This window comes from Lissotriton vulgaris, chromosome 1_1 (assembly GCF_964263255.1).
Source record: "Lissotriton vulgaris chromosome 1_1, aLisVul1.2, whole genome shotgun sequence".
Lineage (NCBI taxonomy): Eukaryota > Metazoa > Chordata > Amphibia > Caudata > Salamandridae > Lissotriton > Lissotriton vulgaris.
The window spans coordinates 572213037-572285125 of NC_141685.1; positions in this window are offsets into that span (position 1 = coordinate 572213037).

The window sequence follows — 72089 nt, forward strand, 5'->3', positions numbered from 1 at the left end:
TCATACTCTGCGAATTCAGCCCGGGTGAGGTCAGTGCCACCTGACAGAGTAGAAATTCCCTCATCTATGGTGCTGGCCACCTCCTCTTCATCCGGCACGCTCTCTCGTACTCTTATATCTGGTGGTATGAGGTGCTGATTCATCTTGATCATTGTTAACCTCTCCACATTTTTGGGCGAGAGGCGGCTCCGTTTGGGAGTTACAATCCCACCAGCCGCACTGAAAACCCGTTCAGAAGACACACTTGCGAGTGGGCAAGACAAGTAGTTTAAAGCCAGGTTGGTGAGCTGTGGCCACAATTCTTTTTTCCCATGCCAATACGCCAATGGGTCAGAATTAACATAGACCTCTGTGGAGTCATTCAGATAGTCCTTCACCATCGACTCAAGGTCCTCCTCCAAGGTTCCTCCACTTTGCGTAGCTCTTGCTGTGCCTCTGACCTTTTGAGAACCAAACCCACGCAGAGCTAGCCAATCCTCTTCAGCCTCCAATGTTTCTGTTGTCTTTCGTGCAGATGATCCGGTTGCCGGTGTCTTTAACGGCTGAGAGGTCACTTGTGCCACAGCCACAGGTGCAGAAGTGGATTGTTTTGACTGGGGATGGCCTGCTGATGTACTGCCATTTCCTTCAATTTCCAGCCGTTCTGTTTCAAACTTCTTGGCTGACAAGGCTAGCCAACGTTTGTACTTTGTAACATCTTCATCAGCAAAAGGAAAGAATGCTCTGCCTGCCAGCGCCTTTTTGTAGCGTGGATCCAGAATAGTAGCACAAATGTAATGCTGTTCTGAGTGGATCTTTTGAAGACGTTCATCACCTTGTAGGAGCTCTAATAATTTCTCAGCCAGAAGCAAAGAGTCTTTCTTTTTGTCATCTTTTCGAAACACAGAACACACCTCCTTCAGTTGGTCCTCCAGCATGTACAACAATGGGATAGCTTTTCCCAAATTAGAGTCCTCCTTGCTGACTGCACGTGTGAAGACCTCAAAAGGACGAAGCATGCGTGTTAGGCTTTCAACTATGTTCCATTGCGGCCCACCCATCCTCAGCTCCTCTATACCCTCTTTCAAGAAATATTGATCGAGTTGCGTATACTGCTCATACAGACGCTCAAGCATGTAGAAGGTTGAGTTCCAACGTGTTACCACCTCCTGGATGAGTGCTTTCACTGGCATTTGACTTTGATATAGCATGCTCCTCAGCTGCTTGCGGGCCTTAAAAGAATGCCTGAAATGCTTGCAAATTTTTCGGCAGTTCTCCAATACACTGTACGCTGCACTGCGTTTATTACCCAAGAATTTTTGGACAACCAGGTTTATACAGTGCGCCAAACACGGCACTCTGAAATAGTAACCGTCCCTCATGGCCTTAACTATATTGGAGCCATTGTCTGTGGAAACATAACCAACCTTGCGTTTTAGTGGGGACAGACAGTTAAGGACCTTTGTGTTAAAGACATCCAAAATGTTTTCTGCTGTGTGACGTTTCTCCAAACCAAACATGGCTAGTGTTGCATGTTTCCGAGCACCTTTAAAAACAATGTTAGTGTCAACACCTGAGTTTAGCTTTGCTTTAGCCCCTGAAAAAGAGACCCAGTGTGCAGTGATGCACATGTAATCAGCGCCTGCGCCACTGGTCCACATGTCTGTTGTCAGATGTATAGTGTGAACAGCACTCTTCTGCAAAGCTGCCCCAATCACCTTCAGAACATCTTCATGTAGTGCTGGAACCGCAACTCGGGCAAAATAGAACCGGCTAGGAACCTTCCATTTAGGGCAGAGCGCTGTCACTAATTCTAGAAAACCAACCCCTTCTACAAAAGAAAAAGGGAGAAGGTCCAGAGCTAGCATTTTAGCCAGCTTAGTGTTATACAGACGGGTCATTGGGTGGTTGCGTTCATATTGCGCTTCTGTAAACAACATCTTTTTAATGTTGCCCTGGACCAATGATTTACGGGATGATGATGATCTCTTCGACCCAGTTACGCTCGCTGATGAAGTTTTCCGCATTGATGTCTCACTCTCTCCCACACTCTTAGTGTGGCTCCCATGGGGTGTGCTGCTGACATGGGAACTGGGTGTAAGTGAAGTGTTTGAATCGTCTTCTACCTCCTCGTCATCAGCAGATGACAAATCAACGTTTTCATTACGTGCAATTCCGGCTTTCTTGACCGCCTCTAGGTGCGGAAACCATTCGACAGGGTGCCTTCTCTCAAGATGACCTCTCTGGCCTCCGGTACCATAGTTAGAACCAAGCTTACCACGACTAAATCGAAGCTTACAAAGGCTACAAATGGCTACGTTTTCCTTTTTTGGGCAAACACTAAAGAAGTCCCAAACTGGAGACTTGAAATGTCTTCGGGGGCCGGAGGAGGCGGCGATACTGGTGGTGGTGGTCCTGCTGCTAATGACAGATGAAGTGGAGGATGTGGATTGCCGAACTTCAGTACGTTTTGCACTTTCACCACCACGAATTGAGGTCGAGGACGAGGTGGGTACCTTCTTGCGAAGAAATATGGAAGCGGTAGGTTTTGGTGTACTACTTAACTCCAAATCTAATGATTCCATTTCCATTGCCTCCTCGCCGACATCATCATCACGCTCAGCAGCTTCTCGGGATAGGGTCAAAATGTCTCTTTGCTGCATGCCCGGTGGGGCTGCAGTGACCTTTGTGATGACTGGCTCGTCGTCATCGTGAGAGGCTTCATCACCAGCAGTATCTGTCACTTCTTGTTGAGCCTCATCACACTCCATAGGTTTGAGTTTTTGGACGACCTTCCTTTTACGCTTAGGTAACGGTGTCAGATCATGGTGTGCCTCTGCCTCACTGTCAGACCGCAGTTGTGGTTCCCAAGACAGATCACTTGCACCAGAACGAGGTGGGCTTGAAGAAGATGTAGACACCCCCCTTGATCTTTTCCTTGCTAGGGATGTGGAAGACAATGAATGATCATCAGGAGGAGTGGCTTCCAATGATACCTCAGCTTCATTGTCGATTTCCAAATGTGCCCCTACTTCGGGAGGAACAACTATTGTGGGCACTTGTGAACGTCCATGCACCTTTGCTTGCGCATCTCCTTTTGCTGCCTCTCCTTCCACATGTACTTGGGCGTGTACTTGCACATGGTGTTGTTGTTGCGGCTGTGGTTGTTCAACACTTGTCAGATGAGTTACAACAACCTGTGTTGATTCAGGGACATTGCTGCTACTTTCTTGCGATGAGCCAACATCACTGGTCGATGGTGATTGGAGAAGTACACTGACTGCCTCTGAAGCACTCAAGGGCTTTGACTTAAGTTGGCGTGGTGGTGGAGGCACTGAACCCAATGGAGCAGGGGTGCTGCTCTCAGGTTGGTCCCCAGCAGATCCTGCTGCTGCAGGCGTACTTTTTTTTTTGCTCCCAAAAAAAGTGGCGGGTGGCACACCAGCCTCCTTGGTAACTTGCTTCTTCTGCTCCTTACTAGCAACTTTCTTGCTAGAGGAGCTACGGAGAACTTTCTTTGGGGCCATCTTCTTCAGAGCAGGTCAGACAGCAGGCCGCAGTTGCACGAATTGTAGAGTTGTCTGAGGCCAGACGTGACGTCGCGTGACGTTATGCTGCACACACACACCGCTGCAGGACTTCTTCCTGGCACTGGTGGTTCTCTTGAGTCTTGTGCACCTAAAAAAAATGGAAGACAGAGGAACATCAGTTCAGTTATAGAGCACAAAAAAATCGAAAAACACTGCAAAATCAGCACAATCCCAATCCATCCATGCCCTCCATAATGTTTAAATTCAAGACAACCCACAGAAAGACTAGGCCCATGCAAGACTCACTACCCCTGGGCATAAATAAAGGTTGAAAAGTAGGCAAAATGGTTGGAGGCCTAACAACAAAGCCTGCATTCAAAATGGCCACTTGCCTGCCAGCACATGGCCAGTGCCTGTAGCTGCACTCAAAATGGCCACCAGCCACATGGCATGTCCCTCCCCATGAACACCCCCAAAAATCGAAAAACACTGCAAAATCAGCACAATCCCATTCAATCCATGGCCTCCATGATGTTTAAATTCAAGACAACCCACAGAAAGACTAGGCCCATGCTAGACTCAAATACCCCTGGTGAAAAGGCCACAAGTACAGGCCCAAAAATCGAAAAACACTGCAAAATCAGCACAATCCTATTCCATCCATGGCCTCCATGATGTTTAAATTCAAGACAGCCCACAGAAAGACTAGGCCCATGCTAGACTCAAATACCCCTGGTGAAAAGGCCACAAGTACAGGCCCAAAAATCGAAAAACACTGCAAAATCAGCACAATCCTATTCCATCCATGGCCTCCATGATGTTTAAATTCAAGACAGCCCACAGAAAGACTAGGCCCATGCTAGACTCAAATACCCCTGGTGAAAAGGCCACAAGTACAGGCCCAAAAATCGAAAAACACTGCAAAATCAGCACAATCCTATTCCATCCATGGCCTCCATGATGTTTAAATTCAAGACAGCCCACAGAAAGACTAGGCCCATGCTAGACTGAAATACCCCTGGTGAAAAGGCCACAAGTACAGGCCCAAAAATCGAAAAACACTGCAAAATCAGCACAATCCCATTCAATCCATGGCCTCCATGATGTTTAAATTCAAGACAACCCACAGAAATACTAGGCCCATGCAAGACTCACTACCCCTGGGCATAAATAAAGGTAGAAAAGTAGGCAAAATGGTTGGAGGCCTAACAACAAAGCCTGCATTCAAAATGGCCACTTGCCTGCCAGCACATGGCCAGTGCCTGTAGCTGCACTCAAAATGGCCACCAGCCACATGGCATGTCCCTCCCCATGAACACCCCCAAAAATCGAAAAACACTGCAAAATCAGCACAATCCCATTCAATCCATGGCCTCCATGATGTTTAAATTCAAGACAACCCACAGAAAGACTAGGCCCATGCTAGACTCAAATACCCCTGGTGAAAAGGCCACAAGTACAGGCCCAAAAATCGAAAAACACTGCAAAATCAGCACAATCCTATTCCATCCATGGCCTCCATGATGTTTAAATTCAAGACAGCCCACAGAAAGACTAGGCCCATGCTAGACTGAAATACCCCTGGTGAAAAGGCCACAAGTACAGGCCCAAAAATCGAAAAACACTGCAAAATCAGCACAATCCCATTCAATCCATGGCCTCCATGATGTTTAAATTCAAGACAACCCACAGAAATACTAGGCCCATGCAAGACTCACTACCCCTGGGCATAAATAAAGGTAGAAAAGTAGGCAAAATGGTTGGAGGCCTAACAACAAAGCCTGCATTCAAAATGGCCACTTGCCTGCCAGCACATGGCCAGTGCCTGTAGCTGCACTCAAAATGGCCACCAGCCACATGGCATGTCCCTCCCCATGAACACCCCCAAAAATCGAAAAACACTGCAAAATCAGCACAATCCCATTCAATCCATGGCCTCCATGATGTTTAAATTCAAGACAACCCACAGAAAGACTAGGCCCATGCTAGACTCAAATACCCCTGGTGAAAAGGCCACAAGTACAGGCCCAAAAATCGAAAAACACTGCAAAATCAGCACAATCCTATTCCATCCATGGCCTCCATGATGTTTAAATTCAAGACAGCCCACAGAAAGACTAGGCCCATGCTAGACTCAAATACCCCTGGTGAAAAGGCCACAAGTACAGGCCCAAAAATCGAAAAACACTGCAAAATCAGCACAATCCTATTCCATCCATGGCCTCCATGATGTTTAAATTCAAGACAGCCCACAGAAAGACTAGGCCCATGCTAGACTGAAATACCCCTGGTGAAAAGGCCACGAGTACAGGCCCAAAAATCGAAAAACACTGCAAAATCAGCACAATCCCATTCAATCCATGGCCTCCATGATGTTTAAATTCAAGACAACCCACAGAAATACTAGGCCCATGCAAGACTCACTACCCCTGGGCATAAATAAAGGTAGAAAAGTAGGCAAAATGGTTGAAGGCCTAACAACAAAGCCTGCATTCAAAATGGCCACTTGCCTGCCAGCACATGGCCAGTGCCTGTAGCTGCACTCAAAATGGCCACCAGCCACATGGCATGTCCCTCCCCATGAACACCCCCAAAAATCGAAAAACACTGCAAAATCAGCACAATCCCATTCAATCCATGGCCTCCATGATGTTTAAATTCAAGACAACCCACAGAAAGACTAGGCCCATGCTAGACTCAAATACCCCTGGTGAAAAGGCCACAAGTACAGGCCCAAAAATCGAAAAACACTGCAAAATCAGCACAATCCTATTCCATCCATGGCCTCCATGATGTTTAAATTCAAGACAGCCCACAGAAAGACTAGGCCCATGCTAGACTCAAATACCCCTGGTGAAAAGGCCACAAGTACAGGCCCAAAAATCGAAAAACACTGCAAAATCAGCACAATCCTATTCCATCCATGGCCTCCATGATGTTTAAATTCAAGACAGCCCACAGAAAGACTAGGCCCATGCTAGACTGAAATACCCCTGGTGAAAAGGCCACAAGTACAGGCCCAAAAATCGAAAAACACTGCAAAATCAGCACAATCCCATTCAATCCATGGCCTCCATGATGTTTAAATTCAAGACAACCCACAGAAATACTAGGCCCATGCAAGACTCACTACCCCTGGGCATAAATAAAGGTAGAAAAGTAGGCAAAATGGTTGGAGGCCTAACAACAAAGCCTGCATTCAAAATGGCCACTTGCCTCCTAGCACATGGCCAGGGCCTGCCTGTACCAGCACTCAAAATGGCCCCCACCCACATGGCCTGTCCCCATGAACACCCCCAAAAATCGAAAAACACTGCAAAATCAGCACAATCCCATTCCATCCATGCCCTCCATGATGTTTAAATTCAAGACACCCCACAGAAAGACTAGGCCCATGCACCACTCACTACCCCTGGTCAAGGCCCCAACAACAGGTCAAAAATCGAAAAACACAAAATTTTACAAAAAAAAAAATCGAAAAACACAGAAAAATCAGCACAATCCCAATTCATCTATGGCCTCCATGATGTTTAAGTTCAAGACAACCACAGTCCACCCACCACTGAGTACCCCTGGGGAAAAGGCCCCAAAACAGCCCAAAAATCGAAAATCCCAAAATTTTAGTTGCAGCAACTGTAATGCCCCAAACAAACTTACTTGTAAAATTTCTAATCCAACAGTGATCCAAAGAAAGTCAAAAAGGCCTCAAATCCAAAGATCCAGCAGCATCCACAAAAAGTAATCCTTCCAGGTCCACATCCGAATGAAAAGTGACCAGGAGATGGACAAAGCACTGGGAGGAGCCTGCTGAACAGGAACAGGAAGTTGAAGACTATGGGGCACTTCCTTCCTCCCACCCCCCTGCCCCCCTCCCCAAAATGGACTCCTCGCTAAAAAAGTGCAGGCAAATGTCAAACTAAGGAGTTATTCACATAAAAATCATCATTTCTAGAAGGTTTATGCTGCTTGCTGGTGGATTTCTTGTGCAGAATTGCAAATTTATATTTTCGCTCGCCGCATCTCAAATCTCGCAATTGCGAAGTACCGCGAGACGTGATCTCGCCGTACTCGCGTTGACAAACTATCGCTGGCAAGCCGCGATGACGTAATCGCGCTCGCCAATTCCCGCGGGATCACACAGCAAGATCCAAAATGGCGCAGCACTCGCAAACTATCGAAAAAAACAACTCGGCAAACGATGATAAACGCCGCGCGCCGCAAAAATTGTATCACCAACGCCGCGCGCCGCCAAAAAAATCCGCTGCGTGCGAATTTGCGGATTTTGCGGGAAATCCGCAAATCTCGCGGATTGCGGATTTCCCGAAAATCCGCAAAATCCGCGAGCGGAACGGATTTTCCGCCCACGCTTAGCCAACATGTCTTGGATTTTGGGTAGGGGAAAGCTATCTATTAAAATATTTTTGTTTAAGGACCTTAAATCAATGCATGATCTTAGGTCTTTGCTACCCTTTTTCTTCGCGATAACAATGGGGGCGACCCATTCTGATGAATTTATAGGCTCAATAACTTTGTCAAGGCAAAGCTGCTCTAAGTGTAGTTTGAGTTGAGACCTAACAGATAGGGGAACATTCCTGACTTTATGGACAACAGGAATGGCATCCTTTTTGAGAACAATGCGATGCTCAAAGTCATGAACAAGACCCAGCTTGTCCCTGAAAAGAGCACTATGTTTGGCTAAAAGTTGGTGTAAGTCAAGATTAGAGGAGGAACAAACATCAACCAAGGAGATAGGACAAGAAGTGCCTGGTCTGAAAACCATGCCGAATTTGCCCTGGTCTTTCCATCCCAAAATGTTGTACCCATTTTTAGCAACATATATTTTAGTAGCAATAGACCTGTCCTCAAACTTTATGGTATCATTGAAAAATCCCAGCATGTCAATTGAATGGCCACCAAAAGAAATGGTGTGAATGTCAGGAGGGAAAAGTTGGGAAGAACTCCAGTGTAAATTAAATAAAATGTCAGTGACAAAGGTGATCGGAGAACCAGAATCTACCGTCACTTGGATTACTGTATCACCAATGGTGATATCGCAGATAGGACCACCATCATCCAACTCAGCATCAATGTACAAAACAATCTTTTTAGAAGAGACAACTGTACATACATTCTCAGGTTCAGAAAACTCAACATTTTCAATCGCATTAACTTTAACAGGATTTCTGTTACATACCCTGGTGAAGTGACCAGTACGTTTTCAATTAAGACAAGTTTTACTAAGAGCTGGACAACTTTTGGAATTGGCAAAATGTGAAGAAGAGCCACACCTGAAACACGCAAAGCTTTTTTTTGGTTCTCTGGAATCTTTGTTCTTAAATTGGAAAGGCTTCGGTTTGATGTTTAGAGCATTGACAGCCTCAGTTACAGCTTCACCTTTATTTTTGTTCAAAACCCTTTGAGAAGAGACAGATCTCTCAATTCCTCTCGCAAGCTCAAGAGTTTCATTGAGAGATGGATCCCTACAACAAAGCAATCTCTCTTGGACCTTTTTGTTATAACAATTAACCACTATTTGATCTCTGAGGTAAGAATCAATATTACCATCAAATTCACAAGTTGCTATCAAAACTCTAAGTTCTGTCAAGAAAGTGTCAATTGACTCATACTCAAACTGATGTCTGGTATAGAATTTGTGACGCTCTACCACAACACTGGTTTCATCAATGAAATATTTGGCTAACCTAGAAACAGCTTCCTGAAAACAATCCCACTCAGTTTCATGAGGTTGAGGAGAAACAGGTAAATGATCAAAAATACGTTGACCTTCTGCTCCAAGACTGTTATACAGTAAGGCTAATTTCCTGTCTGGTTCATATTTCTGACCAACTAAAGCAATAATATAACAGCCAAAACCCTTGAACCATTGTTTCCATTTAGTTTTAGGTACACCAGGATCAGGAAGAAAATAAGGAGGAGTGACAATGTTTTGTGACATATCAAAGCAACAATGTGTACAGAGAACACAATAAAAGAAACAGAAATAATGTAAAAACACACACACACACACAAAAAAAAAAAAATGGTCTCTCTCAATTGAGGGTTAAAGTACTTGGTAAGATGTGCACATCATCGAGTAGAATTCAAGGAGATGTGCCGTGGGAGAAGCAGAACCAAAGACTTGAATAGAACAAAACCAAACCTGAAGGCGATTAAACTGCTTGAAGTCCAGAACAGCGTAATGAAAAAAATAGAATAAAAATGAAAAACGCTGTAAAAATGATGAAAAACACATTGTCCACCGTGACGATGAGAAGCGATGATCTTGAAGAAGCGAGCGCGTGAAACTGACAGCGCATGCAAATGGAGGTGAAGAGACTTGCGTGAACTGCACTAAGATGGAGTCACGTAGGGTGAAACAACGTGAAGCGCGTCACTCCGTCATGGACTAGGCGGAGGACTGTGACGTGCGCGGAGGATGACTGGGAGGAGGGACGAAGATGGCCGGGAGAGAAGACTCAGGAGAGTACGTTCGAATGGAATCCTCAAGCAGAGACTCGCTCGAGGGAGAGGAACGTAGAGTCTATGGCGCTCGAGGAAAACTCGCTCGAGGAAAAGGAGGTGCGCAGTGAAGATGAAGGTGGCGCAGGACAGGTAAGAACTGTCAGGAAATAAAAGTTTTCATACGACCTTTTGAAGAGGGTGCGCGTTTCTTGTGGAAACAGTTCTAGCGCACTCGGATGGTCGAGAAGGCCTCCCAGTACTTCTGTGGATGCTGAAGATGTGAAGGAATCCAGGAAAAAATCCCAAACGTCGCCAAATGTTACATCCAGTCTTCAATGAAAGGCAGATAGCAGACTGGTGAAGTATAGGTTCTTTAATAAGCAACCTTCACAGCAAACACGAAGCAACGTCAGCTCTGAACAGCAATCAGGCAGTAACTGACAAAAGGTAGAACATCAAGGATAGAACCTAAAGAGAGCATTCTAAGCAATAGAGACAGATAAGAATATAGATAGACTGAGAGACAGAACCATAGATACCACAACATGGCTTTTGTAGTTCGGACTGGACTGTTCCCATGGGGCACAGGGTCAGAGCTGATTTGCATATCGCCATTGTCTAACCCGGGGTGGTGTGGAGTGCAAAAAAACGATGGATTTGGGCCCAGATCTTTGGACTGGGTTGAGTGTGTGACATTGATCCACATTCGGTCCATCACCTGTTGTGTTCGCATTCTCCAAAAACTGTGTCACCAACATGAAAAGTTTAGAAAGCTGTGACATATGGCCTGGCAGTTCGGACTGGACTGTTCCCATTAGGCACATAATCTAGACTGATTTGCATATGGCTGGGTCCAAACTGGAATGGCATGGTGAGCAAAAAACGATGTATTTAAGCCCAGATCTCTGAACTGGGGTGAATGTATGACATTGTTCTGCATTCTGTCCATCAATTTTTCTTTTTGCATTTGTCACCCGAGTGGGACAGGTATGCTCAGACACGAGTCCCGTGCTCTCCATGCCACTGGAATCAAGCTATCCTGGCTGATGAGGGCTGAAAATCCGAAACCGGTCCTAGGATGTTTGTTTCCAGTCCAGGGAGGACCTGCCGTGGCAGTTCGGGCTGGACTGTTCCCATTGGGTGCAGGGTCAAGACTGATTTGCATATGGCTGGGTCCAAACTGGAATGGCATGGTGAGCAAAGAAACAATGGATTTAGGCCCAGATCTCTGTACTGGGGTGAATGTATGATATTGTTCTGCATTCTGTCCACCAGTTGTTCTTTTTGCTATGTTATGATTGAGCAGCTAGCTGGCTGACATGAATATGAAGGAGCCTTTGTGGGTTTCCGTGAGTCTAGATTCTCCTGAAGAGTCCCTTCCTCTTCTGAGCGCTGCTTAACACATGTGTACAGGAGGAGCCCTGCATTCATAACCTCAATGTTTGAGACAAAAAATAATCATGGATTTCTGAACAATGAGAGTAAAAGCATTAAGGTAACATGTTGTTCCTGCTTATATTTCACACGCTTTACATAAACATGTATTCCCTATGAGTGTTTGCTTTTTCCTGAATTAAACCTCAAATAAACATGTTTATCCATTGTTTTAATTAAATAACCTTATACGCTGTAACTGGTCAGTGAAATGCTAAACGTACTAAAAATTGGTATGTTTTGCTATTTCTAGCCACACCCCTGACTCCGCCCACTGATTCACTCTTCCGTTATTCCCGCCCCCTGATTCTCCACCCACAGTTCCCTTACTTTTTTTCCCCCACTTCGACCACTGCCTTGATTCAGAGTTTGCCAGAATCCAGGTGCTTTTTTATCACACTCAATAAATAACAAAACCCTAGATCGGTGCGATAAATATCAACTTATACGAGTTTCGAGGAAAAATGAGGATTTTGGTGTTTAATGCACCAAAATCCACAAGGTACAGAAAATACCATATATTTTCTTCCTGATAAATTCGGGAAGGATTGCCCTGTCGAAATGTAACGAAGGGTGACTGTAAACACCACCCAACTTTTAATTTCAAAGCCTGCGCAAATGGGGGTTTGGAAAACAGTGACTCACATGTGAAAAGTTTGCCAAATTTCACGTGACTTTTTCAAACGATGGCACAGTTATTTGGAAAGAAAAACTATTTTGCCCCAAACCCGATATTGCTGTAATCCCCAAGAGCGAACTAAGCATGTCGAGAATGTGCCAAATTCTATGAAAATATCTATATGAAGCAAAGTGAATCTGAACAGGGAAAACCAGCAATCTTCTTCATGTATATCCCAGCCATAGTGCTTTTTTTCAGAAACATACTGTGCAGCTTTAGGAGTTTGTTTCAGACGGCGAAAAATGAATACTAAGCAGCCAGGCCACAAACATGGCACCTGCGAGCCATTCACCTGCGCCTGTAACGACGTAACGACATACGTGCCAAGAAGGCGGGATCTCGAAATATGGCGGGCTGTCTTCACCATTCAAGCGGCTGTGCGTGTGGTCGGACCTCTGTATCTTTGTATATGGGTATTCCACAGTGAAGTGTATCAGAGCTCTAACATGCACATATTTCTGTTCCCTTTCTGACATATGTCTTTTTATCACGGTAAATGAATTAGACATCACAGAGCCACCAGGAATTAATACATTTCGAAACATAGGTGCCAAAGGGAAATTATAAGCTGCTATTATTGCTTCTCTCATGTACCCATGCAGAAGAAATGACTATCCCCTGCGATAATCAACATACATTAAATTGTCAATCTCTTTGTTGACAGTGGTGATCTAACTGGAGATGCTTGCATCCATGCATTGCTGAATTCCTTATCGGCAGAGAGTTCTTTGAAGAGTAAGCAAACAAACACCTTATACTTTGTAAACGTTGCAAAATATCCGCATTAATGAATGTGACAGCAGCCATTTCCTTTACTCAGATTTCCTGAAGACCTCTGTATAGAAACAGGAACATGCTGAAGCCCTTGTCTAATCCAGTGATGCTCAGACCTTACAGCAGTTTAGTTATTAGAGACTTGAGTCTGGAGCCCAAAACATTGTTGGCTGGTGTTTTTAAGGAAGTGCTTGCTCTAAATATCTTTTAACACTATTCTATCAAAATACGATTTTGGAGGTGGTGATGTGTGACATGAACATTTGTGCTCATTTTCTCTGTTCCACTTTGTTGTGCGGGGAATGTATTCAGCTGTTTTTGTGCTGCTGTCTTTTTGTGCTCATTTTTGCAATCTGACTGTTTTGTTGCGCTGCAGGTTTTGTGTTTTTTTCTGGTTTGATTGGTTTGTTGTGATGGGTCATTATGTTTTGATTATAGCATTATGTTGCTTTGTGTATTGTATTGTGATATGTTTAGTTGTTTACTTTAGATATGCCATCAAACGCTGCTATATTTTTAGCCAAAAGCAGTGCATGTCTTGCAAGTTCCTATGATGAGCAAATATTTAGAACTTTCTATGGTGGTAAAATAGCACTGCTCCAACCCTTCAATAAGGCAAGACAACAGTCAGCCAAAACTGTAGCCTCCACCGGTGCTCACTTTATGTGATACCTCCTGAGGGCCATATCACATAGAGGGAGAACAGCTAAGCTAAGATGCTGGCACAGGTCCCACTTTCTTTTCACATCTAGCTTTGCAAGATGTTTCTGGATCTGTTCATATTGGTGACCCTATGCCACGAAATCTATGTTTGTGGTTCATGCTGGTCTGGGTGCAGAGGTGCCTGTGTCTGCAGATCTGTCTGTCTACATGGATGGCTGTGGATGGGTTGCTTTGTGAGTGTCTGGATGTCTTTAGGTATAATTTGCATGTATGTGCCATCTATGTCAATGACTGCTTTGTATGTGACTGGCTTGCAAGTCCTCATCACAGTTATCATGAATTTCTATGCTTTCTGCGGTATTCAGAATGCCAAAATGAATTCCTGTCAAATGAGTTTAATTATACCCGACTAATCATTGTACATTGTTTTTGGTCTGTTTATGGGATTAGAATTACTTTCTTAAGTAGTAATAATGTGCAACAATTATGATCCCTGGCATGTGAGATGGGTTGGTGAAGATCTGCGCATTCCAGAAGTTTCCCAACCTAATATTTCACAATCTTAAACTGGTAAAAGTTTCTGGTATGAATCCAGCTAAAAAGGGGCCAAATGCTACAAGAACCAGGTGCCAGATTTACAAAACAGTTTTGCAGTCACGAACCCTACAGTTCGTAAAATCTCGGAGTCTGTGACTGAAAAACCCATTTTTTTATATGTACTAACCCCATTGTGAGATTCTGAAAAGTATTTCCAAATAGGAAGTGGCTTTCTGACCTATATCAAATCACAAGTTGGAAGGGCCGTGTAGGGGTGTTCCCTCCAAATTATGGATGGTATGTATTGATGAATTGGCGACCACAATTGATCAGTTGCTGACCTCCAATTTGGGGTAAATGATTGCGCAAAGGTTCCACTTTGGATCCCTTCCCCTTGGGAATCTGGGTGGCAGCTTCAGGTGGGGTAGGCAGTGGACCCTGGTACCACTGCCTGCTCTCCTTTAAGTTTTCTAAATGGGAACGCTTTTTATTTTAAGGAAATACAATTTTAAAAAGCAATGACAGGTATGGTGGTCTGCTGACCCTTTCAGGCTATAATCCCTCTAATTTTAGACAAAAACAGTGAGTTGCAAATTGCGACTGGCCTAGCAAATATTCATTAAGCAGACCAGTGTATGACCCACCATGAGTACTTTTTTGGAAACTGACATTCATAAGTCAGTTTTCAAAATAAGTTGCTGGCCACAAAAGGCGGTGCGCACATTGGAAACACTTTTTGCGACACAGGTTTCTGCACATCTGGTCCTAAAATTTGTAAAAATAGAAATATCACAGTGGGCATTCTCCTGCGACATTTGTGTGTGCCACAGAAATTTCAAATGATCCCTTTCTCCCTCTCATGCTGGAGGAGAAGTGCTTCCAATCCTTTTGGCCCTTATTCTGCAGAGCCACACTTAAGAAAATAGAGGTCGGAATGGGTTGGGACATGCTCAAAACAATTGTATTTGTTGTGCAGCAGTAAAATACAATGTGAAGTGGCTTTCATGCTCTTATATTTAACAATCACCTGGACACTCCAGATAATTTCATCAGAAATTTGAGAGAGCATATATCGGCCTGAATTCGAGAGGATTGTTGCAGGACTTTTAACATCTTGTGGAGAGCCCTACTCTTCAGACAACTGGAATATAGTATTAATAATGGAAGTACAAAACATGGGAGCATGGGCGTAGGAAGTGTGGGGGACGTGGTGGACATATCCCTCCCTCCCCCCCAGTTTTTGGAGTGGGGACACGGGGGACAAGGATGAGGGGGAAGAGGAAACATTATAATGTCCCCTCTCCCTTCGAGATTAGGAGGGCCTTTAGCGCGTGAAAGTGCTTCCTATAATGACCCTGCATTTGTCTGTGACCTTCCTCCAGTCACAGATTCCACCTGCCCTTTGGTATGCTGCACCCTCCAATGAACTAGTCAACGCCTATGGATCAGGCTCGGCCTCTCTGAGATGGGCAGAGAAGGAAAAAAGACACTGTGAAATGGATAAGAAAAAGTACGAAACACTTTGGCTGGAAATTTGGTCATTTTCTGACCTCATTCTATTCCAAAGTGCAACCTCCAGACCAAGAGAAAAAAAAGGATCAAAGACGAAAAATAAATAACTAAATAAAGCAATACAGAGTGCTCACAGACCGGCCAGATTGGTATTATTCACACCCACAAACATTAGCACCACTTTAAGCGCTACTTCCTTTTTTTTCTTCTTTCTTTGACTAACATTGTTTTCCGAGGGTGGGTAAGTGCACCATTCCTAGAGGGACTGCAATACCTGGTTGATGGGTGAGTGGAAAAAGTTTAATCTGATCCTTTTCAAGTGTTTTAAATATTTTTGCTTATAAAATGTGTATTGGAGCTCTGTGTTCAGGGATGTGGTCTTTTTAAACCAAACTCCTTACGTTTTGTAAGGATTTATGCAATGGACATTGGAAAATGTCCCTTCCGGGTCCTGTAGTCATGTCCTGAACTTTTGAGGCAAAAGCACTCACTGATTTCTGAATAATGAGTGTAAAAGCGTTAACGGTTAGGGTAACCATGTTGTATCTCCTTAGATTTCACATGCTTTACTTATTCTTGCATTCTCTCTGAGTGTTTGCTTTTTCCAAGATGTCATTACTTATTTTCTTCAGGCAGGATATTACTCTTGTCTAGTACATAATTTGAATCGAGTCGCAGCACAATTGGGTTGTAGCTGAAGGCAGTGAAAGTTTCTTTCAGTGGGGCAGTATGATGTTCAGTGGGGGAGAGGATGTGGCAATCTGGCCAGAGCTGCCAAATTTGGAACTGGAGAACCAGGTTCAGCCTTCATGACCAGTCCACCAGACCACTCTCCTGAGGGAGCACATTCCCGTGCTAGATTTTAGAAGGCACTGCAAGACCCTAGAAGCCCTGGTGTTTTAGCACCAGCAGGTGGACCCTTGCGGTGGCAAATGTGGGTTAACCTTTAAGGCCTGTCCACCACAATCCATACTGAAGTTCACCTCCAGTCTTGGGGGCAGGCATTTGAAGCAGCACACCCTAAAGTGATAGTGACTCTGTCACTGTGGTCACAAGACGCTTGAGGCCATTCCACCTCACCCTTTGGTATCTCCATTGGTTTTTTTGAGCAGTAGTAGAGCAGTTCACTGAGGATCGGTAATCCAGGATTTGCACACAATCCAAACTAAGTTTGCAAACTTCACGGTTTCTCTGCTTCATGCAAAGCACTTTAAACATCTGCTGCCTGCTCTGGGGCCACTGGAATTATGCAACAATGGAGACAAAATTATGTCACAGTGTTGACTAAAATATTCATCAAACAACTGCAGTGTAATGCGGTACATTTTATGATACTTTACTATTTTGACATTCTTATATATACACTGACAGCCTCTGCAAAGATTTTGCCTTATTAGTATCTGTGTAATATACAAATGCAGCAGTGACAAAGGTAACCAGTCAACCTTTTGTTGTATCCTCGTGCATCTTCTCGTGCTCGCCTCGCCGAATGCACTGGAACTTGGAATCCTATGTGTCGGCATTCCTTGCATTCCTGTGCAGCGGTTGGCGTGGGCTCTTGTTCTTCCTGTCTCGGCTTACAAATAAATTATCATAAATCACCCTACTACGTGCAGCGTCCTTCTTCATTACCAGATTACTTCACTGGCGACATCGGAGAAACAAACTCACGTAACTTAAGAGCCTACAGCCCCGGGACCTCCGGACAAGATTACCGTTGCTGAAGTCCTGTGCACAATCCTCACAACGTACTCCGCCGAAGTTCTTTCATCCTGGAATCGGAATCATCCTGAAAATCCCGCTCTTCCTGCTAAAGCGGTTAGACTCATATGCTTTTTTCTTCGTTTTTCTTCCATTTATCACTGCCAAGTCGCTGCCATTTGAATCAACGCATGCGCATTCTCATGCGCTAGGAACACTCCTTCTCGAGCAAACAAGTGCATGCGCATGAGCTCGCGCTCCACCTCCTGTTTTACATCACAAAGGCAGCGTCAGCACAAGCATCACAAAGGCAGCGTCAGCACAAGCAAATTTTGTGTTCCACGTTCTATTTTACATCATAAAGGCAGCGTCAGCACTAGCGAACTTTACTTTTACAGATCTCTCGCCTTTATGACATCACAAAGCTTTTCTCCTAGTAAATTTTTTTCTCTCCTCAATAAAGAACTACAATTACCTCACAATAATCTTTTTCTCTTGAAAGAATTGATTCCAATTTAGACTATTTTCAAGGTTATTTATGTCATCATTTTGTTTCTGAAAGTGTTACTTACAATGGAAAGTTTTAATGCCCCACCACCATTTCTTGCAAGTCCAGGCGAACCTCCATTGGAGTGGAAACAATGGCGTGAAGGTTTTGAGGCTTACCTAGAAGACATTGGTGGAGAAAATTATACTGATAAACGCAAACTCGCTATTCTCAAACATTCTCTTGGTGCTGAAGGAAGACAAGTTCTTTCTCATCTTCCTCCCCTTGCTTTAGACAATTCCTCTGAGGAAGAAACTGATGTTTATGAAAATGCCATCATGCAACTGGATAAACAATTTATCAAGAAAGTCAACGAAGTTGTAGCACGTCACAAGTTTCTTAGCAGACAAAAACTTCCCATTAAACCCATTGATTCTTTTGTCAAAGATTTAAGAATTCTGGCTGCCAAGTGCAACTACCAACAGTTCCATGATCAAATGGTAAGAGACCAGCTTGTGCATAACGTTTCTGATGTAAAACTCCAAGAAAAATTACTAGATGCAAAGGATTTATCTCTTTCAAAGGCTCTTGATATTGCACACCGATTTGAAGATATGAAGTTGGGCATCAAAGAATTGTCCGATAAAAAACCAAAAGAATCTTCTTTGGAAAAACCCAATATTTCTGTGGTTCAAACCCTCAAGAAAAATCTAACTGAATCTATTCCCAACAAACCTATGTTTCCTTCTTCATCGTATCAAGGTTTCAGAAAAGAAGTAGTTTGTTTCAAATGCGGTTTTCCAGGCCACGTTGCAACTGATAAGAGGTGTCCCGCTATCGGACAATTCTGCAATTATTGCAAATCTAGAGGCCATTTTGCCAGAATGCGCAAAAGTCGCAACAGATCAAAGAACTTTTCTTCTGATTCTAGACGCCCCAGATTCTCTGAGGTTCATGCTGTGGACATGGATGATGACGTCTATGATGATATATGCACCATTTATGAAGTTGGGGAAGAAAAAAAAGATTCACCTTTCTGTATGCTTCAAATCGGGTCCAAGTCTATAAAAGTCATGGCAGACTCTGGTGCAAAATACACGTTGATTGGTGACGATGTTTTGTTGAAAGAATTTCCAGATGTTATATCCTTATTTCCTTCTGACATAAAATTAAGAGGTTATGGTAAAAAACCTATTGAGGTATTTGGGTACTTCCACTCCACCTTATCATTCAAGGGAAAGTCAATACCTGCTAAAGTTTATGTTGCCAAAGATGGGTCATGTTTACTGGGTTGGCCACAACAAAGAGAGTTGATGATGAAGCTTGATCCTAATCATCCTGATCAAGTTCTGGGGTATTCTGATTTTATCAATTCTGTTGATGTGTCTTCTGACAATAAATGGGAAACACTTTTTCCGCAGGTTTTTTCCCCCAAGTTGGGTTTGCTGAAAAATTTTAAACATAAAATTATTCTTAAACACAATGCTGTTCCCGAGGTACATAAAGTACACAATATTCCTTTGGCTTTAAGGGAATCTGTTAAAAAAGAACTTCAGAGATTATGTGACCTGGATGTAATTGAGGAAATTGAATCCTCAGAGTGGCTTTCTCTTGTAGTGGTGGCCCACAAGCCCAATGGTAAAATTCGACTTTGTGTTGATATGCGCGATTTAAATTCCAATGTGTGGGTTGATAGGCATCCTCTACCCAATATTGGAGAAATGTTCTCTAAACTTAAGGATGCATCTATCTTCACCACATTGGATTTATCTAACGCATATCATTAGATTGCCCTTCACGAAGATAGTAAGCATCTTACATCTTTTATAACCACTGAGGGTGCATACCGGTATAAGAGAATGCCTTTTGGCCTAGTGTCCGCGTCCTCAGTGTTTCAGCGGGTCATGCACAACATGTTCAAAAATGTTCCTAATGTATTATATTTTCAGGACGACATATTAGTTTTCGGCAAAGATGAATGTGAACATTCTGAAATTTTATTTAAAGTCCTGTCCATCTTACAAGACAATGGTCTTACCCTTACCAAGGAAAAGTGTAAATTCAACAAAGATTCTGTAGATTATCTAGGCTATTCCATCAGTAAAGAGGGCATTTCTCCCAAATTGAGTTTAGTTAAGGCTATTGAGAATGCTCCCGAACCAGTTAACAAGGATCAGCTCAGATCCTTTCTCGGTTTAGCCGAGTATTATGCAAAGTTCATTCCTTCCTTTTCTGATAAAACTTCTCACTTACGGAAGTTGATGAAAAACCAACAACAATTCATTTGGGATGACAATTGCAAAGATCAATTCAATGTTGTAAAAAAATGTATTATTTCTGCTCCTGCCTTATCTCCGTTTGATACCAGTTGTAAATCATTTATTGTCACTGATGCACGCAATGTTGGCGTTGGTGCGGTGCTGATGCAGAAGCAAAAAAGTGGCTTTGTCACTATTGCTTTTGCATCGAGACCGTTACGTGGCGCGGAAACAAAATATTCTACTTTGGAAAAGGAAACCTTGGCTTGTTGGTGGGGAATTGAATATTTTCGGAGATATGTTTATGGGACAGATTTTGTTGTACGCTCTGATCATCGTCCCCTTGTGGATCTTTTTTTTAAACTGGTAAAAGTTTCTGGTATGAATCCAGCTAAAAAGGGGCCAAATGCTACAAGAACCAGGTGCCAGATTTACAAAACAGTTTTGCAGTCACGAACCCTACAGTTCGTAAAATCTCGGAGTCTGTGACTGAAAAACCCATTTTTTTATATGTACTAACCCCATTGTGAGATTCTGAAAAGTATTTCCAAATAGGAAGTGGCTTTCTGACCTATATCAAATCACAAGTTGGAAGGGCCGTGTAGGGGTGTTCCCTCCAAATTATGGATGGTATGTATTGATGAATTGGCGACCACAATTGATCAGTTGCTGACCTCCAATTTGGGGTAAATGATTGCGCAAAGGTTCCACTTTGGATCCCTTCCCCTTGGGAATCTGGGTGGCAGCTTCAGGTGGGGTAGGCAGTGGACCCTGGTACCACTGCCTGCTCTCCTTTAAGTTTTCTAAATGGGAACGCTTTTTATTTTAAGGAAATACAATTTTAAAAAGCAATGACAGGTATGGTGGTCTGCTGACCCTTTCAGGCTATAATCCCTCTAATTTTAGACAAAAACAGTGAGTTGCAAATTGCGACTGGCCTAGCAAATATTCATTAAGCAGACCAGTGTATGACCCACCATGAGTACTTTTTTGGAAACTGACATTCATAAGTCAGTTTTCAAAATAAGTTGCTGGCCACAAAAGGCGGTGCGCACATTGGAAACACTTTTTGCGACACAGGTTTCTGCACATCTGGTCCTAAAATTTGTAAAAATAGAAATATCACAGTGGGCATTCTCCTGCGACATTTGTGTGTGCCACAGAAATTTCAAATGATCCCTTTCTCCCTCTCATGCTGGAGGAGAAGTGCTTCCAATCCTTTTGGCCCTTATTCTGCAGAGCCACACTTAAGAAAATAGAGGTCGGAATGGGTTGGGACATGCTCAAAACAATTGTATTTGTTGTGCAGCAGTAAAATACAATGTGAAGTGGCTTTCATACTCTTATATTTAACAATCACCTGGACAGTCCAGATAATTTCATCAGAAATTTGAGAGAGCATATATCGGCCTGAATTCGAGAGGATTGTTGCAGGACTTTTAACATCTTGTGGAGAGCCCTACTCTTCAGACAACTGGAATATAGTATTAATAATGGAAGTACAAAACATGGGAGCATGGGCGTAGGAAGTGTGGGGGACGTGGTGGACATATCCCTCCCTCCCCCCCAGTTTTTGGAGTGGGGACACGGGGGACAAGGATGAGGGGGAAGAGGAAACATTATAATGTCCCCTCTCCCTTCGAGATTAGGAGGGCCTTTAGCGCGTGAAAGTGCTTCCTATAATGACCCTGCATTTGTCTGTGACCTTCCTCCAGTCACAGATTCCACCTGCCCTTTGGTATGCTGCACCCTCCAATGAACTAGTCAACGCCTATGGATCAGGCTCGGCCTCTCTGAGATGGGCAGAGAAGGAAAAAAGACACTGTGAAATGGATAAGAAAAAGTACGAAACACTTTGGCTGGAAATTTGGTCATTTTCTGACCTCATTCTATTCCAAAGTGCAACCTCCAGACCAAGAGAAAAAAAAGGATCAAAGACGAAAAATAAATAACTAAATAAAGCAATACAGAGTGCTCACAGACCGGCCAGATTGGTATTATTCACACCCACAAACATTAGCACCACTTTAAGCGCTACTTCCTTTTTTTTCTTCTTTCTTTGACTAACATTGTTTTCCGAGGGTGGGTAAGTGCACCATTCCTAGAGGGACTGCAATACCTGGTTGATGGGTGAGTGGAAAAAGTTTAATCTGATCCTTTTCAAGTGTTTTAAATATTTTTGCTTATAAAATGTGTATTGGAGCTCTGTGTTCAGGGATGTGGTCTTTTTAAACCAAACTCCTTACGTTTTGTAAGGATTTATGCAATGGACATTGGAAAATGTCCCTTCCGGGTCCTGTAGTCATGTCCTGAACTTTTGAGGCAAAAGCACTCACTGATTTCTGAATAATGAGTGTAAAAGCGTTAACGGTTAGGGTAACCATGTTGTATCTCCTTAGATTTCACATGCTTTACTTATTCTTGCATTCTCTCTGAGTGTTTGCTTTTTCCAAGATGTCATTACTTATTTTCTTCAGGCAGGATATTACTCTTGTCTAGTACATAATTTGAATCGAGTCACAGCACAATTGGGTTGTAGCTGAAGGCAGTGAAAGTTTCTTTCAGTGGGGCAGTATGATGTTCAGTGGGGGAGAGGATGTGGCAATCTGGCCAGAGCTGCCAAATTTGGAACTGGAGAACCAGGTTCAGCCTTCATGACCAGTCCACCAGACCACTCTCCTGAGGGAGCACATTCCCGTGCTAGATTTTAGAAGACACTGCAAGACCCTAGAAGCCCTGGTGTTTTAGCACCAGCAGGTGGACCCTTGCGGTGGCAAATGTGGGTTAACCTTTAAGGCCTGTCCACCACAATCCATACTGAAGTTCACCTCCAGTCTTGGGGGCAGGCATTTGAAGCAGCACACCCTAAAGTGATAGTGACTCTGTCACTGTGGTCACAAGACGCTTGAGGCCATTCCACCTCACCCTTTGGTATCTCCATTGGTTTTTTTGAGCAGTAGTAGAGCAGTTCACTGAGGATCGGTAATCCAGGATTTGCACACAATCCAAACTAAGTTTGCAAACTTCACGGTTTCTCTGCTTCATGCAAAGCACTTTAAACATCTGCTGCCTGCTCTGGGGCCACTGGAATTATGCAACAATGGAGACAAAATTATGTCACAGTGTTGACTAAAATATTCATCAAACAACTGCAGTGTAATGCGGTACATTTTATGATACTTTACTATTTTGACATTCTTATATATACACTGACAGCCTCTGCAAAGATTTTGCCTTATTAGTATCTGTGTAATATACAAATGCAGCAGTGACAAAGGTAACCAGTCAACCTTTTGTTGTATCCTCGTGCATCTTCTCGTGCTCGCCTCGCCGAATGCACTGGAACTTGGAATCCTATGTGTCGGCATTCCTTGCATTCCTGTGCAGCGGTTGGCGTGGGCTCTTGTTCTTCCTGTCTCGGCTTACAAATAAATTATCATAAATCACCCTACTACGTGCAGCGTCCTTCTTCATTACCAGATTACTTCGCTGGCGACATCGGAGAAACAAACTCACGTAACTTAAGAGCCTACAGCCCCGGGACCTCCGGACAAGATTACCGTTGCTGAAGTCCTGTGCACAATCCTCACAACGTACTCCGCCGAAGTTCTTTCATCCTGGAATCGGAATCATCCTGAAAATCCCGCTCTTCCTGCTAAAGCGGTTAGACTCATATGCTTTTTTCTTCGTTTTTCTTCCATTTATCACTGCCAAGTCGCTGCCATTTGAATCAACGCATGCGCATTCTCATGCGCTAGGAACACTCCTTCTCGAGCAAACAAGTGCATGCGCATGAGCTCGCGCTCCACCTCCTGTTTTACATCACAAAGGCAGCGTCAGCACAAGCATCACAAAGGCAGCGTCAGCACAAGCAAATTTTGTGTTCCACGTTCTATTTTACATCATAAAGGCAGCATCAGCACTAGCGAACTTTACTTTTACAGATCTCTCGCCTTTATGACATCACAAAGCTTTTCTCCTAGTAAATTTTTTTCTCTCCTCAATAAAGAACTACAATTACCTCACAATAATCTTTTTCTCTTGAAAGAATTGATTCCAATTTAGACTATTTTCAAGGTTATTTATGTCATCATTTTGTTTCTGAAAGTGTTACTTACAATGGAAAGTTTTAATGCCCCACCACCATTTCTTGCAAGTCCAGGCGAACCTCCATTGGAGTGGAAACAATGGCGTGAAGATTTTGAGGCTTACCTAGAAGACATTGGTGGAGAAAATTATACTGATAAACGCAAACTCGCTATTCTCAAACATTCTCTTGGTGCTGAAGGAAGACAAGTTCTTTCTCATCTTCCTCCCCTTGCTTTAGACAATTCCTCTGAGGAAGAAACTGATGTTTATGAAAATGCCATCATGCAACTGGATAAACAATTTATCAAGAAAGTCAACGAAGTTGTAGCACGTCACAAGTTTCTTAGCAGACAAAAACTTCCCATTAAACCCATTGATTCTTTTGTCAAAGATTTAAGAATTCTGGCTGCCAAGTGCAACTACCAACAGTTCCATGATCAAATGGTAAGAGACCAGCTTGTGCATAACGTTTCTGATGTAAAACTCCAAGAAAAATTACTAGATGCAAAGGATTTATCTCTTTCAAAGGCTCTTGATATTGCACACCGATTTGAAGATATGAAGTTGGGCATCAAAGAATTGTCCGATAAAAAACCAAAAGAATCTTCTTTGGAAAAACCCAATATTTCTGTGGTTCAAACCCTCAAGAAAAATCTAACTGAATCTATTCCCAACAAACCTATGTTTCCTTCTTCATCGTATCAAGGTTTCAGAAAAGAAGTAGTTTGTTTCAAATGCGGTTTTCCAGGCCACGTTGCAACTGATAAGAGGTGTCCCGCTATCGGACAATTCTGCAACTATTGCAAATCTAGAGGCCATTTTGCCAGAATGCGCAAAAGTCGCAACAGATCAAAGAACTTTTCTTCTGATTCTAGACGCCCCAGATTCTCTGAGGTTCATGCTGTGGACATGGATGATGACGTCTATGATGATATATGCACCATTTATGAAGTTGGGGAAGAAAAAAAAGATTCACCTTTCTGTATGCTTCAAATCGGGTCCAGGTCTATAAAAGTCATGGCAGACTCTGGTGCAAAATACACGTTGATTGGTGACGATGTTTTGTTGAAAGAATTTCCAGATGTTATATCCTTATTTCCTTCTGACATAAAATTAAGAGGTTATGGTAAAAAACCTATTGAGGTATTTGGGTACTTCCACTCCACCTTATCATTCAAGGGAAAGTCAATACCTGCTAAAGTTTATGTTGCCAAAGATGGGTCATGTTTACTGGGTTGGCCACAACAAAGAGAGTTGATGATGAAGCTTGATCCTAATCATCCTGATCAAGTTCTGGGGTATTCTGATTTTATCAATTCTGTTGATGTGTCTTCTGACAATAAATGGGAAACACTTTTTCCGCAGGTTTTTTCCCCCAAGTTGGGTTTGCTGAAAAATTTTAAACATAAAATTATTCTTAAACACAATGCTGTTCCCGAGGTACATAAAGTACACAATATTCCTTTGGCTTTAAAGGAATCTGTTAAAAAAGAACTTCAGAGATTATGTGACCTGGATGTAATTGAGGAAATTGAATCCTCAGAGTGGCTTTCTCTTGTAGTGGTGGCCCACAAGCCCAATGGTAAAATTCGACTTTGTGTTGATATGCGCGATTTAAATTCCAATGTGTGGGTTGATAGGCATCCTCTACCCAATATTGGAGAAATGTTCTCTAAACTTAAGGATGCATCTATCTTCACCACATTGGATTTATCTAACGCATATCATTAGATTGCCCTTCACGAAGATAGTAAGCATCTTACATCTTTTATAACCACTGAGGGTGCATACCGGTATAAGAGAATGCCTTTTGGCCTAGTGTCCGCGTCCTCAGTGTTTCAGCGGGTCATGCACAACATGTTCAAAAATGTTCCTAATGTATTATATTTTCAGGACGACATATTAGTTTTCGGCAAAGATGAATGTGAACATTCTGAAATTTTATTTAAAGTCCTGTCCATCTTACAAGACAATGGTCTTACCCTTACCAAGGAAAAGTGTAAATTCAACAAAGATTCTGTAGATTATCTAGGCCATTCCATCAGTAAAGAGGGCATTTCTCCCAAATTGAGTTTAGTTAAGGCTATTGAGAATGCTCCCGAACCAGTTAACAAGGATCAGCTCAGATCCTTTCTCGGTTTAGCCGAGTATTATGCAAAGTTCATTCCTTCCTTTTCTGATAAAACTTCTCACTTACGGAAGTTGATGAAAAACCAACAACAATTCATTTGGGATGACAATTGCAAAGATCAATTCAATGTTGTAAAAAAATGTATTATTTCTGCTCCTGCCTTATCTCCGTTTGATACCAGTTGTAAATCATTTATTGTCACTGATGCACGCAATGTTGGCGTTGGTGCGGTGCTGATGCAGAAGCAAAAAAGTGGCTTTGTCACTATTGCTTTTGCATCGAGACCGTTACGTGGCGCGGAAACAAAATATTCTACTTTGGAAAAGGAAACCTTGGCTTGTTGGTGGGGAATTGAATATTTTCGGAGATATGTTTATGGGACAGATTTTGTTGTACGCTCTGATCATCGTCCCCTTGTGGATCTTTTTACGACTAAAGGTTGTGGTAAAGCCACTTCCAGGATTGCAAGATGGCAGTATAAGTTGCAAGATTTTCATTTCTCAGTCGAATACATTCCTGGAGCGAAAAATGTCCTAGCTGACTTCCTTTCTAGGTTACCTGTAGAAGATGATAATCATGTTGCTCCTGATGATGATCCTGATAAAGTTGTGTCAATCTGCGAAGTATCCAATGGTTGCATCCGTGAAGATGATTGGGTTCTGGCTTGTGGTGATGATCGTGATTACTTGGATGTTTTGTCCTTTGTTAAAAATGGTTGGCCTTCCAAGAACAGTTTATCCCCTAGCATTTTGCCTTACTTTCATGTAGCACAAGAGCTTTCCATCCAGGGGGAAACTTTGTTGAGAGGTTTGCTTTTGGTTGTACCACACGGTTTAAGAGACACCGTATTAGACATGGCTCATGAGGGTCACCCGGGCATGTCCAGTATGAAAAGGAGAATAAGGAGTGAATTTTGGTGGCCTGGTGTCGACAAGTTGATTGAGAAAAAGGTAAGATCTTGTGTTGAATGTTGTGTGAGTGATAAATCGCAAAAACCTATTAAATATCAACATGATTGTATCTGAGACCATCTAAACCCTGGGAATGCATTTCTATAGACATTGCTGGTCCTATGTCTTTAGGTCGTAGTCCAGTCTATGCCATTGTTTTGATAGACCAATTCTCCAGTTGGCCTGAGGTGAAATGTGTTCCCCATGTATCTTCTAGGGTAGTTATCGACTTCCTAAATTCAATTTTTGAAAAAGAAGGTTTCCCTACTTCCATCCTTTCTGATAATGGCACACAGTTCACCTCTGCGGAGATGAAGTCCTTTTGTAGCAACCATGGTATTTTGCACAAACGCTCTTCTGTGTATTACCCTCAAGGCAACAGCATGGTAGAGAGGTGGATCAGGGTGCTCAAAGAAGGTCTACAACTTCCTGTGTGCAACGGTGAGAATTGCTACGATGCTGTTAGGAAACTCTTGTGGAGTTATAGGAATACTCCAAAGTCCGATGGTGATTTGTCTCCTTTTGAAAAAATGCGGGGAAGAAAGGGTGTGTGTAACATGAGACAGCCTTGGATGAGGGATCTTGTCGATGGTAAATTCAGGAAACGTAATGCTCCTGTGGTTTGTGCTAATGCCAACAATCCATGCAAGGTTGGAGATTGGGTACGTGTGAGAAAGTCTGGTTTTATTAGATCTGGTGTGTCGCACTTCTCCGACCCTTTGCTAGTTGTTAGAGTGGGTAGACAAGTTGTGGAATTGTCAGACGGTAATGTTTGGAGCCTCTCCAAGGTTGTCAAAGTTCCGTCTCTCCCTAGTGGTTCCTTTTCTCCCAACCAGTCAGGAACCTCTCATTCTTCCAATTCATGTCACCTTCCTACTACCTCTCATCCACACCTGCCTGTTCCCATTTCCTCCCGCAATATGTGTACTCCCCGTCTGAGGAAACCTCCTGTTTGGCTCAAAGACTACAATGTTGGAAAATGATTTTCATCTCATCAAACTGTCTTGTTACTTTATTCATTGTATTGCTTGTATGCATTTTATGTTGTTATATTTTCTTTTTCTTTTCTAGAAAGGAGGATGTGTTGTATCCTCGTGCATCTTCTCGTGCTCGCCTCGCCGCATGCACTGGAACTTGGAATCCTATGTGTCGGCATTCCTTGCATTCCTGTGCAGCGGTTGGCGTGGGCTCTTGTTCTTCCTGTCTCGGCTTACCAAATACATTATCATAAATCACCCTACGACGTGCAGCGTCCTTCTTCATTACCAGATTACTTCACCTTTGCAAAGGGCCCTCCACTTTGCAGCAACATAAGCCACAATAATTTTTTTTCTTTTTGATCTGTTTGAGCTACAAACCATTATTTTGTTGAAAGTGTTATATTATGCAGCAGATGATGTATATTGCGGCAAATATGGTGCAGCCATAATTAAGTGGAAAACGTTTGTAAACTAGGATATTTTGCCATTTATGTTTGAGCTGCTCTTGTGGAAAAAGGAGAAGTGCAGATGACAAAAATTGCATGGCTCGGGGACAGATGGCTTGTGATTCCACTTTTAGGCATATTTCTCATATTCTTTGATCGGAAGCATATCCCACTTTGTTAATGTATTTTAATGCCAATAACTCATATTAAACCTTAAATGAACATGTGTATTGGTTGAATTAAATAACGCAATACGCTGTAACTAGTCAGTGAAGTGCCAAACAAATACTAAAAATAGGAAAGTTTTGCACTTTCTGACCAAACCTCTGACTGCGCCCACAGACCCAAATCTCAGGTCATTCTCGCCCTCTGATTCTCTGCCTACAGTTTTCCTAATTTTTTTCCCCACTTCGACCACTGTTTCTTGTTTATTGTGTTTTGAATGTCGAGGCCTCATGAACTGAACTGTTATCGTAGCCTGACTGCAGGGTGAATCACAACTTGAAATTAGGAATCACGGACAACATAGGGCACTTTCCCCGTGCCTTCTTACTTTACTAATGAAGCCTAGTAAAGGTACCAGATTACATTGTTCTATGTTAGGATTTTAACTTATAAACTGCAAGTAACAAAAGAATCTCTCAGACAAAAGCAGTAACCCACTGACCTATTTACCTTATATGTACTTTGTGACTTGCATGGTACACGTTCTTTGCAGAAGGCATCACTGTGGCTACCTTACTATGAGTCAAAACTTCCACTACATAAACCTTCGATCTCTCTCAATTAACCACTGGAGTTATCTTGACATTTTTATTGTTGCCTGAAAATTGCTGGACAGCAGGAATGCAGAAGCAGACACTTTTCAAATCATAATGCAGTTGCAAACACCACACCACCAACCGAAGTCAGCGACCTTTGTTTGCTAGGTACATAAAGAAGCAAAATTGATGAACATTTTTTTTCACATTTGGTCTAATTACTATGAATGTAAATAACAATAAAACATACTTGCAAACTGTGACTACATGCCTGTTTTTGTCAATATTTCACTTCAAAAGTGTGCAATCGTATTTGTTTAACAGGTATATGTCCCACACAACGGGTGATTTGTATTGGGCCACTGGAAGGTCCGCAAGGTTGTTCCTGTCCCCCCCAGAATTTTAGTGTCTCCTACGCCCCTGCATGGGAGACTGCAATCACTGTAAACAAGCCAGTATCTAATTCTTTATTACAGGCAACTTGTGACATCTTTAGTCCCCTGTTATAAAGAAACAATGTAACTATTCAACTGTAATACATTGATACAGTTGAGTTCTGATGTCACTACGCCTGCTGCAACAGCCAGTAGCCAGCAGCCAGGGTGAAATGCAGACTACAGCCACATTTAAACAAGGAAAACAGGAATGTATTACACACAAAAAAGGGATTAAAAAAAGGAGATATTCATGGCAACATGTTTATTATTTTCCCATGCTAGATTGCACTAGACAAAATATCAAGGGACAAAATATTGAAAGGTAGGTGCATATGGAGGAGTATATAGTCACTATTCTTAATTGATCTATGTACTTTGACCATATTATATACATAGCAATTTATGTTTTTTTATTTATTTGATCTCATACAGTACCATTGGTCTTTCATATAGTAAAATGATAGTCACTCTGGTGAACAAAATGATATGCATATTAGACAAATTTTGGTTCCAATATATTTGTATTTGTACAGATATTATTTTTATCACGTTTTGTAAATACACATGTGGCCCCCACCAGTGTTTACATCGATACATATATGGTTGTGAAAGTCTTTCTTCCATTGTATTGTTTGAACCATGTGACCTCCTCTGCACAAGATTGGTGGTTTGTGTGTTTGAATTTTGTATATAAAAAAATGTTGGGTCACTGAACACTTTAGTTCCAGTGAGCAAGGCATCTGCGTTCGCGGAAACGCGTCTGGATACAGCACATGGCAGTTCATGGAAAATATTTAAATAAACAAATACCTGCTTCTAAGAGGAAACAAACAAGTGTCCGTTTCTCTGTCGTTCGCGAGCACGAAAAAAACGGAGTGTTTGATTGATATTTTTATATTTATATATACATATATATATATATATATATATATATATATGTGAAATAATCCTCAAGATCTGCACTTCCATCCACACTGGCGAACAGAGACACAAACCCAGCGATGTGAGACCAGATGTTATTTATTTGTGAGTACCCTTGCTCACAATACATACAAACATAGATTCACACATATATATACATACTCACTCACACACACACAAACATATATTGTTTAATGGACATTGTTATATACACCTGTTACTCTAATTGCTTCTGTTTTTAATATACTGTACTTTTGTTTCTCTTCAAAGGAGGAAAAGAAGGGACTCACCGATTCACTACGGTCACTTCACGGGCCACCTGCCCTTTTCTTCCCCGCTGTTTAGGAGTGCACCACCGACAGATAGATAAGGAAGTTTCCTTTTTCACTTTATTTAGTTTTCACTGTGTTTGCTCCTTGCTATTTGACTCATTGCACTAATAGTACGAGACTTTCCGCCACTTGGCGCAAGTATTGCTATTTCTGGCATATAACTGTTTTTTGTGTTTGTTCCTTGCTATTTGACTCGTTGGACTAACAGTACGAGACTTTCCGCCACTTGGCACAGGTATTGCTATTTCTGGTACATAGCTGGTTTTTGTGTGGTATGCACAGAGAGATACCTCAGTACTCTAACCAGACACGCACATGCACGTACTGAGCTCCCGCGTACAGTATTGATTACCTTATCATGTCTTAGATAGCGCACATTGGGCCTGTCTCTATGGGTACTAGGACACTGTAATGTTAGGCGCAAGAGCGCGTGGATTTGTTGTAGACAGCAACACACGATATGGTCTATTGGAAGATCTCCTCCATATTACTCAATATCCTTGGTTTTGTTTACAAGCACTGTGCATGTAATTTTTGCGTAGAACTAAATATATCCTGGGTAACCGCACACATTTATCCCCTGTTTCAGCAACTGTCCTATCTAGCAAGTTATCATTATTGTTTTGACAACTGCTTGTCGCACTTCGGCGCATTGTTTTCCCAAAGGGCTCTCTAGATCCTACGCAACCTTGCCGCAATACTGCGCACTGTTGTTTTGCAAACAGGATTTCCATGGCCAACGCAACATTCAAACTCTCTGCCTCTGCATTGTACAGACTGCTTAAATTAACTCCACAGTGTTCCTACTATACCCTCAAATACAATTTCTCTCTTTTTCCCCCATCTCCTTTCAACTGAGTCACAAAATGGCTGCTAACGCTTCCTAGTTTCAACCTTTCACAGCCAATGAGCCGCAAGTTCGTGCTCGAAACCCCTCAGCCAATCAGATGTCAGAATTCTCAAATATTGATATGTGTAATATTTGAAATTTCTCAGAAACTACTGAACAGATTTACACCATTTAAACAAAAGCGTTCTTTCTGGACCAATACCTTTCTCCCTGCCAAATTTGGTGTAATTCCGTTCAGCAGTTTGACCTTTAGCCTTGTCTAAAGTTTCCTATGGAAATTGCATTGAGAAAACACGGTTTGGGACCCCCTTTTTCTCAGGCCTCTCTTGACCAATCACCCCCAAACTTTCAAGATAGAATCTGATCAAAAAAGAGAAACTTTTTTGCACATTTCGTAAAGGTTTGTCTAACGACACCAATATATATATATATATATCATCCAGTGAATGTGGTTTAGTCTGAAATTTTAAATATGTATTATATATATACCAATCTGTATTGAAGATTGAGTGGATATATAACTGTCTGGATGGAGGATTTAGTAGCTGTCTGACTGTCTGTCTAAGTGAGTAATTAAAAGTGTCTCACTTAATACATGGATTAGTAACTAAACTATGTGAATGTGTGCATCACTGTCTGTGTTGCTGTCTAACATGCTGCATCAGTTGGTCACTAACTACATGAGTGTGTATATTGGTTATTGATTAGTTGGGTGAGTATTTGTATGGTACACTGAGTTTGTGTGTGGTTGGATGGTGTGTGTGTAACTCTATGCATAGATGGGTGAATGGTTGATTGGCTAGGTGTATAGGTTTAAGAGTGCATGTGGAAACAGTTGTTTGGGTGATTATGTGTATTTATTTGTGTGTTGGTGAGCGGATATATGTTTTAGTTGTACATCTTCAACAAAGTAAAAAAATAAAAGACATTGTATCTGAGAGTTGGTATATATACATAAGTATATGTAAGAGTCAGTGATTGTGATAGTAACTATATGAATGAGTGTATATTTGTAATGGTAATTTTTTAACATATTAACTATGAGTTACTATGTGTTTGAATAAATGAGGTGCTGTGTGTATAATTGTGTAAGTGAGTAAATGTAAGTGTGATTAATTTTTTCATGAGTGAGTAGTATGACTGCATAACCAACTAAGATGACTGCTGATGTGTCAATGTCTATATATGTGTATAAGTGCATTTGATAGTGTTCTATTAATTAATGACTGCATGTATAAGTGAATCTGTTGTTGAATGGGTATCTGTGTGTGTAGACTTAGGAATCAGTGAGTGGGTATGTGGTGATATGGTACTCTGTATTTTACAGCGAGTGATGGAAGGTTATACTAGTATATGATGAGGTCTATCAGATTGTCAAATGGATGATGTAATCAGTGATGTCATCATTGATGTCATTTGAGATGTCATCAGTGATGTCACTGACCAAGTCATGAATGATGTAATATGTGACATCATCAGCAGTGCATTGCAGGTGCACTAGTTATAGTTAGCAGAACTAACTATAACAGAGGAATTTCTATGGTTTTGTACGAGTGAAATGTCCAGCTAACTATAACCCCCCTGGAACCTGTGGTTTTTTCTGTGAATTTCTAAGGTTTTTTAAATGCTAATTTCTAACTATAACGTCCCTGAAACCTATGGTTTTTTCAGTAAATTTCAAAGGTTTTTTAAATGCAAATTTTTAAGTGTAATAGTGGTTATACCTATTTTTTTGTACTAATTTTCTACAGTTTTTGAACTGTTTATTTATAAATATTTTATTCATTAAATACCATTATATATTTTTCTGAACATTGCAAAAAAAAAAAGAAAAAAATTCAAACTGAAATATTGTTTAATTTTTTTGTTTAATTTTTAATTTTAATATATTTAATATATTTATATTATTTTCTTTTTTTCCCAATTTTTTTTCGGAGTCGCGCACCCAAAGCGTACACATCACGGTGGGTGCGCGGATTCCAGCTGCCATTTTAGAAACGTTGTGAAGGATTCGCGTATGGTGTGCGATGGCTGCGTGTTTTGCAGTTACATCATATACATTTAATATTACGTGATGTGCGCAATCGGTATGCGACCAGTCCACGACTTCTGCCGCCACGCATTCCCGACGTATGCGCCTTACGGTACGCATCTTTCAGACCCTCCAGGATTTTGCGATTTTGCAATTTGCCCAAAAATCGCGAAATCAGCTGTTTTGTAAAAATGCTGCGATTTTTACAAAACAGTGATGGGCTGGGAAGGTGCAGGGTTTGCAGTGAGGTGAGAGTGGTATGAACAGCTAAGAGGCAGCGCAGGGAGCAAGAGTTGCTGCAGGCAGACATTCAGGGAGGAACAAAAACTGCTGAGAGGAAGGTGGACAGTAAAACATCCGAGTATAGGTACCAGGTCTGAATAGAAAGGGTCTTTCCAAACATACACTGGCTGGCTGTACCACTGAACAACATGTGCGTTTCTATAATGGCGTCCAGCCGGTCACACTGGTGTCTCTAATCCCGAAAGCTTGGACGCGGTCTCCCGCAGTACCCCCCTACTATTCGCTCATGATCATGTGGTATGCTCAGTGTGGGAGCGGGTTTAGAAACACATCATCTCCTGCCCCATAGCTGAGAGAGGGTGGCCAGGTTATTCCTCGCGGGTCCCAGCCTCTAGCCTTGGGACCCCAGGGCAGTCAGTTTCTCCCCACTGATCCCCCACCCTAGCTGTCAGTAACCGTCCCTCCACTCGGGGTGGATCAGAGCGCATTCCTCCTCCTTGGGGGGTGAGACCGCAGGGATCCTGCGGGTGTCGGCGCGGCTGCAATGAGGAAAAGCCGCCGGGCAGAGGTGCCTGCCTGTGACCCTGTGTGCAGGCATCCCTGCCTGCGAGGACCCATGTGTAAACTAACAAACACACAAACAAATATTCACGTACAGAAAGAGAAACACACAGTCACACATACAATAAGATACAGGGTTGAGGAATGCACACCTTCACTTGTGTAAACACACATACATAAACATTCAAACACAGACAGTCACACGTGTAAACTAACAAACATTCAGATACAAAGAGAGAATAACGAACGCAGTCACTCATGTAAATGAAAAAACACACAAACATTCAGATACAGAGAGAGAAAAATACACACAGGCACTCATGCAAACACATTCAGAGATAGAGAAACGCAGTCACACATGTAAATAAATGCAAACGCACAAAACAATCAAATACAGAAAGACAAACACACAAAGGTACACACAGAGGAACACAAACTCTCATTTATGCACACCGACAAAAACATTCAGATGCAGGACAGGCACATGTGCAAACACACTATAATTCAAACCACGTAAAAACCATTACGGTCTTCAGTGTGCGCATATGTGCCCCAACCTTCACACCACCAATTAAGAAAGAAGTACACTTGACAAGTTTGCCGTATGCAACAGTAGACTGTAGCTCAGAGTGACTTCCAAACTTATAAAGTCGCAGGTTTACGAATGGTGCAGATTGTATGCAAATGTGTATACTGAAAAACACGTTACATATCATGACAATGAACATAATGATGACATAGCATTTCACCAATGTACAATATTTACACCCCTCCTCCCCCACAGGTCAGATCTCCACCACCAGGAAACATTTCCATAATATATACTCAGAGTAGATCTGAAAGGCAATTCAACATCCACCTCACTCTACAACCAGTCCCTGTGCCTAGGTCAAACTTTCATGGATATTGTAAAGAAATTTCAAATGAAGGGGTTTTATGGCATTAAAATGATCTCTTTTTACACAATTACTGCTGCAGGGTGAGTAGGTCACGGGCAACTCCTCCTTCCCCCCCCCACACAACACACTCCAGCCAAACGGTCTACTAATTGATCCTGCAATTCAGGGAACTGTACCCCAACTCTGAAGAAATCTACCTAGGCCAGCTATAAAAGTCAGTGTCTGATAGAAAAAGAAAGTGCCCTGCCTTCGGTTATAAGGAGAGTCACCCTTGTGCACACAGAACATAGACAGTCACTTGATAACATCAAACTGAGTCATAAGTGGAAACCGGCGTGTCTTCTACCTTTTGTTTTTTTACTGATCCAGAGTTGAAGAGGACAAAAGAGGATTACCTGGGGGACAGCACAGGTTTCAAAATCCCTTGCCAATACCCCCAGACGCGACACCACCCAGACAGAAATGACACTTTTCATAAGGTGATCGGGCTAATTAGAAATGCCTTGATGACCTATGGGGCTTGGGGGAATGCAGACTCCCTGCGCTCTGGATTTGCTTCAGCTCATTAACGGCACCCCTCTGCTCTCACCATACATTCAGGAATGCAGACAATGGCTTTCTACCCACACCCGGAGCTTAATGGCCAGTTTTTGTGTCAGAGCGGCAAAAAAACTGCCCTATCCTACAGAAAAAGTTACATAGTGTTCCCCTTAATGGGCTGCCAGGGTGCACTGCCTCCCAAAACCTTATGCAAGGGAGTTCATAGTGTTGTAATTGCATTTATATAGCGCTTACTAACCCTGACGAGGCGCTACTGTGGAACCCAAGAAGGATTAGTGTTGAATTAGTATAGTGAAATATGAAAATAATTCGAGTGGTGGATAGGTTAGTCAGTTATTTGGATTCAGAAGGATAGCGGAGGGATAGAAGAGGGAAAAAGGTTTGCAATTATATAGAGCTTGTTTTGCAGCGTGAATCTTTCTGGATTCACTATGCTGTGCATTATTCCGCGATCTGGTGGTTGGGTCCGGATTCGTAGTCTTTTTTCTCTTTTTTTTTTTTTTTTTGTAGCCCAGGTGGGCGTCGACGTCCCACCATTTGGTGCACCTTCGTGACGTCGGCACGCTTCCTGCGGAAGCTCCCACCCTTGGGCGCCATCTTCAGATTCTTTTTTCCGCCGTTGGGTCTGGATCGTCGCATGAAGCTCCGGAGAAGTTTCAGGAGAAAAGAAGGAAATACACGAGTTTTTGGAAGAAAAAGGACCGAGGAAGGTCGGAGAAGAAGACCTCCTAGAACCAGAACGGAGAAGGAGGAAGAAAACATCGAGGTTTTCGACAGCCAAGGAGAAGGAGCGGGCAGGGGACCCCCTGACCGAGCACATGGACAACACTCCATTCAAGTTCTGCCGTAATTGCCACCACAAGTACGCGCAGAAGGACCAGCATCCAGTCTGCAACCTCTGCCTGCCGGTCGACCACTCCAGCGAGGATTGCAACGCCTGTTCAGTCTTCACGCCGAAGACTTTGAGAGTTCGAGAGAGACAGAGGGTGGCCCACCAGACGATGCAAGGGAAAGGGACCACGCCGACGCTTTACGACCTGGGCGCCTCCTCCGAGGAAGAGGAGAACATCGCCGAGGGACCAGATGACTTCACGGTCGTAGAGACCGATGTGAGACCTTCAAAAAAGGTAGGAGAGTCTACGACCCCGAAAACCCAGACAGGGCCTAGAAAGCCTGAGGGAGAATCCCGAAAAACAGAGGCTAAGTCCTCGAAAGGAGCACCGGCGACGAAATTTTCGACGTCCGAAGTTGCATCCTCCGAAAAGCCCAGCGGATCCTTCGAAAAGGACTCCCAGATGGCGAAGACCAGCGAAAAGCATAGGTCGTCGAAGCAGGCCCTCGAGAAGGGACCCGCGAGCGAGAAGACGCTCAAAATGGCCTCCACGTCGAAGGCGCCGTCGAAGAGACCGGCCGAGAAGCTCGACGCCGAGCAGGCGGCACAGATGGAGAAAAAGAGAAAAAGGCTCGAGGCCGAAATGGAGAGTATGCTCCAGAGGAAGAGAGACTTCGACGAGAAAATGAAGAACTACTCGATTCCTTCGAAGACCGCGACTGCCGCCTCGAGCACCGCAGCGCCAGCCGAAGAGGTAGAGTTGCAGGAGGACTTCGAGGCCGAAGAGCCGCCGAAAACTCCAGACCCCACAGATGAAGGGGAAGAGGAGGACTTCTACCGCTCGGAGGGAGATTACCTCCGCGAGAGCTACTACTCGGAATGCTCGGCGTCCTTAGACGAAGAATGGCAGGATCTCGAGGCCGATAACCCCGAGGAACCTGTGGAGACGTATCCGTCGAGGCCTTCGCCGCCAGATGACATCGGGGCTTACTATGAAGTCGTCAAGAAGGCTGCAACCGTCTACAATGTAAAATTGGAGGAGGAACAGACAAAGGCAGACTTCCTGCTGGAAACATTGCTCCCCTCGCAGACAAAAAGCAGTTTCCTGCCCATGCTGAAGAGCGTCACTGCACAAGGAGCTGAAGCCTTCAAGGAACCGGCTACATGCAGGTCGGTGACCCCGAGGACGGAGAAGAAATACAAGTTCTCCTCCGGGGACCCCCCTTATATCCAGGGCACCGTGGCAGCGGACTCTATTATCGCGGCAACTGCCAGGAGAAGGGCCAACGTGCCAACCACATCTGGTCCACCACCTGATAAGGAAAGCAGGAGGATGGACCTCACTGGAAGGAAAATAGAAAGGAATGCGGCCATGCATTGGAGGATGGCAAACTCCAACACACTCCTGAATAGACACCAATACCAGCACTGGGATGAGATGAGCCAGTTGCTGAAACACATGCCTGAGGAGTACAGGCAGAGGGCAGCCCACCTCGTCAAGGGGGGAAAGGACATAGCAAACGCATGCCTGAAGACGGCCCTAGACGGGGCAGAAACATCAAGCAGACTGATGGCCATAGGTATCACTGAGAGAAGGCAGGCCTGGCTCAGAATATCAGGTTTCAAGGCTGAAGTACAGAACAACATCCTGAACACCCCCTTCAATGGGGAGACGCTGTTCGGAACAGCGGTGGATGACAAACTGGCCCAGCTGAAGAAAGACAATGAGACAGCCAAATCAATGGGAGCCCTACAATTCAGGGGGATGCGGAGAGGCACCCCCACGAGGAGACCAAATGGTAGAGGTGGAAACCAGCAATCACATTCGCATCAGTCGCACCACCATGGTCAACAAGGGGACAACCAATGGCAACAGGGTCAACAGAGACAGAATTGGAGCTCCCAGAATAGGGGCCAGTCCTTTCGGGGGAGAGGATACGGACGGGGCCAAAGACGGAGAGGTGGTGATCAACCCCCCAAAAATGACTCCACGAAGAGGGAGGCGCTCACCCACCCAAAGCCTCCGGGGGGAGAGCACCTACAGCTAAGGAGAGGCTCACACGGACACGGCTCAAGAGAACACACAACGCCAGTAGGGGGAAGGTTGAGATTTTTCCTACACGAGTGGAGAAAAATAACCACAGACAAGTGGATACTAAACATTATACAACACGGATACTGCATAGAGTTGGAAAGATACCCACCAAGCAGGAGGCCAAAGAGAAGGGGTCACAAGGGCAGAGAACTGCGCCTGCTCCAGGAGGAAGCTCAAGAACTGCTCCTCAAAGAGGCCATAGAGTCAGTCCCGCAAGGAGAACGGAACAAGGGAGTGTACTCAAACTACTTCCTAGTACCAAAGGCGGACGAAAGCCTAAGACCCATCCTGGACCTACGCTTCCTGAACACCTACGTAAAAACTCAAAAGTTCAAGATGACTTCCCTGCAAGAGGTCATCCCACAAATAAGGCCCGGGGACTACTTGTCCACAATAGACCTAAAAGACGCATACCTGCACATCCCCATGAACAGGAAACACAAACACTTGTTAAGATTCAAGGTGAACAAATACCACTATCAGTTCACGACCCTGGCTTTCGGGCTCAAGTCAGCACCAAGGGTCTTTACCAAATGCCTCGCGGCGGTGGCCGCACACCTGCGAAGGGAGGGTATACACGTGTACCCCTACCTGGACGACTGGCTCGTGAAAGCAAGCTCTTATACGAGGTGCAAAGACCACGCAGAACAGGTCACAAGAACGCTCACGAACCTGGGCTTCTCCATCCACTGGAGGAAGTGCTCCATGGACCCAGAGCAAGTAAAAATCTTCCTGGGAGCCCTGATCAACACTGTCGAATGCAGAGTGACACCCAGCGGGAAGAGAACACTCAGCCTGCTGAGGGAGAAACGTCACTACCAGAAGGGGCAAGTTCTGACAGTGAGGACGGTGAGCAAGATCTTGGGGATGATGGCGTCATGCATCCACCTGGTCCCCAATGTTCGCCTAAAGATGAGACCACTACAGGAGTGGCTGCAACAACAATGGTCACAAGCAGAAGGAAGTTGGGAAGATCTAGTGGTTGTTACGCACAATGTGCAGGAGGAGATGACATGGTGGACGAAGGAGAATATAACGATGGGGAAGCCTCTAACGCCACCGACCCAACTGTGACCATCACCACAGACGCATCCCAGAAAGGATGGGGCGCACACATGAACAGGCTCAGAGTGAGGGGTCTGTGGAACCCAGGAGATGCGGTCAAGCACATCAACTACTTGGAGCTGAAAACAGTGTTGCTGGCCCTCAAGGCCTTCCAAAAGCACCTTTACAACAAAAAGGTGTTGATACAGACAGACAACACCACGACGATGTTTTACATCAACAAGCAAGGGGGGACTCAGTCATTCCCTCTGTCGAGCTTGGCTCAAGAAATATGGAGATGGGCGATCCCACTCAGGATAGACCTGCTGGCCATACACCTGCCAGGGAAGGACAATGTGGAAGCGGATTGGCTCAGCAGGCAAGCATCAGTGTCCCACGAATGGGAACTGAACAACCAAGAGACAGAGAACCTGTTCAGGAGGTGGGGCACACCAACAATAGACCTGTTTGCAACACGCCGGAATGCAAAATGCCAACACTTTGCATCGAGGGAACAAGATCCAATGTCCCATGGGAATGCCCTATGGATAAGCTGGTCAAAGAAATTTGCCTACGCTTTTCCACCGACGCCACTGATCCCCAGAGTCCTGAATAAGTGCAGGTCGAGCAACATGACTCTCATCCTGGTGGCTCCCCAATGGGCGAGGCAGACTTGGTACTCCCAGATTATGGAGATGGCGCAGGGCAGAGCACACAAGTTCCCAAAAAGAAGAGACCTTCTCTCCATGGAAGGGGGACAAGTTCGACACCCAGAACCAGAAAGCCTATGCCTGTCAGCGTGGCTCCTGAGGACTTAGAGTTTGCTCATCTAAAACTACCAGAGAGCACACTTCGGGTGCTGAGAGAAGCAAGGAGACCCAGTACACGGAAGTGCTATGGGGAGAAATGGAAGAGGTTCACGCAGTGGTGCCATAAGAAAAACCTGGAGAAAAAACTGACTAGAGAGTCTACAGTACTCAGATACCTCATGCACCTGATCAAAGCCAAACTAAGCTCGTCCTCGCTGAGGGTTCACCTGGCAGCGATTGTGGCATACACAAGGGGAGAAACGGGGAGAAGTTTCTTCACTTCCAGAGTAGTGAAAAGGTTCTTGGAAGGAGCAAAGAGAATAGCGCCACCCAAGAGGATGCCGCCGCCGGCATGGAACTTGAACGTGGTACTGACGGAACTCATGAAGCCGCCGTTTGAGCCCATCCATAAGGCGTCACTACAAATACTGACAATGAAGACAGCCTTTCTAGTAGCAATAACATCGCTACGCAGAGTGAGCGAACTACAAGCTTTAACCCTGCAAGAACCGTACATACAAATACACAGTGACAGGGTCGTGATGAGGACAGACCCGCATTTCATGCCCAAGGTAGTATCTAAATTCCACATGAACCAAAGTATCCAGATCCCTAGCTTCTTCCAGAAGCCCACATCAAATGCGGAGAGGGCGCTCCACACTCTGGATGCAAGGCGGGCAGTAATGCACTATATAGAAAGGACGAAAGAACACAGGAAGACAAAACAATTCTTTGTGTCCTTCGCAAGGAGTCTCCTAGGTAGACCAGTGACTAAGAACACCATAGCAAGATGGATTGCAAAAACAATACAGCTCTGCCACATGCAAGCGGGCAAGGAGCTCACGGAGGGGCCACGAGCCCACTCAACCAGGAAGAAAGGGGCAACAATCGCCTTCCTGGCAAACACGCCCATCCAAGACATATGCCTGGCGGCAACATGGGCTTCAGTGCACACTTTCACTAAACAATATTGTGTAGATGTGCAGATGAACAAGGAAGCACAAGTGGGCCAAAGAGTGCTTCAACATATCTTTAACAACCAACGCTCATCTTCCACCCAGCCGCCACATGAGTGACAAAACCGCTACGAAATCAATGCACAGCATAGTGAATACAGAAAGATTCACGCTGCAAAACGAATAGTTTCTTACCTGTCGGTGTAGTTTTGCAGCTTGAAGATCTTTCTGGATTCACTAGCGAACCCACCCACCTCCGCCAGAAAGATGAGGCTGGAGAAGGTGGAAGGACATAGAGTAAGATGGGAACGCTTTAACAAGACAAATATACGTGAAGAAGTTTACGTTGAAGGAAAGTTTTAATACACATAGCCATGGATTCACCACAAAGGAGGAAAGAAAAAAGAATCCGAAGATGGCGCCCAAGGGTGGGAGCTTCCGCTGGAAGCGTGCCGACGTCACGAAGGTGCACCAAATGGTGGGACGTCGACGCCCACCTGGGCTACAAAAAAAAAAAAAAAAAGAGAAAAAAGACTACGAATCCGGACCCAACCACCAGATCGCGGAATAATGCACAGCATAGTGAATCCAGAAAGATCTTCAAGCTGCAAAACTACACCGACAGGTAAGAAACTATTCGTTACCCCTTCAGGGGTGCATACATGGGCCCTAGAACATCCCAGGGAGAAATACTGCTCCCTCCCACAAGGTTATGACTGGAGCTGTGCTTCCGTAGAGCTGCAGACACTTTAAACAGGCCTATTTCAAAGTGGAATACTCTGCTAAATCAGTTTCCATTGATTTCAGGCTGAAAATGAATGATTATTTGCAAAATAAAGTGCCACAAAAATGACGCTAAATTTCAATATTTGTGCCTCTAAATTTCTATTTTTGTGCCGCTAAATTTGCTAATCCATGGCGCTATATCCTGGGGGATCTGGTCTTTAGAGGGACATCTCATTTCCTACAAGAACCCTTTTTGCTTGTTTTTTTAATGTTTTTCAATAAATATCAAACAAAATGACATCTGGACAGCAGCAGCAGCAGGAGGAAGTAACTTCTGAAGAAGAATTCTTGCAGGAGGCACCACGTCCACAGAGGCCGGAATCTGTTGTGTGGAAATTCTTCACTTTTCCACCTGAAGAGAAGAAAGTAAATGTGAGAAAGGTGACGTGCAAAATTTGTGACCGAGTTCTGTCAAGAGGCAGTGAAAAAAAATACTCTTGTGGCACTGCTTCTATGTACAAGCATCTCCGGACCACACATCCTCCCAATCTTGCTCGGGAGGAAATGAGATGAGCTGATTTGAACCCCTCACCTGCTTTGGCAAGTATGTCTGGAACGTCCTAGAGGAACACCTGCAATGGACATTAGGCCAGAATTCACCTTTCTCGAGCAACACTGCGTGAAGTGTAAGAAACTTATATGCTTCGGTGAGCAGTCGATGGATGCAGTTTGTGCTGCGCAACGCAACCATTGTTGTTCATTTTTTGTTTTTTTGTTTTTGGAATAATAAATAATTCCAAAAGTTTCCTGTTTTATTTATTCTTTTTTGTGTTCATTTTTTGAAAAAACACCCAAAAAATACAAAATTGTTAAAAAAAATACAAAAGAAAAAAGAAAAAAGTTCTTATCAGAACTACCTTATCTGGTTAAAGAAAGACTTATAATTGCAAGGTAATGTGTGAAAGTTTAGTTGAATATATGTATACAGCATGATTGACTGAAAGAATGGTGAATTTATAGTTGAAGATTTATGAGGAAGTACTGCAGCGTGACACTGCAAACTCTAGCTGCACTGCACTGTGGCACTTCCGAAGCACAGGGATGTGACATATGTACATGAATATGTTGCAACTCTGTACTTACATCTGCACTGCTGCACAAACTGCAGCCATGCGGTGACACAGGCACCCTTGCACCACAGTGCAAGGATGTCTGTGTCGTGCGGACATTGTTTTTGTGCAGGAAGAGACACCTTCCTGCACAAAAACAATCAATAAAGGCATTTTCCTCTTTCAATGTATGCTGTGGACTGCAGCATGCATTGAAAGAGGAAAAAATGAGGATAAAATGAAAACAATTCTCCTCGTTGTGCCTTGCTACACCACCTCTAGGATGGCGCAGCATTCACACACATCTCCAGATTTACGATTTCTCACAAATCTGGAGATGTGTCTTGTTCTATGGGTGTTGCGTGGGAACACCCACAGCAACACCTATGGAATGCCACTTCAACACAAAGTTCTGTGTATGAAGGGGTCGTTTTTACAAGGAGAGGAAAAACCATGCAGGGTGGCTTTTCCTCTCCTTCTAAATATGAAGGAGTGCCTGGCGCCATCACTACGTCACAAAAAGTGACGTCCTGGTGGCGCAGGGTGCTTGTAAATCTGTCCCATAAGTGCTTAGGTATTGGCAGACTGATACAATAAGAACATAGTGCTGGATGGGTGATCGAATAATTGCATGAGTCTGACAGGAGGTATCCTACGCTGCATGGGTACTACTTCAGTATTTAATGGAGTGAACCAATAGTATGTATCTGCTTAGAGATTTGTAGGGATTATGCACCGGATATTTTATGTGTACTTGTGTTGGTGCCTAGGTCATTTTATAAGAATACCACTGGTAACTGGAATGATGACAATCCTGCAAACAGTGAACACTTAATTTATAAGTGGTTATGTATTGGTGGAGCGTTAGGATGAGTAGATAGTGGTAGATAAGTGAGTCAATAAGTGCCTGGGACACACTAGATCATTCCTACACTGCATGAGTACTAACTGTGTATTTAGACGAGTGTATCAATAGTATGGAGCTAGTTAGAGGTCTGCTTAGATAGTGCACAAAATAATATAGCTGTACTTGTGTTAGTAGCTAGGCCATTCCATAAGTTCATGACTAGCAACTAGAATAATTAAGGTATTCCAAACAGAGTGTATAGTGAATTTATAAGTGCTAAGGTCTTGGTGGAGTAATAGAATAAGTAGATAGTGCTGGATGGGTGATTGGAGAAATGCATGGGATAGACAGGAGAATTCTTACACTAGATACTAACTGGGTATTTAGAAGAGCGTTTCACAAGTTTATAGCTGGTTAGAGGTGTGCATGCATACTGTACAAAATATTGTACCTGCACTTGTGTTAGTGACTATGCCATTCCTAATGGACCTGGTCTGCCAAGGACAATGCTGTCTCCACCTCCTTCCAGAGAGCTGCACCAGAGAGCTGGTTTTGGCAGGACAAAGAACCTCTCTGCCACCGAGAACAAAGAGATTTACTGTATAAAAAGAGGGGCCCAGACCCCAGACTTTTAGATAACTTCTGGGAATCAAGACGAACCTTTGCCTAGGAGAAGAGCTGAAGAAACTGAGGAGGAATAATGCCCCTGTGCTGTTTGCTGTCTGGGGCTGGCCTGCAGTGGCTACTTTCTGCCAAGGAAAGGGAAAAGAACTTTGCTGTTGGCTGTGCACCCTGCTTGAGGAAGGTCTCCAAGGGTTTGAGGAAGAGCTTGCCTTCTGTTCTGAAGTCTAAGGGACACAAAGACTTCACCCCAGCTCCCCTGAACTTCCTTGCTGGGAGTTCCGACCTGCCGAGAGGGGTCTGTAGTTGTTCCACTGGAGGTTGTTCTGGCTGTGGGAGCTGCAAAACTAATGGCATAACAAGAAGCGTGATGCATTTGTACCTGTGGCCGAAGAAACCCATGCAGAGCCTGCCCGCAGCTCGAGAAATCCGCACATACCTCATCGAGTGCACCGGTGAATGAATGAATGAATGAATGTTGGATTTATAGAGCGCGTGGTTACCCTGGAGCGTCCCAGCGCTGTACCACTGGGGAACCCATCCTGGCTTTCCCTGTGAGATGGTCCCTTTACTGGGCATCCCCAAGGTGCAGCCAGGGATCCCCGGCGGTGATGGGGCCGGAGTGGAGACTAAGCAAGCTATTGCCCAGAGTTGCAGCGTGGGACCCCATGGTTAGAGTGGCACCAAGGTGAGATTTATCGGGCCCGCTGACATTGGTCCTGCACCCGGCCGCGTCGGGAATTGAACCCTGGTCCAGGGCCGACCTCTGCCTCTTGGTCTGCCGCCTCTAACCGTTGAGCCACACTTCTCCGGTCTCCGAAGTCTGAGATCATCTCACTGAATCTGATGCAAGCCCTGCTGTGGGGCTGCAAGAACCCATGCATCGTCCCGGATCGTTGCAACGAGGCACCAGGTCTGTCGCTTTGCTGGGAGACACAGTAAGAAACCGACGCATTACTTCGCCATCCAGTAAGAAACCGACACATCACCTCCTCTCCGGTAAGGAACCGATGCATCACCTCCCCTGCGCAGCAGTAAGGAACTGACGCATCACCTCCACTGGAACAAGTAACCAACGTATCACCTTCTCTGAGTGTAAGGAGCCGACTGGTCCCCTTCCCTGCAACCCTTTTTGTTTGTGTGCGCGACGCAGCAAGGCACATTGTGTGAAAAGTGTTTAATCTGCAATTTGTTTTGAACTAAACTATTTCTACCATTTGAAAGTAATATTGTAATTACTGTATTGTGGATTTTTATCATTTTGGTCTTGTTTTGGTTTAGATAAAGATGACATATTTTACTAAACTGGTGTGGTGTCCGTTTGTAGTGTTTTCACTGTATTACTATATGTGTTCACAAATCCTTTACACACTGCCTCTGAGAATAGCCTGTCTGCTCATGCCAAGCTACCAAGGGGTTGAGCTGGGGTTATTTTAGAAGTGTATCCCCCTGACTAGGAAGAAAGGTCCTACTTGGACAAAGGTACCTACCTCTGCCAACTAGAGACCCCCGTTTTCAACTGGCTCATTTCAGGCTGGAGTGGTTATGTAAAGTACCCTTTCTATGAAGCAACTCCTGGAGGATGGAACCCTGAAATTCTTTGCTGAGCTGAAAATAGGTTTCGATATATATTGAAACCGGCAATGGAGGTTCTTGTAACTGAGATACTATCCGTGATGCAGGCTGTGCATTGTACTGTTTACAGTACAGGGCTCTCCTATCTTTGAAGAGGTGGTTAATTTTCGACGGGTCGGTCTTCGAAATCTACAATGTCCTTATTGAAGAACTAAACTCCAAGTTTTTGTAACAACTCTGCTAAATAGGAGGCAGAATAGGCTAGAAACACAATTTTGGGAAGACGATTGGTCTGAATATTCTAAACACTATACAAAGGTCTATGGGAAGAACATGTCAAATGTATGTTTTTGAAACTCTTTCATGATTATCACTGGACTCAGTACAAAATCTCTAGAGGGGACTTGTGCCAGAATTCCTATTTTGTGCTGAATGGGGACATTGTACATATTGTCTGGTGTTGTCCAGGACTTCTTACTTTATGGCTGGGAGTTTGGTCAAAGATGCAGGAGGCAAGTGGCTTGCCAGGCATTATTATTTGAGACTCTAGATGTGGCTGTGGTCAGTAACCACAGGAATTGATAGATAGACAAGGCACTGGCATTGGCAAAGGTGTTCATATTATGCCTTTGGAAATCAAGAACTCTGCCAATGATTTGTACACAGACTTAATCCTCAGTGTTTCAAGGCACGTAGATGTGGAGTTAATAATAATAATGATACTATGACTTATAAAGAGCATAGCTACTCAGGCAAAGTCTCCCAGTACTGAAGTAAAACTCCAGAAGGTCCATAGCCCATCCAATGTATCGTAAAATCAGCCTGAGCGAAATAGGCAGGTTTCTAATTTTTTTCAGAGAAGAGATTCCGACGGGCCTGCCGAATCTGGGGGGCACAGATTTCCACAGTTTTGCCACTAATTAACTAAACGAGGAGCCCCGGTATGCACTCTATATACTGTGAGAGTGCTGGTCAGCAGAGCTCCAGAAGATCTAAGATTCCTGCCAGGGAGGTATGACTTGATGAATACATTTGGTTAGCGAGGACCCATTGTTTGCAAAAAGCCCTTTAACAGATGCACAGGGCCAGAACTGTTTCAGAGGCAACCAGGGCAGCTTGGAGAGTGCAGCTCGCATAGGAGTCTGTCTGGGAAGATCCAACAGAAGCCGAGCTGCTGAATTCTGCATTTGCTGAAGTCTCTGAAGCCGGGTTTTATACACCCCCAGGTACAGGACATTACAGTATCCCGTCTGGACATAACCAGTAACTGGACTACTGATGTTAAGAATAATAGTCCTCTACTTCCCAAAGTGCATTTACCTGTTAATATTTTCCTAATTTATATTTTGGCTATGGTATTTAAATGCAACGATATTCCCTACCCAATTCCAGACTACAACCGGTGATGCTGAAAAACATTGTTAAGAACAGGATTATAAAGAAACACTATTGGGTCAAAAAATTCAAGTGAAATGAAAAATATATCACATTTATGGCATAGGATGCCAAGCAGAGTGTAATGCACATGTCGGAACGTAGAAGGAGCACATATCGCTCAAGATCTTGGGACAGAGGCCAGAGGCCAGAGAGAATCTTATGAATGGTGCAGAGAGTTTTGAAGTAGACTCTCTGCTCTATTGGTAGCCAATGAAGCCGGCGGAAAAGGTCCGAGACGCAACAGTACTTCGGGAGAGCGAACAGGGCGCGGGCTGACCCATTCTGTGCCTGTTGAAGCCTTTTAGTCACTGATTTATTAACGTAGAGAAGCAACATGTTACAATAATCTAATCTTGATAGGACTGTGGACTGGACAACCAACTGTTGAGTATGGGCGTCGAAAGTCTCAAAATAGGCTTTAGGCCGCATAACAGGCCAAAGCAGGTGCCTGACACATATTTAGCGTGCACCTCAAATAAGAGAGCGCCATCTACCAGAACTCCCTAGTTCTTAACCACAGGTGTAGGTGGGGGAGGTATTCCAAGAACCGAAGGCCACCAGTGGCTGTCCTAGAGATGGATATCTCTGCCCACCAGGAGGAGCTCTGATTTTGTGGAATTTAGTTGGGGGTAGTTATCGGCCATCCATTCAGAGATGGCCATGAGGTCTTCCTGAAATTTCAAGGAGTCCTGGTTAGGATTACTGGAACAGGTGAGCACCAGCTGAGTGTCATCAGCGTATGATGCCAAGCCTTCTCTGCCAAGAGCCTTGGAGTTACACTATCCAATGACCTGTCCCTAAAAAGGCAAGTGAATTCTGTTATATCTTCGTGTGCTCACCAGCTACGTAAAATCAGAAAGATCAGCAGATTGCTGACTCAAGCCGCGCGAGTACAGGTTGTAATGGCCATGGTTTTATCGCAGCTTGACTACTCTAATGCAATATACCTCGGATTACCAGCTGGTCTTGTGAAACGGCTGCAGATAGCCCAAAACCAGGCAGCTAGATTGAAAGATTGATATACCGCAAACCCAGGTGGCATCATGCTTCCCTCCTTTTGAGGGAACTGCACTGGCTTCCTATGCCCCAATGCTGTGCTTTCAAAATGTGCTGCCTAGTATATAAGTCACTGCATGGTCAGGGCCCTGAATTCATAAAAAGTCTTATTTCTAGATACACCCCCTCCTGAAATCTTCAATCAGGTCATCTTCAGCTACTATTAGTCCCCACCTACAAATTAAAGTGACAAGGAGGTGCCTGGTTTGCTACCCTGGCCCCTAAGCTATGGAATTCCATCACTCTGGAAATTAGTTCTACCACTGACCTGCTCAAATTCAGAAAGCTACTTAAAACCTGGTTGTATTGTCAGGCTTACAATTGAGCTATTCATCTCTCTGGCATTTCTTAGATCCAGCGCCAAGAAACCTTTCTGGTGAATGAGCGCTTTACAAAACACTACTAATATAACATAACATAACATGACACCAGAGCTATGTTCCGGGCTTTGTCCATAAGGGCCAGAAGGCGGATGTGTATATTAAACAAAGTGGGGCCCAGGGAAGAGCCCTGAGGAACACCACAGTGTAGAGGGTGGACACCGGAAGAAAAAGGAGGCGAAGAGACCTGGAAGGGCTGGTTGGCCAGAAAGGACAAGAACCAGGAGAGGGCCTTGCCATTGACACCGATCTCGCCTAGCCGGTATAGCAAGACTTTATGGCAGACTGTGTCAAAGGAGGCTCAAGTCGAGGAGAATAAGCGCCAAGGTTCTACCCTCATCCAAGGCAGACCGTAGCTGCTCCGTAACCGCAAGCAGTGCGGATTCAGTACTATGTCTAGGCAAGAAGCCATTTTGGGATGCATCCAGAACTGAGTTAGCTTCCAGATATTGATTTAAAATGGTATTGACATGGGATTTGGTGATTTTGGAGAGGAATGGGAGCAAAGATATCGGTGGAAGTTTTCAGGCTTGGATGCATCCAGCGTCGTTTTTTTAACTGGGGCATAACTTTAGCATGTTTCCATGACTTGGGAATGGAGGCCATGGATAGCAACATATTGATGAACTCCCGGCACTCAGATAGGAGGCAGTGTTCATATTTTATAATAAGGTCAGGTTTCAAAGGGTCATCAGGGGACCCTGACTTTACCTTGACAAACATGGCCTCCATGTCTTTAAGAGACATAGGCGGGAGGACAAGGAGGGAGTGGGTCTCAGGGTCAGTGTACGAACTCTCTCCAGAAGCCGGAGGTGGTGTTCCCTGGGCAGAAACTGCTGTAAATACACTCCACCTTATTGATGAACACTTTTGCCAATATCTCACACTGTAAGTTGGAGGATATGGTACTAATGGCGGCAGACGGTGATGTTAGCATTTCTTTCAAGAGTGTTAAGATAGTTTTAGTGGTATTGCTACTAGTATTAATCATGTTTGTATAGTGCGGCCTTGGTTTTCCGGACCAGTTTATGGAACGCTTTAATCGCGTTTCTATAGATTGCCTTAGCTGTGAGGTCATATGACCATCTCCAGGCTGGTTCTAGGGTCTTACATTTTTTCTTTGCCAAAATGAATGATTCATCATACCAGGGCTGACAGTTCTGTTCCATGTACATAGATGACTTCAGAATTGGCATTTATTTCTTATTCTGGCAGTCAGTAAACCTATGGGATGGCTGATGTATTATCCTCCATTACATAAATAGACACTACTCTGCCCATCAAACTTTAAATACTTTAAATCTGGTCCTATATAATCAATGGTACACTTACTTATACTGATTGTGTATCCAAGCAACAATTTCATTAAGAAATTCTAACAATGGAAGTATACTGCTAAAGCAAAAAAAAAGAAACCCCAAGAATTGTATGTGTGTGTGTTTTTTTGGTGTAAAAAAGCTTAGTAAAAACTCTTAGGGTGTGTTGGGATACAAAGGTCTTATGTGTCTCCCCTTACTGGGTACATGGCAAGGACACGCAAAGCACTAAAATTCATGTGAATTTCATGAATGGCCAAGTTACAGTTCATATCCTAATTCATCAAGTGTAGAGTGGTAGTACGGAATTGGAGCAAGACATATCCCAATTTTGGGAAGCTGAAGTGTGGGTGAGTCCGTGGCAGGAATGAAAGGGAGATGAGCTTCCTATCAAATGTGACCATTCATTGCAATCATTCAAACACCCCTTCCCCAGACGTATAGTCAGGAGCTCAGTAGTTCAGGAGCTCAGTATTGGCCCAACAATCATCCGTCTTTTATTCCCTCCATCCTGCCCTGCAACTCAGGTAAGAAAAACAGTGCGTCCTCCTGGAATCCCAACATGTAACTTAAGGCCATTCACCAACGGAGGACACCTCATCGGGACCCAACCTGCCATGGACCGAGGCCCGGTCGAGCCCACATGCTGCTGCCCAATTATGGAGGTACGCAGCAGACGTGAGGAGGGTATGGGGGCCCATATCCATGCCGCATCTGATGTGCTGTCCTCCAGAGCTCTGAGGATGAATGCCCCTGTGGGAAGCAGGAGGGGCTGAGGCCTACCTGAGTGCCGTGTCAGTTGGAGTCCCTGGTGGCAGCCTGTGTTGGTGCGGAGAGCACTGTGACTGCCCGACTGCTGCATCCAGCGGCTGAGAGACTCCAGGCTGCTGCTGGCACCCTGCACGGACATGCAGGAGCTACAAATGGGGTGGTACTGGATTGCTGGTCAACGCCCCTAGTTTGGCCTACAGTGGTGGGTGCCAGCAGCCACTGGATCTGACTGCCACAGAGCCCTGTTGATGTCGGATGGTTCTGTCTCTTGCCCCCACTTGAGTTAATGGCACGCTCCTGGCACACAGAGGGTGCCTCCTATCTCCTGGTACCCTGCGTGAGTGAGAGGGCATTGATGGCCCTACCCGACATTGGTTACGTTGCCCATCCCCGGCTTCATGGGATGGTGGAACCTGCTGCCACTTGATAACCAGGACCTTGTGATGGGTGGCCCGGCATGAATTCTACTCGACCTGCACTGCTCCTGGGGCGGAGGCACGCTCGTGTACTCTACCCTGTCTGTTCTAGGTGGCGCAGAGCCTCACAGTGCCGAGGAATGGGTCACGCAGTGCGTAACTGGTCGTGTTGGGCTAGGCTTCCCGGGCGGCTCCTGCGCTGCCCCTACATTGTAAGACTGCTCCAATTGGTCAGGATATAATGGGACATTTAGTTTGTCTGGATACTGGGGTAAACTCTGCAGACCCTATTTGGCAACTACACGAACAGATTGCCTACCTTGCTGGGGTGATCAGGACTGGTTGGGCCGCGCTCCCAGGTGTAGATCTTGGAGTCTCACGTTGTTGTAACCGGTAGCCTTGTGGCTGCCATACCCAATCTCCGGCTGTACTGGTATCTGCTGCTGTCCAGACCTCTGCTCCTGGGGTTCCGGTGACGGTCCCCCCACCCCCAACTGCTTCTATCCATGTGCCGCTCTTCGAAGGGACCTGCCTGCATTGTCCATAAACATTTGTTCACTTGAGCAGCCTCTTTCCAGATCCTCTGCCTTTGCTTGAGTCAGATGCTTTGTTACTTGTACCTTGGGAGACCCAGCTTGGCTTCCCGCAGAGGGCCACCTCAGTAGCAGCTCACCTGGGTTCCCACATCACCCCATGGTCATGGTGAAACACAAAGGTACAAAACTGCAACACATAGTGGGTGGTGGTGCCGAAATGGACCTGTCACAGGGAGATAAGACCCTAAGTAGCCTTCAACACCCCTAGAATACTCTCCAGGTGTACTCAGTGCAGTTTGGCAAGGTACTCCAAGCTATCCTGGACACCAAGAACTCCCTGGAGGCTGATATTGACTCCATTTGGGTGGAGGTAAATTTACTGCACACCAATTACTGCAAGCTGTCGTACCATGTGGACTAGACAGGATCTACTCTGGCGGTCTTTCACCTCTCTAATAAGGAACTAATGGATCACCTTAAAAAGGTGGAGGCAGAGGTCGTCCTCCTACAATATAGATCCGAAGACACTGAGGGACGGTCCAGGCACAACAACATCTGCCTAGTGGGCTTCCTGGAAAGATCAAAGTATCCTAGTATGGAGCTGTTCTTCGAGGAATGGCTTGTGACCAATGTCCCAGATGGCAAGGCACCAAATTTCTTTTTGAATAAGAGGGCACACAGCATTCTGGGCCATCCCCCTCTCACTGGGGCTTCTCACCGGCCCATCATAGATCGTCTCAACAATTATTGAGGCCACGACCTGCTGCTGCAGCGCTTCCGTACCAAGGGCCCATGGTCTTATGAAAAGGCCCATGTAACAGCTTACCTGCACTACACAATTGAGATGGAATGCCTCTGAGACCTGAATTTCAAATATGCATTCCTGTTCCCTGCTAAATTGTGTGTTGTTGATGGGGACATGACTCACATCTACCAATCTCCAGACGAAGCTTGTACATGGCTCTATGCGAAGGATCTGTTGAAACCATCATCCCCAGAATCCACGTCAAAATCGCTTTTTGTACGGAATATAACATGGGCTGTGGAAGATTTCTCAGCAGGAAGCTGCTGAGAGGTTGCCCAAGATCAATAGGGTTCATTTAGAAAAAGCTTTGGCTGTGGTTGAAAATGGTATGACCACTTTATCATCCAGAATGTAATCATAGGGCAATATAGTGTCTTCTGCAATTGACATAATAAAGCAAGACATGTCGATGTTACAACATGGCCAGTCGAAATTATGGTCAAAAGTAATACTGAGCTGGAGGTTACAAATGTTATGTTCTAGCCACATGCTATGGCGTTACATCAACTGTACAAATTTGTTTTCAGAATACTACCTAACAGAAGGACAGATGACAATGGCGCGTAAAGATGTGAAATATACCATTTTGCACATTGAAAAATGAGAACTATTACCTTTAATTTTTGCAGAGACCCCATCCACTGACTGGATAATCCATGGTTAGGTCGCCCTACTGGTCACGACCTTTCAATTTCAATATTGTCTCCAATACCAACAGGTAGGCAGATATGAAGTGCTAGGGAAAGGATGTGTGCAAGAGTATTGGGAATTACCGTTCAAGGTTAGATGCAGGAATGGGGACACAGAGGTTTTTCTTAGTGGCTCTGCCTGTAAAGGCGCATTAAACAGTTTCTTTGTTTGCAAGGACATTTCTCTACATGGAGCATGCAATGCTTCAATGGCAAACTTGTCTTGTTATCTGAAGGTTTCCCCAGCTGCCATGATTCATCCTGAGTTCAGGCTGCTCACGGATGGGATCTATTTGATGCTGAATGATCAAGGTTGCTGCAGAATGGAACAAGGAATTGCTTATCCAGTGACAGTTAATTTCATTGTCACTAGTTGTACACAAGTACTGTTTCCACCAGCCCCCACAGTTAGGGAAGCAGTGCTATGGCCAACATAAATTATGACTCCCTAAGCAAACTGACAGCCATGCTTTTACAGAAGTATGTGGCCTTAACTTCAGCTCCAGAGATGTTTGATCTCCAGGTTGACAGGTCCTCGTCTGAGATAAAGACATTACTGTACACTAACCGCCACCGACAGGCCGTTGGTGGCGGGGCCATCTACATCTGCAGGTGGAGTAAAACCGCTGGATTCTGATATGCCGGTTGAAGGTAGTGGGTGGAGGGATCAAACAATGCTTTTCCGATCAGCTAAAGGAGCCAGTTGGTAATAGGGGCGGTCCCTGCTCAGGCACCATCATAGGGATTCCAATACCCGGTTCCCTCTGCCTTTTCATGGTTGTCCAACTGCCATGAAATGGCAGACAGGAAGGACTTTGAGGGCCACTAGCAGGTCTGCCTGTCCCCCAGGGCCTCTGCTATGGGTCTAGGGGGGGCACATGTGGTGCCCCCCCACACATCCATATGCAGTGTGCCCAGCACCATGCAGTGCCTGGCACAAGGTGCAAAGATGTGTAAAATATGCCTTTTTCAATTGCAGCTTGTGCCACACCCTGTTTTCAGGCTATAGCACAAACTTCAATTGGAAAAGGCATATTTCCGACCGCTGTTCAGGCGGTCACTCTGGAATACCGGGATTGGAACTGCCAACTACTAGTCGGGCTGTTCCACATCCACAGCGATATCGGCCGGACGCTTGTCTGACTGAAATCGTAATGAGCCCTTAACTTCTGCTACATTTTGGGGAGCTGGTCCATCGTATCTTTAACATGTCTGATGCGCAAGGTATAGTGCACCTTTTTAAATGTATCGGTTCTGGTTTGGTTTGCACCTTTCTGACGATTTTCGGAGTTATACTATCTTTCATGCACTCCGCTTTGGGAAGCGTTTTGGAGGGCTCCTGCTTGAAAATGGACATCCCAATTCAACTTGAAATGTAGACGGCACTGTTAGTACTGCGTTGCCATGAGCGCATGATGCACTGCTTCAGCACATTTCTGCTTCAAGAACTGAAAGAGCACTGGTTCTTGTCATTCAGGCCTATCTGGCTTGACTGCATTCAACCTGTCTTCCGCTGCCTGCTTTGCAGCCAAGAATGACTCCTGGATATATGCCTCGAATCAGAATTGGTTGCTCCACTGGACATTGAAGTACTGATGGACCCCTTAAAGGGTCATGCGTATTGCTGTCCCAAGCATATTCCATTGATGATGAACGCATTCTTAGAGCCACCCTGGGATGCTTCAGCTCCTAGTGATGTGAACAATGGCTGTGTTGATGAGCATCCCGATAGATTAGTAAAGGAGGTATTTCCGCTGACACCAAGGGTTCTTGAATGCTGAGAAATCATCAAGCAGCAACCTGACATCTTGCGAGGGGTGTCCACTTCATGAACAAGATGGGGTCCTTCACTCTATCCTATCAGGTAATGGGGTTGGATTGTCTCTTGGGGGATTCTTGGCTCAACACCTACACACACACTCTAGGTACACTTAGAGTAGGGTTCGCATAATAGGAGTAAGCTATATTACTGTATTGCTTATATTCCTGCATGTATACAATTATTTAGCACCATAGTAGAAATATATCTACTATTCACGCTCTTGCTACTTGTAATCATGCTTATTTGCTTCTGTCTACAAATCATTGCAGCACACATATTTTATGCAAGAATAACGTTGGTTCAATAAATATTATTGAAAAAATCCCACTGTGTATTCTCTGTATATTTCTCTGACAATAAGTAAGCACGAGTGACTGAGCGAAAGATTCTATACTGTTTCCACGATCCCTGAGTAATCAGGGTGGTCCTGCTCACTCGTTGCCAGAAACCATTTACTCCCTGGTAGGTTAGGGAGGGTTACTGTGACACTGTGACTTAGCTGGTTTATAGGCCAACATATCCTGCGGTGGTGTTTGGAATCTGACTTGACACCAAGCCCTTAGTTTATGTTGTCCGAACAATGCACAGGTCCTATGCATTGGTAGGAACTACACAACACAGAAGTGTACAGAACTTACCTGGAGGGCATTCTACTTAGGTCCAGAGGATCTCCTACTGTTCAGTACTAGTTGCCTTATGGCTGTGGGAAGTAGCTGAGAGTTGAGAATGCCAAGCAGGCTGAGTCAGAGTCTCAAGATGGCTGCCATCAGTTCCTGGTTGAAGTTTTGGCAGCCAATCAGATCTCTGAATAATATCGGGAGGAATCTGGAAGGTTCGGGTCACTAGATATACAAATGTAATTTTTTAAAATAACTGAAAACTATTTGAACAGATTGACACCTTATACCAAAAAGAACTCTTTTACGGTCCAACATCTAGCTTTCTGCCAAATTTGGTGTAATTCCATCTAGCTGTTCAGGCTGTAGTTGTATTCAAAATTCCGATGGAAATCAATGTTAGAAATTGAGTTACTGGTTGACTGGGTGTGAGCTTTGGGCAAGCAGCAATCCTAGTCAAGGTAAGCCACAAGCAAACTCCAAATTAACCTGTGCTTAACCCCTTGGTAGCTTGGCACAGGGCAGTCAGGGCTTAACTTAGAGGCAATGTGTAAACAATTGGTGCAACACTTCAAACAGTAAAACACTACACAAAAAGAATCCCACACCAGGTTAAAAACTGAAATTAATTTAATACATAAAACAAGATCAAAACACCAATAAGTAGAACCGGAGATATTGAATGGTAAGGTTTATAGCGAAAATGGTGCCAACATGGACAGAGTGTCAATTGAGACTAGTTGGTTGCGCCTACCAGGATAAAGTCACACGTTCAGGCTGTGTTGGTGCACGGGCCGGCTACAGTGACCCATTTAGGCTTACTGAGTAAAGTACCTTAAATCACAGTTGCGGAGCGTTACCTGAATCGGTGCCAAAGATGTGCCGCACAGCTGAAGCATTAAGTCAGTCCCGGGAAGCAGCGAGGCTGCTGTGCGAGGCCCTACGGTGTCGTTGTCGAGGATCCCAATAATGAGGCACATGATACGGAGTCCTGGCATCAGGGATAAGGGGTGCAGTTGGCGTTGCATCGGTTTTTAAGACTGCAGGGGCTACGCAGATGTTTGCGAAAGGTCCAATCCATGCAGCTGTTTTCGGCGTTCCCATTGCTGTGCCCATTTTCTGAGGCACTACTGTGGGAACGCCAAAAGAAAGCCCGCCAGACATGAGAAACACTCATAATCTGGAAGGCTGCCTGGCCACGGGATTGGTGGGGCAGACCGGTGCTGCACCGCCAAACTCGTAATCAGGCCCTAAATGGCTATGGCAGGGCAAATGCAACTTTCTAAAAGTGGCGTTTAAAAATGTTTTTTTTTAATTCTGACTTCACCATAAATTTGAATTTTAAAATAGGATTCCAGAGGCACGAAACATAACTAGTTACCTATTTCCATTTGTAAATTACTCTTATAAAATGTGATACGTTAATTCCAATGTTGTCCTATGAGCGACGTAGGCCTTTGAATAGTGAAAATATAATTTAAGAGATTTTCACTACCAGGACATGTAAAACTTAAAAGCACATGTACTCTTTATATACATTGAACCCTGCCCTCCTGGCCATCCAGGGCCTACCCTATGGGTGACTTATATGTATCAGAAATGAAGGTTTAGAACTTGCTAAATGTTTATTTTGTCAGGTCGAAGTGGCAGTTTAAAACTGCAAACACAGGCATCAATTGCAGGGCTAAGACATGTTTAAAGTTCTACTTAAGTGGGTGATGCAATCAATTCTGAAAACCCACTAGTAGGATTTAATATACAGACACTGGGTACGTGGTGCCATTTTACTAGGGATCTAGATGTAAATTAAATATACCAATTGGATATGAACCACTGTTAGCATGTTTTAAGGAGGAAGCACATGTACTTTAGCACTGGTAGCAGTGGTAAAGTGCACAGAGTCCTAAGGCCAGCAAAAACGGTGTCTGCAAAAAAACAGAGGAAGATTGCAAAAGGTTTGGGGGAAGACCACCCTAAAGCTGGCAGGTCAAAACTTGCATTTGGAGGAATTGATTACAGGGGATTTCAAAGTGAATGAGTCACTAGAAATTCGATAAAGTATTGTTTATCAGGTGCAATCACTCACTGTGAAGCCAAGAAGCTGAGGCACATGAACCAGGTGTGGGTATTCTGCTCTAAAAGATGAACAAAACCATTAGAGCTCACACAGAATCAATCATATGTGAGGCCTGTGCATCCGTAGGAATAGAATAGCTGAGGCAAAGTCAGTCCCAAGGTATCCCTTTACCTCTGAAAGCTGATATAGATATAGCAGAATATAAAATACCTGGCCAGGTGCACCAGGAGAGCTCAGCAGCGGACGGCATGATTCGTGGGTAGGGGGTGGTATTGGGGCACAAGGGTCAGGAGGGTCACATTGGGGGTCGTGATTGCGGGAGGGAGGGAAAAAAATGACATTTAAAAAAGTGACTTACCTTGCCGCTTTACAGTCCCGCTTCGCTGCTCCTGCTCTCCTGCTTCCTATTCCAGGAACAGGAAGCAGGCAGCCAGGCTCCCACCCCTAAGCTAATCACAACCCTGCAATTGTGATACAGTGCTCAGCCAGGGGCTATATGGGTGGCCCTGTTCTCCATGCAGGCTGTAATGGACAAGGAAATAGTCGCTGCACACATTTAGGAGTGGGCATACCACTCTTCAACTGTAAAGCACGCAGAGCAGCCCTGCCTGCAAAACAGCCAAACATAAAATGATAATAACTGAAAGTTATTATCATTTCATGTTTTAGCTTCTGCACTGCTTGAAAGCAGTGGGGCGAAGCTCCTCTGCCATAGCGGAGGAGCCGCCCCTGCAAGAGCTGTACCAAAGGCTTCCAAGTAACTTATTGACACATTTTTTAAAAAGGACACGAGAATCATAATTAAAGTGAATTTACCAGTCAAAAGAATGGGAAACGTTGAACCCAAATTACGTGTTATGCAATATTTCTTATTGCTTCTTCAGGACACAAGCATTACAATTCTTCAATCAATATCTTAGCATGTCACTGAACTAACAAGTGCGCTGAATTATTAATAAAACATGTTAGTGTTCGAAAATAAAAACCTCATTATTGGAATGTACAGTTCAAAGTCAAAAGTCAAAGTCAAAAAGATTTTATTTGTGTTGGTACTCAACCGAGGACCACAAATATAACAAGAGATAAAAAAAAATGAACTTTGCATAAGATAAGTACATCAATAATTAGTATAAAACTAACATGGATTTAAAAAATTTGTACACATTATAACATACAAATTCGTTCGGGGGATTTATGGCCGTTGTTAAAATTTCTTTTTCCTTTGTTAGCCTACAGGATCTGTATATCGGTGAAATATACTGAGCGCGAGCTGCTACCACCTTAGAGTTAGGGCAAATGAACAGTAAGTGCTCCACAGTCTGCTCACCCCCTTGACATAACAAACATAAGTTGGAGTGATCTCCAGGTAACCATTTTGTTTTATAAGCTTGTACAGGTAAAATCCCAGCTCGATACATGAAAATTACCCTCCTTGCACTATGAGAAAGACAAAAAGAGATATATGGCTGTATATGTTTATACTCTATAAGTTTAGTGAATGGCTTGAATATTTTTAGCCTATGGCTGTGAGCGTAGTCCAAATCATAACTTAACCTGGGTGTAAAACATTTGAGAAAGAGTTTTAGTTGTGACACGGACCAAGTCTGCAAGATTTCTGTAGAGATTTCAGCCATTTGGAACGCCGCAGACATGTTCACTAAGAAAGTTTGTTTAACTACATCTGTGCCGAAAGTCTCTTTTTGTAGCAGGAATCTAAGAGTTCCCTCCGTGGCATGAAGGAGATGGTAGGCCCATCTAATTATGTTTGCCACGGCAGTGGCGAAAGCGCTAGTAATTCCGAATTCCAGCCGTAGGACCTGAACTGGAGTAGCTGTTGGGACCTTCATTATTTTTTTCAAGATTTTTCCCTCCTGACGGTCCATGAAGCCCCATTGTTGGATTGGAATATATTCTGTGGCATAAGACAGGACCGCTGGTATTTTAACTTTGTATATTTTTATTAGTGAGGAAAAGTGCCTGCTCTCCGTGGCGTTGTATAGTCTCGATAGTGCTCCTGCATGTAAGTCAGATTTTTTCGTTAACTTTTCGATATGCTTTGTATTTGTTAGATTCTTGGAAAGAATCCTGCCGAGGTAAATATATTCTTTCTCTTCATCGACCTTTTCATCACCTAGCCTCCAATTATATTTGACACTTTTCTTCCTCCCAGAAAAGGCTACAACTTTGGTTTTTCTTACGTTCGGGATTAAAAAATTGTCCTTTGAATACTTGAACAGAATATCCAGAGATTTTTGCAGACCATATGGTGTAAGATCGAATAGGACTATATCGTCCGCATAGAGCAACAAATGAACTCTTTGTTGGTTAATTTTTGGGGGCAGGCTTGAGCCCTTTTGTAGTTGACTTGGCAAATCGTTGAGATATAACGAAAACAACATGGGAGCTAGTAGACAACCCTGTTTAAGGCCGTTTTCGGTGTATATTATTTTCGTTAGTCCTTTTTGGCCCCCCATTTGGACACGACACCATGTAGTTGTGTGGAGACTTATTATTGCCTGTAGCAGGTGATCATTGATTCCCAAACTCCTCAATTTTTTCCACAGTGTGGGGCGATCCACTCGGTCGAATGCGGTCGAGTAATCTATGAAAGCCATGTAGACCGTCTGTTTTCTTCGTGTGACGTATTTGTCCAGAAAAAACTGGATAATTGCAATGTTGTCCGTAACAAAATGTTTGGGTCTGAAGCCTGCCTGGAACATGGGTATCAAACCCATCGAGAAGGCCCAGTTTTTTAATTGCAATAGTACCTCTGCTGCGAAGATTTTCCCGGTAGCGTCCATCAGGGCTATTTGGCGGTAGTTACCTGCTACCGATTTGCAACCTTTTTTGTGAATAGGGATCATAGGGCCCGATTCACAGAATGAACTTAAGACTCAATCCTAAACTTACTACTATTTTGGTATTCACAGAATGCACCTACTTCTTTTGGAATTCACAGAATAAACTTACTACTTTTGGTATTCACAGAAGTTAGGATTTTGTCTTAAGTCTGTCTTAAGTTTGTCTTAAGTCTGTCTTAAGTCTGTCTTAAGTTTGTCTTAAGACAAACTTAAGACAAAATCCTAACTTCTGTGAATACCAAAAGTAGTAAGTTCATTCTGTGAATGCCAAAAGTAGTAAGTGCATTCTGTGAATACCAAAATAGTAGTAAGTTTAGGATTGAGTCTTAAGTTCATTCTGTGAATTGGGCCCATAGTGCTCCCTTGCCATGACTTGGGAACCTGACCAGTGGAGAAAATATAGTTGAAAAGTGGGGTTAGAAAAAGGCTCCATTCCCTAGAATTTGTCTGTAGGGCCTTTATGGGAATTTGGTCGGGACCAAAGGCTCCAGAGCTTCTTGCCCTCGGAATGTGTGTTTCAACCATTATAGCTGTAGTTTTCGGGATTATTTTTTCCATAACTTTTTCCTTTGCCTTATCTGGACTGTTTGCTTGTAGTTTGTCCACATTTTTTTTGTAAAGTTCTGCCAAGTAAATTTCCCACTCTTTCGGAGGAACAGGTACTGCTTGTAATTTCTTTTTTGTCCCTGATATCTTGGCTATTATGGACCAATAAGTTCTTTGGTTTGGTTCTTTGGCAGCAATTTGTAATTCTACCCAGTTACGGTCTTGAAAGGATTTTCTCTCACTTGTTTTTTCTCTCCTGAGTTGGTTTTTCAATTTGTTTATTTCTTTCTTTTTAGTAGGAGAGGGGTGTAAGTATTGCGCACGTATCAATTTGTTTAGGGTTTTCTTTATCAATGAGTTCCCTGATTTGTGATTATTTTTTCTTTTTGGAATTGTATTAGTTCTTTGAAGATTCATTTCAATTATTACCTCCTTAAGTTCGATGAGCATGGTCTCGAAGTTTTCTATAGGATCTTCTGAGTATAGATTCCTTAAGAACTGTTGGTGATCGACCAGATTTGTCATTTTACTCAAAGAGGTAGGATTCCAGAAGATACGTCTCCGATCGCTGTTTACCAGAGTTTCCTTTCTGTCGAGGTTCATCAAGCCTTCTTCTGCGGACGGAACCGACCAACTGGTTGCAAGTTGCATGACGGCATGATCGCTCTCTGAAGTAAAATTGGAGCACAGATGGGACATAGTTTCAAGCTGGTCTTTGCCACAAATAATATAATCTATTATAGATGGTCTCCCGTTTCCCTGTCTTGTGTACGCTGCCGGGATATCGCCTTCCACATTCCCGTTAAGGATTGTTCCATTTATGGAGAGCAGTACTGTTAACAGTGTTTTCCCTCTTTTATTAGATCGAATATCGTTGGGAAATTGAGGGATTAAATGTTCCAGGCTTTCTTCTTCCAGAATTTTTCCCCATTTTTTTATTTCTGTATTGGAAATTTTCGCATTGAAATCTCCCGTGATTATATAGGATGAGAACGTATGGGCATCAATTATTTGTATGATAATTTGCAAGGTCTCGTCATATAAGCTGTCGTGGTTTTTTCCTGGAGGGGCATATACATTGAAAAGCAACATTATTTTAGTTGTGGTCGAATTGAAGGCTTTCAGAGACAGTTTCATACATTGCACATTATCACTATTGGTTTCCACTATCTCTTGTGCCCACAAATGATCCTCTCTCATTAAAATAGCCAGTCCCCCTTTGGCATGGCCCCGGTTTGAGGCTTTTGCACATATACTATACACATAGTAACCTTTTTGTGAAAAGGGCTCTGTTGCCCAGGTTTCTTGCAGGGTCAGTATGTCGGGCTGGTTTCTAAGGACTTCCTTCATTTTTTTCATTGTTCTACCAGCGATGTTCCACGATGTGACCATTAGACCTTGGTTAAACAGAGTGCTTTAGGTGGTTAGAACCTTTATTATAGTTTAAAATCCCTGGAAGCCAGGTCCATGAGGTCTCCATTTTATTTTCTGCATAATTTTCCTTTGGTTCCATATGCCACACTTCCCTTTCCCCTTTTTTTACTCGGATTTTCAGTATCTCTTCTCCCTGTTCTATAGCTTTATTTTGCATACCCTCTGGATGTCTTAGAGTCACCGAGGATCTTTGTCCCTCGTTCGATTGCAGTGTGGAAAAGAGAATCGTGTTACTATTGAAAGTTGGGTGTTTTTTGTTTCTTTTATGCTCAGCTTTCTCTATGACGTCATAACCGAATCGGTATATTATCTCTTTTTCCTTCAAAATGATACTTGGTATCACTGGAGACCAAAACGAGACTGTTGCAATTTTACTTTGACCTGGCGTTGGGAGTGATACTAGGTCGATGTCACTGCTTGTCATAGATTGAAGAGGTTTTATGTTCTGTAAAAGGTGAAGAATCCTGCTTCTGTTAAGAGGGATATTGTCAGTGGGAAATAGTTCTTCAAATTGAAGTACCTTATATTGTGTGACATTCCTGCAGTCATTTTCCTTTTCAGAAAAGATTTTTTCAGCTTTTTCATCTGTTGTCGTAATAGCTGTGTTTAATGGGAGATATACATCCGCCTTTGGGTTCAAGGATTTCTTTCTATCAATAGTTGTTCCTTTGGGGGATTCTTCTTTTTTACTCCTACATGGCGTACTTTTCTCGTCGTTTTTCTCTTGTAGTTCTTTTTGTGGTATTATAATTTTTTGAAATTTCAATTTACGTGCTTGCTTTTTATGAATCCTTCTCATAGGTTTTTTCTTCCTTTTATTTTTATTTTTTCCCTTTAGCGTAACATCCTTAGTTGAGTTTGGTGTCATTTCTCCTGAAGATATTTCAGATTTAATTTCTACATTTGATTCCTCGCCTTCATTTACAGAGTCTTTGTCAAGTCTTTCCGTTCCCGTTTTTTTATTGAAAATCGGGAATTGTTTTTGCTTTTTTGGAGAGTTTTCTCTAAACAGATGTTTCAAAGAATATAAAGTGGATTCATTTAGATATTCCTTTTTTTTCCTTTTGTCAGTTGATTTAAAATCATCGTCTGATGTCTGAGTAGAAGAGTGACAATTGCCTTGCTTGTTTTCATTTGCTTGTCGTCGGTTGGTATCCTCTAGCTTTCCTTCTATGTTTTTAGAGGACTCCTTTTTTCTTTTCTCTTCTACTAAAAACTTCAGAATACCAATTTGGACATCCAGAGTTTGGTCAGAGTTTTCAAGGATGTTACCTAGAAAGGAGAGAACTGATTCGAGAATTTCTTGTAGTGTAAAGAAAGCCTTGGATAAGGGAATAGAAGATTTTTCAAAGTTATTGTTTTCTATTAAAAAGGGATCTAAAAAGGAATCTTGTTCTTGTATAGAAAGTTTTTTTGTGTCTGTGTTTGTTGACTTTAGCTCTGGACTGTTTTCTCCTGCTTTTTGGTTGGGTGTACATAAGTCTTTTAGTGTTTGAGGGCTCCCATTGCCCTTTATCAAGAGAATATCAGAGATCAAACTTTTTTGTTCTGCTGTATAATTAAAAATACTCTGGTCTTCTGTTTTGTGTACACCCTCATAGTTTTTTATAGGCGTTGATGATTTCACCGCACTAGAATTGGAATTTTCAGGTTGTTGTTCTCTTGTTGTATACGTAGACTTGTTATTAAACACAATGTCGCTAACATTATGAGACAGATGGGGGGATGCCGATAAACAAGATCGATCTTCCAGACTTCCTGATATTTTATTTTCAATGGCAGACATTGTTTTTTCCGGTTTCTTTTTTGCCGGTAGTGACGAGAAGTATTCACTGATTGCTGGGGTCAGGCTGTTGCGGCCAGCTTTAATTCCTTTATCAGTGGATTTTCTAACGGCTTCCTCGGTTCCCATTCGTTTCATGAAGATTGTTCGCGAGCGTAGTTTCTTTAGACCCATTTGTGAGGAGACAACCACTAATATCGCAAAACCGGAATAAAGAGAAGATTGTTACCTTTCTTTGATGTTGTGACTCAGCAATGATCACTATTTGTTTTTTTTAGGGCGTAGATGTTAATGGGTTGGCCCGTCCCGTCCTTGGTCGTCCCCGGACGGCCACAGACGGCCCGCCCTTTGCCCGGGCTTCGCCCGGCGTCCCGCACGCGTCCCGCTTAGCGTGGAGGGTGTGTCTTAAATAGGAGGAGCAGGGGGCGGGAAGAGACTCCAGGTGCGCTCAGGTCTCCACGCGCTGTACCCTGGGTCTCGCAGTCCCAGCCCCTGTCAGGCAGCCTCGGACGTAGAGAATTGAAGGAGCCTGTCTCCTAGGCTTCACAGCGCAACAGGCAGCAGGCGGTGAGTGGGCGAGAAAGGTCACTGAAGGCAAAAGCGCACAGAAGCAGCTACGAGCGGCTCCCGCGAAGCGGGGGCCGCGAGCTGTATTAGCGCCTTCAGCCAATCAGGATTCAGCAGGCAATCAGCAGAGGCGGAGCAGGGGCGGGAAGAGACTCCAGGTGCGCTCAGGTCTCCACGCGCTGTACCCTGGGTCTCGCAGTCCCAGCCCCTGTCAGGCAGCCTCGGACGTAGAGAATTGAAGGAGCCTGTCTCCTAGGCTTCACAGCGCAACAGGCAGCAGGCGGTGAGTGGGCGAGAAAGGTCACTGAAGGCAAAAGCGCACAGAAGCAGCTACGAGCGGCACCCGCGAAGCGGGGGCCGCGAGCTGTATTAGCGCCTTCAGCCAATCAGGATTCGGCAGGCAATCAGCAGAGGCGGAGCAGGGGCGGGAAGAGACTCCAGGTGCGCTCAGGTCTCCACGCGCTGTACCCTGGGTCTCGCAGTCCCAGCCCCTGTCAGGCAGCCTCGGACGTAGAGAATTGAAGGAGCCTGTCTCCTAGGCTTCACAGCGCAACAGGCAGCAGGCGGTGAGTGGGCGAGAAAGGTCACTGAAGGCAAAAGCGCACAGAAGCAGCTACGAGCGGCTCCCGCGAAGCGGGGGCCGCGAGCTGTATTAGCGCCTTCAGCCAATCAGGATTCAGCAGGCAATCAGCAGAGGCGGAGCAGGGGCGGGAAGAGACTCCAGGTGCGCTCAGGTCTCCACGCGCTGTACCCTGGGTCTCGCAGTCCCAGCCCCTGTCAGGCAGCCTCGGACGTAGAGAATTGAAGGAGCCTGTCTCCTAGGCTTCACAGCGCAACAGGCAGCAGGCGGTGAGTGGGCGAGAAAGGTCACTGAAGGCAAAAGCGCACAGAAGCAGCTACGAGCGGCACCCGCGAAGCGGGGGCCGCGAGCTGTATTAGCGCCTTCAGCCAATCAGGATTCGGCAGGCAATCAGCAGAGGCGGAGCAGGGGCGGGAAGAGACTCCAGGTGCGCTCAGGTCTCCACGCGCTGTACCCTGGGTCTCGCAGTCCCAGCCCCTGTCAGGCAGCCTCGGACGTAGAGAATTGAAGGAGCCTGTCTCCTAGGCTTCACAGCGCAACAGGCAGCAGGCGGTGAGTGGGCGAGAAAGGTCACTGAAGGCAAAAGCGCACAGAAGCAGCTACGAGCGGCACCCGCGAAGCAGGGGCCGCGAGCTGTATTAGCGCCTTCAGCCAATCAGGATTCAGCAGGCAATCAGCAGAGGCGGAGCAGGGGCGGGAAGAGACTCCAGGTGCGCTCAGGTCTCCACGCGCTGTACCCTGGGTCTCGCAGTCCCAGCCCCTGTCAGGCAGCCTCGGACGTAGAGAATTGAAGGAGCCTGTCTCCTAGGCTTCACAGCGCAACAGGCAGCAGGCGGTGAGTGGGCGAGAAAGGTCACTGAAGGCAAAAGCGCACAGAAGCAGCTACGAGCGGCACCCGCGAAGCGGGGGCCGCGAGCTGTATTAGCGCCTTCAGCCAATCAGGATTCAGCAGGCAATCAGCAGAGGCGGAGCAGGGGCGGGAAGAGACTCCAGGTGCGCTCAGGTCTCCACGCGCTGTACCCTGGGTCTCGCAGTCCCAGCCCCTGTCAGGCAGCCTCGGACGTAGAGAATTGAAGGAGCCTGTCTCCTAGGCTTCACAGCGCAACAGGCAGCAGGCGGTGAGTGGGCGAGAAAGGTCACTGAAGGCAAAAGCGCACAGAAGCAGCTACGAGCGGCTCCCGCGAAGCGGGGGCCGCGAGCTGTATTAGCGCCTTCAGCCAATCAGGATTCAGCAGGCAATCAGCAGAGGCGGAGCAGGGGCGGGAAGAGACTCCAGGTGCGCTCAGGTCTCCACGCGCTGTACCCTGGGTCTCGCAGTCCCAGCCCCTGTCAGGCAGCCTCGGACGTAGAGAATTGAAGGAGCCTGTCTCCTAGGCTTCACAGCGCAACAGGCAGCAGGCGGTGAGTGGGCGAGAAAGGTCACTGAAGGCAAAAGCGCACAGAAGCAGCTACGAGCGGCACCCGCGAAGCGGGGGCCGCGAGCTGTATTAGCGCCTTCAGCCAATCAGGATTCGGCAGGCAATCAGCAGAGGCGGAGCAGGGGCGGGAAGAGACTCCAGGTGCACTCAGGTCTCCACGCGCTGTACCCTGGGTCTCGCAGTCCCAGCCCCTGTCAGGCAGCCTCGGACGTAGAGAATTGAAGGAGCCTGTCTCCTAGGCTTCACAGCGCAACAGGCAGCAGGCGGTGAGTGGGCGAGAAAGGTCACTGAAGGCAAAAGCGCACAGAAGCAGCTACGAGTTAAAATTATAAAGAAACAACCTTAACTAACCACCTACATACATTTTACTGTAGCCAATCCGTGACAGGAGCCCACATTTTGCATCCCAGAGCCCTTTTTCTCCTCCCTTTTGTCTTATAAATTGAGATTTCTAAGTTAGAAGTGGCTAAAAATCTCGACCGCCAATTAGTAAAAGTAGGTGGATCAGGACTGATCCATTCATTAGTGATACATGATCGAACCATGGCCATAGCGACAAACAGGCCAGTCATAGATCTTGGCTTTGGATGGCCCTCCCTATCAAATCCCACACCCAGAATTACCGATTCCCCGGTAATTTTTATCGGTGTCCCCAGAATCACACACATACAATTCTCAATTTCTTGCAAAAAGACCCCTAACCTAGGGCAGGAAAAAACTGCAGTTTGCAATCCACACCTGTTACATTTATCCCCTTTCAATCCTACCCATTTAGCAATTTTCCTTGGGGTATAATATAAATAAAAAAGAGACATCAAATGCTGACTCCTTAGTCTGCCGGTCATTAAAATCTGGTTCCCCAAACCTAAAGATTCTTTTACACTAATACTGGCAAGCCCAAGCCTGTTCTCCCACTTAGCATTCCACATATCAATATCATCCGGAAATGATTCCTATATCTGCGATATACCTGCCCTATTACAGTTCTTTTCCTCGCTTTTTAAATCAGGGGAATTCTTGCCAACTGTAACTCTGCAGATTTGCTGGAGAAGTTCGGCCTAGCTTGGGTCAGGAGCAAAGGACAAAAATTGGCCCCCTTCAAATAGATCACCCAAACAACTAAGATCTTTCAAACCCCATCTAAATGTAACTTGTTCCCGAAAGATAATAGGGAGCAAACCTGAAGTGTTAAAAGGGGTGTAAGCATTAAGATTTGGAATATTCATCTTTTCGCCTAATCTGCTTCCAGACTTGAAATCCAGCCTTGAGTACCTTAAACTTAGTTTTCTTATAATAACTGGGCTCTAATATCCTAACCAAGCAGCTATTGGCCTTATCCCATAACCCCAAAGCATAGACGTATGGTCTGCTGAAAGCAGGGATTTCTGCCTTTCACCCAGCTAAGAGAGGGCCCATATACTGTAGCATGGATGCCCAATAATAGACCAAAAAGTGTGGGATACCCCATCCTCCCCGATCTCTCGGTAAACTCATTCTTTTAAATGCCCTTCTTGGTTTCCGATAGCTCCATAGAAATCTAGAGGACATCCGATCTAATTTAGTAAAACAGTAAGAAGAAAACTCAAGGGGGATTGTTCTAAACATATAAAGAAACTTAGGAAGTACCATCATTTTTAAAACACTGCAACACCCATAAAGGGAGAGATGAAGGTTATCTAGTCTTTCCAGAGTTTTATTAACTTTATCCATCACTGGCATAATGTTCAAATCCAGTATCAGGTCCACTTACTGTGTAATTTTAACTCCCAGATATTTTGCAGATGATACTATTGGCAAATTTGCCGGAAACTTAGTGCGTGAGTGAAGCATCTGAGTTTTATCTATGTTTAGTTTGTAACCGGAGAATCTACCAAACTGCTCAGCCAAAAGCTTTATGACAGGAAGTGCCAAAGTAATGTCATTAGTGAGAACCTCAATATCATTGGCATATGCCAATGCTCTGTATTCATTATTATGAACCCTAACCGGTTTAATAATACCTTCCAGTGCATTACATCCCACAGAAACCGTCAGGTGACCCTGTTGAACGCCTTTTCGGCGTCCAACAGGATCACTCCCAGTGGAGAATCCGTAGCCTGAGCCCAATCTAAAGCGCTATCATGCACCTGACGTGATTAGCTGTATCCCTTCGGGGAATGAAACCATGCTGATAACCAGAAACTAAAAAAGTAATAAGCTTCCCTAAACGACAGGCCAGAATTTTTTAAAAGATCTTGCTGTCAGAGTTGATCAAAGAAATTGGTCGATATGAAGAAGAATACCGTTCTGGCTTATCTTTCTTTTTTAAAAACAATAGGCCTGGACACACGTCAAGAATTGATTATTTTCTTCTTGATGTAAACTTGTGGAGCATGGTAAAGGACATGGTGATCATACCATCTGTAGAGAGTGATCACAATCTCCTCTCGCTCACCTTGTCCCATAGGTGGCTATCTAGCACTGCAACCAGAACCACTCGTAATCCCGCCCCGGAATTGTCAGCAGTTTCCAACTGTGGACGTCGGCTAAAGTGGGCGAAGCTGTCGCTCTCAGAGGAGAAAACCTCTGTCATCAGGCAGCTTCTTACTGCAGCTCTAGATGACCTTGACCCCTGTGAGGATGGTTTGTTGGAGGTGACCAGTAGGTTCTGCACCATAACCCAGGCCATCAGTGACCTTTTCGTAGTCCCAGCTAGTATTAATAGGAGGAAACCCCGCACATGGGCTAGACAGGGCTGGTTTAATCAGAAGTGTAGGGAGGCGAAGTCGCTTCTTATTGAAGCGGTTAAGTCCAAAATACCTTCCAGGACTAGGGTGGCCAGGAGGCACTATTCACTCTGCCAAAAAAATGCCAAGAAGGAGTGGGAGGATAATTACTGGCAGGACCTCTTGGCTGCCAGTCGTGGGAAAGACGCCAAAGGCTTCTGGGATTTGGTGGGAAACAGGAACCGTCCCGATGACTCACTGAGGACCTGTAGCATCAACGCTCAGTCATGGTTTTCCCACTTTCAAAAACTGTATTCCGCCATTGAAGGCCCACTCAATGATCCCTTCATCCTCCCTCCTTACACCTTAGACCGAGACCTGGATTTGTTTTCCGTTCTGGATGTCACAAAGCAGATCAAAACTTTGGTGCCATTAAAAGCAGCTGGCCCGGACGGTCTCCCAGGAGACATCCTCCGAGCCTACCTTGAAGAATGGGCGGTATTGATCTCGGCCCTTCTTAACGCAATCATCGAGGGAGGATCTGTGCCAGACTCCTGGAAAGGAGCAGAGGTAGTCCCTATCTCCAAAAAGGGCTGCCGGGACTTACCTGGGAACTATAGGCCCATAAGCCTAATAGACTCGAGTCAGAAACTGGCGGGGAAAGCCATTTTGGGGAGGATTTTACAATGGGTGGACGACAACCACATTCTGTCTGATATGCAAGCCGGGTTCCGTTCAGGTACCGGAACGATCGAACAAGTGCTCAGGCTCCTGTTATTGTACTGGAAGGTGGTGGAGCTAGGCAAAGGCAGTCTCTACCTGGCCTTTATCGATCTGAAGACTGCCTTTGACCTGGTTCCTAGGGAGGAACTCTGGAGGGTGTTACATGGCCTAGGGATGCCTCCGTACATCCTAAACCTCCTCATCAATCTGCATAACAACACCTATGCCCAGGTCAGATGGGGTTTGAATGGGGAAAAGACCGACAAGATCAGGGTCGAGAGGGGAGTGCGGCAGGGTTGCGTCCTGGCTCCCACCCTATTCTCTCTCTACATTAATGGGGTGGTTGAGCACCTGCTCGGCAAACCAGCAGACGCTCCCACTTTGGGAGGCGTAAAAATTCCAACTTTGCTGTTCGCCGATGACACCCTCCTCATTTCGAAAACCCCCCAAGGTCTCCAGAAACTCCTGAACCGCTTCCAGGACTTCTGCACTATCAGAGGACTAGTCATCAATGTGGAAAAAACCAAGTATTTAGTCATGCACCCACCTCGTAAACTTGGCCGTCCCCCTATCTTGAACTCCACCCCCCTTGAAAGAGTGGCAGAATTCGATTACCTGGGAATCCGTTTAAGTGATGCGATGAGCTGGTCCGCCCACATCAACAAAATGACAATTGGTCACAAAAGGGTGGGGGGGCCCTCCTTAAGGAGTATAATAATTCCACCAA